Source organism: Pleurodeles waltl, chromosome 3_1 (assembly GCF_031143425.1).
Source record: "Pleurodeles waltl isolate 20211129_DDA chromosome 3_1, aPleWal1.hap1.20221129, whole genome shotgun sequence".
In the NCBI taxonomy this organism is placed as follows: Eukaryota; Metazoa; Chordata; class Amphibia; order Caudata; family Salamandridae; genus Pleurodeles; species Pleurodeles waltl.
In genome coordinates, this window is record NC_090440.1 from 415987788 (window position 1) to 416059876 (window position 72089).

Sequence of the window (72089 nt, forward strand, 5' to 3'; positions counted from 1 at the left end):
GCCTGGGGGATGAAGTCCCACCACGGGTAAAGTGGCCTGTGCAAGTGCAATTCACGTGCGGCAGATAAAGCGTCCTGTGCCATGGTATCTCGAAGTGCTTTATAAAGCTTGTCCTGGCAAGCACCCCACCACTTTAGATGTCATCTGAAGACCTGCTTATTTGTTCTTACAGATCAAGTGCATGTTGGGTGAGTGTTACTGTCACACGTGCAAGTAACACCACTGCCCAAATAAGTGAACGATCCACACTGCTGGATTTCCTCTTTAAAGAAACTTTATTCTTCATTTAAGCAAGTGACTGCCCTATATTAGCTAAATAAGCCTACACTAATGGTGTACTTCACAGAAGTTAGGACAAAGGTCACACTGTGTTCCATTGTGCTTCTTCCCCTACCCAGCATGTTTAAACCTTCCAAATATCACAGCGGCACATGGTACAGTGAATCCAAGTTCCATGGTGATTGTGCAGTGTGTGTGTCAATGTCTCAGTGATAAGGCGCAGATGCATGTAAACTCAAACTTCAGCACACCCTTCTGGGTCCTTTGTTGGACTATGTTTGGGGTGGATGTGAATGTGTCACATTTGCCTCCTCTCTTTCTTGTTTTGAAGTTGTAATTTCATAAATATTCGTAGTGTCACTCTCTTCTTCAGATGTGGCAGATAGGATCTATACCTCACCTGTTTATAGATACATGGTTTCATATTGTCATGGTAATATTATTACAAACCATTAAAAAATATTAGTAAATACTTTCAAATAATAGTTTCATAACATTTGATGACCCCCCATTAGTAAGCTTTTTTATTTTACGAATATAAAAGTTACATGTGTATTGGAACGTGTTCCTGTATAGTATTTTAAGAATGCATATAAGGCATTTATGACATTCAACAAGTCTGTGTTTTCAATATAAGAGAAGACTTAACAGTTGATGGACCTGCATTCACACCAGCTTCTGTACTTTCTCTGGCATTTTAGTCTACGCCCTGTATCTGTCACCAGAGTGAGCTGCTCCAACTCTTCTATTGATCAGCTTTTTGTCTGAAAACTGCTTTCCAAACCTCCTCTGCTCCTCCTGTGTAGGTGCTGGGCCTTTGATGGACAGTTCTCACAGGCCTGGGTCGTTGCAGTATAACCCACAAGCAGAGGTTTCTTTAAGTGTGTCAGTGGCCTTTCTTTGCTGATGTCATCAGTACCTACCAATATACATTGGATGCATTTCACAACTTTTACCGAATCGCAATTGGCATTTTTTTTATTTTGTGAATGTTAATGAATCGATTTTCTATGGATGTACATACAGTTTAGCAATTCTCAATTTAGGATTCAAAAAAGTTGCAAATTACAGATCGCAAATTGAATGTTCATACATCTGGCCCTTAAATCTTATGGTTAAATTCTATGAAGATGACATAACAATTACTTCCAGTGGTGTCAGCTATTCCAGGGAAGAAATTAACGCCAATTAGGGAGAGATTTCCAGATACAAGATCAATACCCAAAAAGCAGCTGCCATAAAATAGTACTGTCTAATCTTTTATCTGCTTTTTTTCAGAGATTGTGTCAGATATTTGGGGGTGACCAAGCCAACCAATCTAATAAAGATACACTGCCTTTATTATCTATCAATGCTTTAAGAGGCAATACATTGGATTTACATAAATCAATGTAGTCCACTATCTATTGTGGTGTAAGTCAATTATTCAAAACAACACTTTTGCACAAACTGTTACACATGTTTAGCATGCTTTCATTAACTTTCCTTATTCCATGAATACCGGCGAAGAAGGTGGTTTTTACTTTAAAAGGAAGCAGTTTATCAAAACCAACTTTTAAAGATATTATTGGTCAGTATATATGCAAAAAATTCAAAATTTGATTAGACTGTGCAGATGTAAAGACGAGTGCTGTGCTCTTGAACATTGCTCTATATCGTTAAACCAGATCTCTCTGCGTGCTATTGTTTTAAAGAAAAGCTTACATTTCCTGAAATAGGTAGTGGCAGGCCATTAGGAAACATATGTCCTTTAATGAAAGCATTTGGTAACTCATCTCTCCAGAAACAAAAGTATAGACATATGATTTATAATTCTGAACTATTCAGGAAGGATGCTTAAAGACAAAGGGCCATATGTACGAGCACATTTTCGCATTGACACAGAATGGGAAAAACCCTTTGCTACATCTGGCCCAAATTCCCTTCTATCAATATTTCTAGCTTAGGAACTTTTCCATAGCATAGTGCAGTATATTGGAAGAAATCATCGTTACTATGCGCAACAGCATAGTCACATCCCAAATATTTCAAAGTTTATGGAATAAATATGTTCCAACCAAGGGGTCATCTTTCCCTTACCATTAAGTGGCTGGACAGCAGAGTGTGTTACCTTGTAAGACAACAATTGGAACAGAACATTACAGATAACGCTCACGTCTCTTAAAGCTTCTAAATTAACAAGACAGTTCTGATTTCTGACCACCATTAAAATAATACAATTGTTTGCAATGTTACTGGGAACTGAACTCCAAGATGTAAACAACAGGAGGCAAACCATCTCCATATCTTCACACCATATGGAAACCTTTAGTCGTAATGGAATCATATTTTAATTTCTTTCCAAATGCCCATACTACAATCTTTGACCCAAGACTAATCTTATTTTTTTGTACGAACAGTATCATGACCAGAAGATAGTATGCTACATAACATGATTGGAAGTAACTGAGTGCTACATCATCAATTATTGAACCATGGAAAGAGGAGTTTATAGACTATGCGTGCCTAAAGCAATACGCTTTACTAAATTCTGGAAACAAGACAATCAACAATCTATACATAAAATTATTTCTGTTTTACAATCCAGAGTACTAATGGAACCTGTGTTTCTTTTTAGTTTTTTCTTTCCGATTGTTTTTTTCTTGTTCCTTTCTTACATTCCTGTAAGCCTTCTCCCCCACTTCTTCTCTTTTTTCTCAGTTCTGTCATTCCAAATATTTATTTCTTAGTACAGCATATGTGAGAAGTAATTGCACAGTATAAATACAATTCTATCTTCTCTTTCCTACCCTGATCTTAATGTATTTCTCCCTCTCTCTTCCACCATACACCTGGCAATGGTGTTTTAAAGAACCTGGTTGAGTTGAAATCTCGACAGGTAGATAAATATGAAGCGCTCATGCGACTGGCTCACTCTGATGAAGCAAAGTCTAGCTCTCCCATATACCGCTATATGCGCATAAATACACGAGTAGCACCATGTTTACTGCAGTATAAGCAAACCAAGTGTCAGTACCTCACCCAACTCTTTCTTCATAGGTCATACAACAACCACATACTTCTACAATGAAACTTACTGATCTGCTGTCTAATTGCCACAGAACGTTAGAGTGCAATGGTGCCACACAGGTGGCAGTTGCACACTAAACAAATGAAAAATCACATGACTAGGGCTTTAAAGTCAAGAAGACTTTATTACATCACCGAGGCACCCTCCTAAAAAAGGTGTTTTCCAGAAAGGGTTGTGCTTGATTTTTTTTCTTATACCTTAATTCTTTATTGTTAGACCTGCCAGCCATAGGGTGGTCTTCTCTCTATTTTTTCCTCTTCTTCCTCCATGTTTCTGACCTTGTTTTTGCTGGTATTGGAACTCTGCACACTTTACCACTGCTACCCGCTGCTAACATGCTTGTGCTCTCTCCTCTAAAACATGGTAATATAGGCTTATCCCCAATTTACATATTTAATTTACTTATAAGTGGGGACTTTAACCTAGCCCTTAAAAGACTCATTGACTGTCAGAATGCTGAAATAAGTTTAAACCATGCTGCCGCTAATGCACATGTTCAAATCAGGGGCACTCACAGACTAGTCGGCAAATGGCAACATAGATTCCCTACCACTAAAGAGGGCACTCACCTATCAAGTGAGCCTAAGTCCTGAGCAAATCTTGACTATTGGATAGGTTCACATTATTTTTATGGTTGGACAAAGCATATAAAACAACTATCACGCATTCTCTTACCACTTTCCCATTAAAATCTCAATCGAAACACCAGTGTCCAAAAATTGCAGATTCACTTGGTGCCTATCTCCCCTCCTATCACACTTTTAGATATCACCTTTAGAGAAGAGGTAGGGTCTAAATTAACAAAATACCTTAACACTATTGTGCAGTCCCCTGCCACCCGCTGGGAAGCTTTACAGCATATATGAAAGGGATATGCATTGCTAAGCAGAATGGGGTTCATAAAACCATTAAGAACAGACTAAACCAGCTACAGCGTGATACTCAAGAGCCAGCAAAAGAATACATGCAAGATCATAAATCTCACACAATAGCAGAGATCACAACCAAGACATCAGAGTTCACAGAAGTTGCAGAACAAGAGGTACATAAATATGCCAGGGCTAGAGCATATGGCAAAATTGAATGCTGTGGCAGAACCCACGCCCAGCTAGTTCGTTAGACACTAAAGCCACAACAGACACAAGAGGTACTGAAATTTACAGGGAATAATGGCGACATGTTGTATGAAGCTGATAGTATACTGGCAGAACTCATGGACTATTACTCAACCCTGGTGTGGATTGAGGGCTCACTGTCTATTTTTAGAGACTCTCACTCACAAGAAATCACAGCGGTCACTGCAGATTGTTTTGCTTGTAAGGACCCTGACAAAGATGGGGTTCCCGTAGACTTTTATAGGACTTTTTCGTCCTCAATAGCCCCAACTCCCACAAGTGTATAATGAGGTGATTGTTCTCATTACCATCCTAAATCCTAATAACTCACTGACACATACTGACTCTTAAAGACCACTGTTGCTTATCAATACTTTTGCAAAAATCCTAGCCAAAATTTTAATGAATCGTTTAGTCTTGAAGCTTCCTGACTTGATCCTCCCAGACCAGACAGGATTCAACCAGGGAAGCTCAACGTCTCACAACCTTAAGACTCTCTGCGCCAGATTCACAAGAAACTGGTGCAGCGCGGTGTTGCATTGCGCCACTTTTTAAATGCAGGGCTGCACAGTATTTACAAGAATAAGGTGCAGCTCCGTGTTTCCCCCTGCACCAGCGCTAATTTAAGCTGCCTGCACCAACGCAGGCATCCTTGCACCACAGTGAAAGTGTCTGCGTTGAGGGTAGAGATTGTTTGAGGGGAGAGAATGTTTATGTGCAGGAAAGTATTCCTTCCTGCACATAAACAAACTACAATGGCGATTTGGCACTTCTATGTGTGCTGCATAATGCAGCACACATAGAAGTCCCAAATTGTAATTTTTGAATAATTGTTTATGTGCAGGAAGCTTACCTGCACATAAACAATCATCCATGGCATTTTGCACACATAGAAAAAGCAAAAAACGAGGAGGAATAAAAGCATTCCTCCTCATTTTGCCATGTTAACGCTACCCTTGGAGTGGTGTTAGTTGTTGGTACTGCCACAGATTTACAATTTCTCATAAATCTTGGGAAGCGTCAAAAGAAATGGGTGTTGCGATGGAACACCCACTGCAACACCCATTGCATCCCCCTCTGATGCAGAAAACTGCGTTGGAGGGGCTTATATTTACAAGGAGGCCTAAAGCCACAAAAGGTGGCGTTACACCTCCTTGTGAATATGGAGCAGTGGTTAGCGACACCAGAGCGTAGCAAAAAGTGATGCTCCGGTAACGATAGGGGCCTGTAAATCTGTCCATCTGTGTCTGAATCTACATTAGCGGCTTGCTCGCCAGCCTGTTTCCATTGGAAAGGGCACACAAGAGGGGTGCCTACTGTCCCCTCTATGTTATGCCTTGGATTCACAGCCCTAAGCATGTGCAATCAGGTAATTGCAAGGACACAGAAGCCTTGATTTCTCCTTGTAATGCCTTTACGCCAATTACATTTCACTCTATTTGTGCAATCCAGCTCACAATCTCTGCCTTGTCCAAGGACTCTGCGCAAGCCAAGAGGAATTTCCACAACAGGATGAGAGTAGTCGCCGCCTGGATGGAGGCCAGCTGCCTCAAGCTTAGCTCGGACAAGACAGAGATCCTTGTGATCGGCTCCACCCCGTCTGCCTGGAACGACTGCTGGTGGCCCACCGCACTGGGTAACGCTCCCGCCCCCACGGACCATGCGTGCAACCTGGGCATCATCCTGGACTCCACCCTATTGGTGACCTGCCAAGTTAACCCCATTTACTCATCCAGCTTCCACACCCTCGGTCTCCTGCGGAAGATCTTCAAATGGATTCCCCCAACCCGAGGAATGCAGTCACCCACGCACTTGTCACCAGAAACTGGACTACGGCAACGCACTATATGCAGCATTACCAAGAAACTTCAATCAAGACTACGAGTCCAAAATTCAGCAGCCAGACTCATCCTGGACATCCCCCAAACACAGCCGAATTTCCCCCCACCTTAGAGACCTACACTTGCTCCCATTCAACCAGCTCATCACATACAAACTCCTGAGCCACACCTTTAAGGCACTGCACAACATAGGACCAACATACTTCGACACCGCCTCACCTTCTAAGTACCCAACAGACATCTCCATTCCTCCCAGCTCGCCCTTGCAGCAGTCCCCAAGATCTGGAAAAGTACAGTAGGAGGAAGATCCTTCTCCTATTGAGCAGCCCGGACATGGAACACACTTCCCCTCAAGCTCAGGCAGACCGCATCACTGAAGCAGTTCAGGAAGGACCTCAAGACCTGGATCTTCGACTGAGAAGCACGCCTTCATTCAGTGCCTTGAGACCCCATGGGTGATTAGCCGCACTTTACAAATTGTGATTGATTGATTAATTGAGGGAACTCACTCCATTCAACATTCAAAGTCTTATCAGGTATAACAATTAACTGGAGTAAGTCAACCATTTTCCCACCAACAATGGCCACCTGACCCGTGAGCCGGACTTCCCATTGAAATGGTCTGCAACCTATGTCAAATATGTAGGTAAATGGATCAACAATGATAACACCATAGTATAATCCTGGAAAATTATGGTGTTGCCATTGAAAAAGTAAAGGGCCAAATGCAAAAATGGAATAAACACCCAATATAACTAATCAAAAGAAATGAGCTGATCAAAATGCTCTTACACCCCAAATTACTATATCTCTTTTACAATATTCTGACACTTTAATTTAGCAGTTCTTCAAAAGACTTGGATCACTTATTTCCACTCTGGTGTGGCCAGGCAAACAGCGCTGCGTCCCCTGGGAGATACTAACACTACCATACAGATAAAGTGGCTTGGCAATCCCTGACTTCAAACTTCATTATCAAGTTGCTCAGGATTAATATGCTCACTAGTGGTAAATTACAGCGGAATCCAAGGAAAAGGAGAGGATGGACGCACACCTTAGTTGCTGTGGTCCTAGGGATTTACAGTCTGAATCTTTTTCCCTTGGATTCCGCCTATAAATTGACTTTGGGGCCTTACATCCTCTGGGGCACCTTGAATGGGGATAGTTCCTTTATGAAAATTTGCACGCCACTGTTGCTGTGATCCAGGAGACTTACAGTCTGGATCATTTTTCTTGAATTCCGCTCATAATTTACTTTGAAACCTTAAATCCTATAGACCACCTTGAACGGGGTCAGTTCCTTTCTGCAAATATCTCAAGAAGTCATTTTAGGTCAGGAGTCCCTGAATTCCTTACAGGCCACATAGGAGACCTCCAGGGATCCATTCTCACTCTGCCTTACAGTCTAGCCAGATACTAGGTTCTCACTGTCCAGTCCTGATGATAACCTCGTAATAATCTGAGGTCAAAACATTGTCGACAGCAGACGTTCATAGACCTCATTCACTGAACTTCAGAAATAATCGAAGGAATTAGTACTTATATTTTTTTTGTCTTTGATGCATTTTTCTTTCACTTGTCACATATAACTGCACGTTTTCTTAACTCTTGTAAGCACTGGATGACGTTTTTTTTTTTTTATTGAAAACAGCTGAAAAGCATACTGCAAAAGAATATATAGAACCATTTTGTGCATTGGAAATACGTTATTACACAGTGTAATTTGCCTGATCTTTATGTGTTTGAAATCTTTTGTTTTGGGGATAACATATTTTTTGTGTTTACTATTTGGTTGCTATACATCTCTAAGTAACCTATGATGCTCTATATATAGCAAATAGAGATAATTGTGCTAGGATTGATACCACAGTGAACCATTGTTTCTTATATTTATCTAGATAAATAGATAGAACATAAATAATACACAAAAAAATATTTGCAATAATGCATATTTCAGTTACTTCTAAAATAACAAAAATCATACCCTCCATCAGTGCAACGAGGGATTTCAATACTAAATTCATAACATGGCTACATGTATAAATAAGCAAATAAAACATCATCCAGGGTGTACGTATATATTATTAGATTCCAAAATGCACAGATAAACAGGTAGAGCGTTCTCAAGGTATAAGCACATGCCAAAGTGTCTAATACAAAATACCAGAGTACTGATCTACACAGCGGGATAATCGCAATACCACAAAAGTGCCAGGGTGTATCGATGGAATTTTCTTAGTTGCCATAGCGTTCGTTGCAAAAAAAAAAAATTCTTTTTTCACAAAGTTGCCCCATATTTTTCTATAACGTGTTATTGTATTAACCCTAGCATGGTACCAAAATTCCCTCTCACTTTTTTTTTCCTCATCCTAATAACCATTCCACAAAACAAGGACTGATTGGAGATTTCCATTGTTTAGTAATAATAGATCGAGCCACTAACACAGAAATAACAAGCATTGTCAAAGCCAATAGGTCTTGGCAATGAGAGAGCTATTGGCGTTGTCAATGTGAATGTCTTTTAGCCATGTGGTATGGCAGCACGACTACTGTTCAGCATGGCTGACAGTCATGGAAAGGAGCAGGAGGGTTAGGACAAGACACAGAACATGGGAGAGTGGGGCAGAGGTGGAGGATGGGTGGGGAGAAGGTAATAAATCACTTTGATGCCACTAGCAGTGCCTGGGTAATATTGCTTTTTTGTTTTGTTTTGGAACGCCTATTGTGGAGATATTGGCTTCTGCAGTCGATGGGTGTTTAAAGCAGGAGAACAGGAAAGTTTTTTAAAAAAGTGCTATAAGTGGATAGCTTTGGCCATTTCATAGTGTTTTTCTTTTCTTCCTGTTTGTTTGAGGGGGAAGACTAGGGTGGGCGGTAGGTAAATAGCAACATGAAATTGTGTTTTTTTCTAACTGTGCCTTCTCTGGGCAGTATCGAACTACATTGTTTCAGGTATTGTTCAGATGTACAAAGCGCGATCGCTCGCAGCGGGGTCGCAGGACGCGGCTCCTCGCTCGCCGGAGCTTGGTTTTTGTCCTCTGGCCACCGCCCTTCAGCACCCGCAGCTATATCCAGCTGGCTGCAACCATCATTCATAGCTCAGTGCTGCAGTAGTGTACAGCTGGCGGTGCTCCCCTTTGTGGCTTTATAGGATGTCTAACTGAGGTTTGACTGAGGCCTGACGCGCCTGGGAGTTTGGCATTTTCGTGCCCCGCCTCCAAAATCCCAACTTCTACAACTCTGCACAGTGTAAAAGCACCCTGGAAAATGCATGAAGGCAAGACCTACTAGGGGTTAGCTGTGGATTAGGTTCCACAGCACTGTGGCTGAGCTCCCTGCCCGCGGAAGCGGCCCGGCTAGGCTCAGGTGCGGCTTGTAGCCCGTGTAAGCTCCCCACCCCCGGAAACCTTTGTTAATCAACTGAACAACCAGTGTTCTTACTGCACCAACAAGATTCCGGGACTTAAAGTTATTCTGCAAATGAAAAGTCTGCTCTCACCCACTATTCAAATCTTCACTTCTTTCATATCGATTCAAGGGAGCGGTGGGTTCCGGGTGGTGAGACGCTAATGCACGACCGGCTTCTAAAAACAGTTGTCTTTTAAAGAAAAAATGTAGAGTATCAGAGGATTGAGATCAATCTAATACAATTTGAGTAGCACAATTTGACGAACGCATTGCCCGATACAGCAAATTTTTAAAAAACATTGAAACGCAGAAAGTTGCAACTAACCTGCTACTGCAGAAATAAGGTGATTTGTCCACCATTCTGGTAAATTCCTTGGCCCTAATGGGATTCCCTGGGCAAGTGACAGCTGCTCAGGGAAGAAATGATTTCAGGAACCAAGAAAGTTTGTAAAATTCACACTGAAGAAGGTATCCTGGCACCCAGTTCAAAACCCACTCTAAGATCTGCGCGATCAGTAGAGACTGTGATCAATGCGGAGAAAATCATTTCTTTCTCCTGTAAAACGTATTTCCCCAGTAAAAAGCAGTTCCTTGTCTACACCTTCAGTTGTTAACTCCCCAAAGGATCACTCGTTATTCTTTTTTGATACTCTGACGTTGCCTAAAGACAATGTAAAAGATTCAAACATCGGGGCCCCTCAGCCAATAGGGGCTTCATTGAGTGTCTATTCTCTTGAACCCTCAAAAAGCGATAGAGACACAGAGTGCTGCAACCAGCTTACTTCATGCAATGCCGACTATCCCCTGCGACTACAGTAGAGCTATGGAGCCCGATATCTGGTTTCACTTGTTGTTCCAGACATTAGACACTGCATCAAAGGTCTGGAATTCCAATCCAACAAATGTACACACAAATTGCTTTACTGGAATCTTTAGCACAATATACTACCGCTATTGACAACCGATTTGAGAATATGCACTCAACGATAAAAGAACTATTGAGTGAGTCTATCAAAGCATTAGCAGCTAGTATACAAAATTATAACGTGAACCACATTTGAACCAGAAGTCCCATTGTAGAAAAACTGCAGGAATTTCCTGCTATTGTGTCCACTCTGATCAAAGAAATAAAAATTACAAAGGCGCACTTTCCCCCTAACACAGATAATAATCCTTCTGGATCGCCTACATCTACAGAGCTTTTACAATTGTTGCATCAAATACTTCTTCAACCGATCCTTTCTGTGCCACTACTCTCAACAAAGCTAAGCATAGTTACTGAAGTGCATAAAACCGTGCCTCTCCCACAACAAGGGGTTTGAATTGTCCAACTCCGTTGAGCCTACAATTGATACAGATACACTACTGTCTACTGAAGCAGTGAATTCTCTTAATAAAAGCATAATATTAAATTCCTCTATCGACCACGCCAGCTCTTCAAAAAGCAAACAGAAGAAAATAAGAAAACAAAACAAAAAAGAGAGTAAAACGAAAAATCTAAGAAATTAAAAGAAACAACTGCTAACTTTTTTCCGATATTCAAACAAACATGAAGTTCTCCCTCCGATATAGAACATCAGCTGATGGGAAGCAAGCTCACACTGAGTGTGTCTGTCGCGCCTCAACCAGATTGAGCTCAAATGATTTGTCCCCCTTCTCGGACCCAAGTGGAGGACATTCCCATTCTAAAACATCTTTGCAAACCCAAATGTCAGCGAACAATGACCAGCTTATCCTTAGCACAACAAAGAGAGCATCTAGCGCCAGCTCCAAACCTACAGGTATTATTGCAAAAAGAAGCACTCCACAAATGACTTGTCGCACTAGCTCTCCCCAGACTCTTGTTGCTGGGGATCGACTACCAAATCAATGAATCCCCATTGGACATAAGCCGTCATCAGATGCTGGTTCTTTGCTTGCAGACAAAGAGGAGACCCAGTGGGAAAAAAAACCCTTTATAAATCCTGTAGTAATAATGATATTCTGATATTCTGACTAGACCTAATATTTTGGAATTACTGGTTTCACAGGGGGACTTGAGGCATCTCTCTTCCACATGTAGAGATGCAATATAATTTGAGCCTGGAAACCCTTACTTCAGCTGAAAATGCAAAATTGATTACATCAGATCACAGTGTCTTCGCTGACTGGAGAATAATGGTATCAGATGCAACTGAGGAGAAATATCCAGTGGTGCTATTGTCTAATGACTATAAATTACATCTATCAGCAAAGGGCATCCAACAAGCCAGGGTGGGCCAGACGATGCACGTCTATTTCTTGAGGAATGCGACAGGAACAGGTGGCGCCAGCTACATCTCTCCAACAGGCTAAATAATAATATCACTTAACAGATTACAGGGATGTACCTGCCGACTCTCTAATCCAGCATATCTCGAAACAGCAGACTGGAACTGGCTGACCGCCAACCTTAATCAAAACAAAATTGATTGACATGGTCAGAAGCTCTCTGCTGCACTCAACCAAAGAGTCTCAACTTCTCATTCTGAAACCAAGCCTCAACCACAGCAGTCCTTCCCCAAACGGAAAACACTTTTTTCATATGCCCATGATGAGTATTCATTTGATAAAGACAGAAGGTCAATGTCTTTAATTTCATGGAACATTGCAGGCACTAAGAACTTCATTGAGATCCTGAATTTGAAGACTATTTGAGGAACTTTGACATCATATGTCTGCAAGAGACGTGGAATGAGGTGGAATTGCTATTAGGAGGCTACAAGGAAATGTTTTCTCCAGCACAAAAAGCCAAGAAAAATGGACACCCAAAAGGGGGTTTATCAATCTATGTGTCGCTTGGCAAAACTTTTACTTTAACCCGCCTTTGAATCAGTGTACCACTCATACTAGGCATCACAATAAACAGTTGGAACTTTGGTAGCAAAATGGGACCAATCATAATTCCAAACATATATTAACCCCAGTTCTGTAAAAAAATGACAGAACATAAAAACAATAGAAATCTTCTTATGGAATTGCAAATCTTGCAAGGTGGAATTCCACAGATAGTCAGCTGTGACTTTAATTTGAATCTGGCCAATCACTCAGGAAGAAGTTACAATTCTAAATGAACAGCCATGCGCTTGGTATTCCAATCCGAATCTCCAAGTTTAGTTTGGTAAATAAACCTGACCATTAACTACTCCAAACATTGGAGGCCTTTGGTCTCCGGGCACTAAATGGTCACTTCCAAGGAGACATCCCAATGATTGTAAAAAGAAAATCTCATAAGAAAGAATCTGTCCTAGACTACAAGTTTGTATCCCTTAAACTATTTCACAGGATCTTGTCATATAATATAACTGCAAGGTGCAAGAGTGGCCACTCCTCACAGTCAATCAGAATCATAAATTATAATGTGAGGGTGCAGGTGTACAATCCAATCAGCACACAAGATCTCGTCACCCACTGGAAAAGAGTGAGATGGAATAAACTGTTGTCAGCCCATTATGATGCCTGGAAACGGTCTGGTTTATCAGCTTATAAAAAAGCAGTCAGGGAAGTGAAAAGCACTCAAGCTGAGTAGGATTGGATTGACATAGTGCAGGCCTGAGAAAATAACTCAGAATCTCTCTGGCCCTTAATAAATCATATAGACAGACACTCTTCGGACTCAGAAGGTAATAATGTAACACAAGAAGCATGGATGACTCGTATGAGCTCTCTATATGACAATCAAGAGGTGAAAGTACTCTATACTACTAAAAATCAATGTAGTACACCTCTAACATTTTGTCAAAGCACAATCGAAAAGGAGATCAGGAAAAGCAAAGGCAATGGGGCTTCAGGTCCAAATGGCCTCCACGGGGCCATATTTAAAGAAGATTGCAAGTTTTGGGGCGCCCACTTCCACACCTTGCTTAATTTCTGTCTGGTAATAGAAGCAATTCAGGAATGATGGCATGGTTCAATATTTCAGCCAATCTACAAGAAATGCTCTTACACTTAAGCATTGCATGATCACTCTTACAGACACAGATTCTAAAAAATTTGCAGGCCTGATATGGGCCGAACTGGGAAAATGGGTGTTGGTCATCCCCAGTCTTTTTGCCTCCTTCCTCCTATTTTTTCTGACCTCTCGCTGTTGGCTCTAGGACTCTGAGCACTTCATCACTGCTGACCAGTTCTAAAGTGCAGGTGCTCTCCCATCTAAAGTTGGTATGATTGACTTATACCTCATTGGCATATTTAATTTACCTATACGTCCCTTGTACAGTGGTATCTCTATACCCAGGGCCTGTAAATTAAATAGTACTAGTGGGCCTGCAGCGCTGCTTGCACCACCCACTGAAGTAGACTTTCAAACCTGTCTCAGGCCTGCAAGCGCAGGGCCTGTGTGCGCAGTTTTCTGCCACAGGGACCTGGCATCTAAATTTACTTGCCAGGCCCAGAACTCCCCATTTACTACATGTACGTCACCCCTAAGGTATGCCCTAGCTAGCCCTATGGGCAAAGTGCCATGTATGTAGAAGGCAGGACATGTGCCAGGTTGCGTGGTCTGTCCTGGTAGTGACAAACAGCCTAACTTGGTGTCTCACTGCTGTGAGCGCTGCCTTCTCATAGGATTGCATTAGAAATGCCCTGCCTTATGTATAAGGGGTATTGTCTGATTTATGAGGGATAGCGTAGGCATGTTTTGGTATGGTTGTGATGGTGATAATAAATGCTGCTTACTGGTGTAGGTGTATTTTTTATTACTATTACAGAAATGCCACTTCTAGAAAGTGCACATTTATCTGTACTTATGACTCTGGTGTTTGGCAGCTTGATTCCAATCCACATCAGGGCAGAGTGACAGTTGGGGCTTTGCACATACTTTTCAGACAGCCTGTACACAGGGAGGGTGGAGGTGTCAAAGGGGTGCATCTGCATACTGAATAGTCTTCCTGGGGTGAGAGAAGGGAGAGGTGGGGCACACCTACATTTGTAAAGGCTGTGACCTGGCCTCACACAATAGGGTTGTTAACTCCCCACTGATGTTTGGAGCCTGTGCTGAAAGGAGAGAGGGGGCACTCCCAGAACCAGTTGTAACTGGCTGAAACCTCCTCTCCCTGCCATTGCAAAACATTGTAAGTACAGGGGAATTTTCCCCACAATTTGGAGACTCCTTGAACTTACCTGGAACTGGACACAGACTGCTGGAAGAACTCACCAGGAACCACTATGGACGTCTGCTGCTGTGCTGACCTGTGACCTGCTTGGTCACTAAAGAGGACTTGCCACTTGCTACATACTCCTTGTGCTGCCTGTTGTTGGGCCCTCTACCTGTGGTCCTTTTCTTCCAAGCTTTTGCTCCCAGGGGCAGGGTGCCGTGGCCCCTGACCCCTGCCTTTCACCCTGAAGCACAAGGGGTGCTTCACCTTTCTTTGGCTAAGATTAAATGCTTGGAAAAGCGCTCTGTGGTGATTTCTTTAGCGCTTGGAAGCCCTTTTTCCTTCCTGATGCGTGGCGCCTGACAGAGCATTTTATTCCCTTTTTGGCCGAGAGAAATCACCGCCGCGACCCGGGCTGTGTGGTTGCCAGCACCGGAGTCGCGCTGCCTTCCCGTGCCCCCGGGGCACCAGAAGAATCATTTTGTGGTATACTTGGAGCTCGAGCGCTCCTGTCGTGCCCCCAGGGTGAAGCGCGCTCCGTGGAGCGCCCCTGGGGCACTGGCAGGCACCGACTTTGGTGCCTGCCCCTTTCTCGACGGCCTGGCGGGCCGCCGAGCACTGTGAGATCCGGCAGGCAGAGAGGAAACCTCATCGGATGTTCCCTCGCTCCACCAGGCCCCTTTCTAAAGGACTTTTGCCGGGCAGGAGTAAGGAAAGCCTCACCAGAGGTTCCCCCTGCTCCCCCGATGTCCCGGACTCCCTGGTATGGCCCAGTGCGGGCTGGTTTTGGCAGTTGTGGTCTCCCCCACAGCAGAGGGCCCGGACAAGCCTGGGGAGACCCTAGGAGACCACAGGCCCCCAGAGGGGTCCGTTACGAAGTTGGAGGGGGTGCGTGGTGCCCTCCTACTCCCCCATTATCCTGAGGACATTGGCCCTACCTTGTGAGGGCCGGTTAAGACCTGGGGGGCCCCTAGAGATCACGGGTCCCCAGAGGGGCCCATCCATGAAAGAGAGGAAGTGCGTGCCACCCTCCTTTGGTCTAAGGATAAGGGAGGCCCCCGTTTTGTGCAGAGGAGCACCGGGGCCCCTTTTTCATCTTCTTCATTCTTTGGGCACTAGAGGTGCCTTCATCTTACAGGTACTTACTAAGGACCAATATAAAGAACATAAGTTCTTGCTAGAGACTTTTCTGATTTATATATTGCCTACCTGTTTGATGGTGTTTTTTATATATGTGTGCAAATGTTCCTTTTATGGGCATAACATCCTAATATGTTTCAATGACTTGCCATATGTTTTCTAATGTTCCTACTATGGGCGTTTATGATATTCTTATGACAAGTGTCGTGGTATAATTACGTGTTTCCTGACCACTGCTTCTGTTGCAGAATACTGAGTAACCTGTGTGTTATATGTGACTACTGCTAGTTTTCAGAGTAACTAATATGTAACGTTCTGACAACTGCTAAGGTGGCAGGATAGTACTAATATGTGATGTTTGGTCTAATAATTGCGTTGTGTACAATACAGTATATTTTCATATAATCTGGTGTTGTGTTTCCTTTGTGGTGGGGATATTGCGTCACGTGTGTGTGTGTGTTGTGAAAACGCTTTACACATTGCCTCTGGGATAGGCCTAACTGCTCGTGCCAAGCTACCAAGGGGGTGAGCAGGGGTTATCTTGGACGTGTAACTCCCTTTCCCTTACTAGAGTGGGTGGGTTCTGCCTGGCTGAGGTGCATTCCCATAGCCAACCAGAAACCTAATTTCTAACATTGGTCACCAGCGGTGAGGATAGGACTTGCACTTGCACAATACCATTGCGACTCATTGTTTCACTACAAGGATTGCGTTTAGACCATCACATGTTTGGCTTCTCTTAACTTTCTCTCTTTGGTCATTTTTCCTGTTTTCAGTTCTCACGCTTGGGTATTGTGTTTGTCATACTTGTGTTTTTTGTACCTTTTCAAGATGGGGCTTACCTTTGATTTAGAGGACTTGCCGTTTTTCACGCAGGGGGAATTAGAGGGGTTCTGTAGAGAGAGAGGGCTGCCTGTAGAAGGGGACCTCGTGAGATCTCTGAATTTCTTTGAAAGGTTTGTGACATATACCCAGGGAGAGGGTGTGCTTAGGGGGAACCCAGAGGATCCTGAGTGTAGTGAAGGTTCCCAATGGTAGGGCTCCCAGATCTCATCCCTAGAGAGTGGTAGAGATACTGATCAGGAGGGTGAGAATGACCGGGCGGGGATGCCAGTTGGCAGGGAAGGCCCCCGTGATAGGGAGTCCCTTGCTGGGTCCAGTGTTAGAAGCAGGGCTACCTCTCGTTCCTTGACTCCTGATGAGCTAAGAGATAGGCAGGACGAGAGGGACCTGAAGTTGCAGTTAGCGCGCCTAGCTGTTGAGGAGAGAAGGGCTGAGGTAGAGAAGGCCTTAGTACAGGAGAGGATGGCAGAGGCAAAGAGGGCCTTTGCCAGAGAAAGACTCGCTCTAGAGCGCAGTCTGAAGGTTCTGGACTCACCAGCGCTGCAGGTGGAGTCCAGTGGTGGCAGCAATGTAGAGTGCTGTAGCAAAGATGTTCCTCACATACCCATAGATCTGGTACCTAGGTTCCAAGAGGGGGGTGACATACGTCAGTGGTTAAAGGAATATGAGAGGGCTCTGGTAGAGCTCAGGATCCCTGAGAAGGATTGGGGGACTGGCCTAGGGAGCTTTATTCCCGAGGAGGGGGTGGATGCCCTACTGGCTCTAGAAGAGAGTGACAGGGAGGGGTACTCCACTGTGAAGAACGCACTGATTGTGAAGTATGGTTTTTCCCCTCAGGAATACAGGAAAAGGTTTAGGGGCAGTAAGAAACTGTCCCACCAGTATTGGGAGGAGTTTGTGGAGGATTGCTGCATTGCACTAGATGGATGGGTGAAGGGTAGCACAGTAAACAATTTTGAAGGGCTGTTTAATCTGATTGTCAGAGGGCACCTGCTTCGTTGTTGTTTTTCAGAGTTACGCCAACACTTGTCAGCATGTGAGCTCTCTAACCCCAGGGAGCTTGCAAAGGAGGCGGACTTCTGGTTGCTTACCAGAGGGTCTGGTGTGGCATTAGGGGATGTTACTAATGAGAGTGGTCTAGGTGTTTCCCAACCAGGTGTGGTGGGAAAGGTTTGTGTCCCAGGTAGGTCCCAGTGTAATAAGAGGGGTTTGGGATCCCATGTCTTGTCTCAGAGGAGAGGGAGTGGGGGTGGGCTGTGTCCCAGGATGTCCGAGACCCAGTCTCATAGCTGGGTTAGTTCCATGAGTGGACGCCAGGATGGGAGCCTAGCCTGCACCGTAGGGCCAGCTGCTCATAGGGAGCCCCTGAACTGATTGGAAGAAGAGTGGAGACAGGTTGCTTTGCACCTGGGGCTACCGCCCCCCACTTGTTATGGTTTCAGAGACCAGAGGCTCCCAGATGGCCTGGGGCCAGGTTCTGGCCATTGGCAGCTAGGGGGCCCCTGTGGGTTGCTCTAGGTTGCCTGGGAAGCATTGACAGAGAGATCCAAGTGGAGTCAGGAAGGCGTAGAACTGGAACATGCCCCTGCTGTTGTGGGCCTGGGTCCTTGTTCTATCGCCCCAATCAGGGAAGTACATCAAGGTATTGATTGTTCTCCCCTGACTTTAGGCTGGTAGGGGGTCGTGTTGTACTTTTTTCCTTACGCAGGGTCATCCCTAGTCTTTTTGCCTCCTTCCTCCTATTTTTTCTGACCTCTCGCTGTTGGCTCTAGGATTCTGAGCACTTTATCACTGCTGACCAGTGCTAAAGTGCAGGTGCTCTCCCATCTAAAGTTGGCATGATTGGCTTATACCTAATTGGTATATTTAATTTACCTATAAGTCCCTTATACAGTGGTATCTCTATACCCAGGGCCTGTAAATTAAATACTACTAGTGGGCCTGCAGCGCTGCTTGCACTACCCACTGAAGTAGACTTTCAAACCTGTCTCAGGCCTGCTAGCACAGGGCCTGTGTGCGCAGTTTTCTGCCACAGGGACCTGGCATCTAAATTTACTTGCCAGGCCCAGATCTCCCCTTTTACTACATGTACGTCACCCTTAAGGTATGCCCTACCTAGCCCTATGGGCAGGATGCCATGTATGTAGAAGGCAGGACATGTGCCAGTTTGAGTGGCCTGTCCTAGTAGTGACAAACAGCCTAACTTGGTGTCTCACTGCTGTGAGTGCTGCCTTCTCATAGGATTCCATTAGAAATGCCCTGCCTTATGTATAAGGGGTATCGTCTGGTTTATGAGGGGTAGCGTAGGCATGTTTGGTATGGTTGTGATGGTGATAATACATGCTGCTTACTGGTGTGGGTGTATTTTTTAATTACTATTACAGAAATGCCACTTCTAGAAAGTGCACATTTATCTGTGCTTATGACTCTGGTATTTGGCAGCTTGATTCCAATCCACATCAGGGCAGAGTGACAGTTGGGGCTTTGCGCATACTTTTCAGACAGCCTGTACACAGGGATGGTGGAGGTGTCAAAGAGGTGCATCTGCATACTGAATAGTCTTCCTGGGGTGAGAGAAGGGAGAGGCGGGGCACACCTACATTTGTAAAGGCTGTGCCCTGGCCTCACACAATAGGGTTGTTAACTCCCCACTGATGTTTGGAGCCTGTGCTGAAAGGAGAGAGGGGGCACTCCCAGAACCAGTTGTAACTGGCTGGAACCTACTCTCCCTGCCATTGCAAAACATTGTAAGGACTGAGTATAAGTACAGGGGAATTTTCCCCACAATTTGGAGACTTCTTGAACTTACCTGGAACTGGACACAGACTGCTGGAAGAACTCACCAGGAACCACCATGGACGACTGCTGCTGTGCTGACCTGTGACCTGCTTGGTCACTAAAGAGGACTTGCCACTTGCTACATACTCCTTGTGCTGGCCTGTTGTTGGGCCCTCTACCTGTGGGCCTTTTCTTGCAAGCTTTGCTCCCAGTGGCCCCTGACCCCTGCCTTTCACCCTGAAGCACGAGGGGTGCTTCACCTTTCTTTGGCTAAGATTAAATGCTTGGAAAAGCATTCTGTGGGGATTTCTTTAGCGCTTGGAAGCCCTTTTTTCTTCCTGGTGCGTGGCGCCTGACAGAGCGTTTTATTCCCTTTTTGGCGAGGGAAATCACCGCCGCGACCCGGGCTGTGTGGTTGCCAGCGCCGGAGTCGCGCTGCCTTCCTGTGCCCCCGGGGCACCAGAAGAATCATTTTGTGGTATACTTGGAGCTCGAGCGCTCCTGTCGTGCCCCCGGGGTGAAGCGCTCTCCGTGGAGTGCCCCCGGGGCACAGGCCGGCACCGGCTTTGGTGCCTGTCCCTTTCTCGATGGCCAGGCGGGCCGCTGAGCACTGTGAGAGCCGGCAGGCAGAGAGGAAACCTCATCGGAGGTTCCCTCGCCCCACCAGGCCCCTTTCTAAATGACTTTTGCTGGGCAGGGGGAAGGAAAGCCTCACCGGAGGTTCCCCCTGCTCCCCGACGTCCCGGACTCCCTGGTGTGGCCCCGTGCGGGCTGGTTTTGGCAATTGTGGTCTCCCCCACAGCGGAGGGCCCGGACAGGCCTGGGGTAGACCCTAGGAGACCACGGGCCCCCAGAGGGGTCCATTACGAAGTTGGAAGGGGTGCGTGGCGCCCTCCTCCTCCCCCATTATCCTGAGGACATTGGCCCCACCTCGTGAGGGCCGGTTAAGCAGTTAAGGCTCGTGGGGCCCTAGTGATCACGGGTCCCCAGAGGGGCCTGTCCGCGAAAGAGCGGAGGTGCGTGCCACCCTCCTCTGGTCTAAGGATAAGGGAGGCCCCTGTTTTGTGCAGAGGAGTGCCGGGGGGCCCTTTTTCCCCTTCTTCGTTCTTTGGGCACTAGAGGTGCCTTCATCTTACAGGTACTTACTGAGGACCAATATATAGAACATAAGTTCTTGCTAGAGACTTTTCTGATTTATATATTTGCTACCTGTTTGATGGTGTTTTTTTATATATGTGTGCAAATGTTCCTTTTATGGGCATAACATGCTAATATGTTTCTATGGCTTGCCATATGTTTTCTAATGTTCCTACTATGGGCGTTTATGATATTCTTATGACAAGTGTCATGTTGTAATGATGTGTTTCCTGACCACTGCTTATGTTGCAGAATACTGAGTAACCTGTGTGTTATATGTGACTACTGCTAGTTTTCAGATTAACTAATGTCTAACGTTCTGACAACTGCTAAGGTGGCAGGATAGTACTAATATGTAATGTTTGGTCTATTAATTGCGTTGTGTACAATACAGTATATTTTCATATAATCTGGTGTTGTGTTTCCTTTGTAGTGGGGATATTGCGTCACGTGTGTGTGTGTGTGTTGTGCAAACGCTTTACACATTGCCTCTGGGATAGGCCTGACTGCTCGTGCCAAGCTACCAAGGGGGTGAGCAGGGGTTATCTTGGACCTGTAACTCCCTTGCCCTGACTAGAGTGGGTGGATTCTGCCTGGCTGAGGTGCATACCCTAGCCAACCAGAAACCCCATTTCTAACAATGGGCTGAAAGTGAAAAACTAATTCTGTTTAATCAACCAGATTTTAGACCAAAATCCAGCACTGCAGATAATCTGGTTGCCCTCAAAATGATTTTGGAGAAATGCTTTTGTAAACATCAACTTTTCTACACCTGCTTTGTGGATGTTTCCAAAGCCTCTGATCATGTTAACCGAAATCTGTTATGAAAGAAGCTGATTGATTGGAATATCCTTTCAAACCTTCTACATGCGATCCAGTTCCTATACACTAACAACTGGGTTTAGGTCAAACTTGGTCAGAATAATGGCTTGACTGACACAATTCCAATAAGGAGAGGTTTGAGGCAAGGCCACATCCTAGCGCCAATCCTATTTCATCTTTTCTTGGCGGGGTTAAAGCAAATACCTAGACGCAGCTAATTCCCACCCTCCAAGCTTGGATTCTGAAAAAGTGTCCTCATTACAACATGCTGACAATCCAGTTCTGATGAATCTGACTGGGATTGGGCTAAAAAGCTTACTTAATTACTTTAATCTCTACTGCATCAAAATTGAGATGACCGTTAACATCCCAAAAGCTCAGATTGTTGTGTTTGACAGGAAGATCAACAAAAAGGGGAGTTGGTTGCTAGGTGGGCAATCATTTCAGATAGCTCGTCATATAAATATCTCAGCATCTGGCTCCAAGATTAATTTTGTATAAACTTCATCTTAACTCATTGAAGCCAAGAATTGTTTCTTTGATTTCAGCATTTCAATTAATACATAAAAAATGACCAAGCCTAACATTTCTGCTTACTGCAATAAATGCCAAGTACATTCCAACACTCAACTATGGGACAGAAGCCTTTCCAGGAATGCTCGGTGCTCTCCTTAACTCTGCACAAAGTAAGGTATTGCGTCTCCTGTTCCATCTCCCCCAGAACACGTCATCTTCTCAGATTAGCAAAGAGCTAACACAAAAAGGCTCTCTACTCAAATATTTATCACTATTAAGGTCTTCAGACAAAGCCACATTGCGCACTCTGATGTGGAAAGAAATTCAAACTGGTCTGCGGTCAAATTCAAATAGCTGGGCCCAGGCCCTTGAACTGGCACAGAAGGACTTGAAAGCAAAATAGCTATGGGATTTGTCATTACCCCACAACTCTTTTAAACATGAATTAAATAAACAAATAAGAAGGTCGTCATGGCACAGAGAGAAGGGGGAATTCAGCAAAAGAAGCCATGCATGGACTATCATTGACTCCTATAAGCAGCCTTGTCCACAGTCATATCTTACAACTCTACTTAGATCTTTCTATAAAAGTAAGTTACTTTATCTGCACTTTGGTCTATGTCAAACACTTGATTATGTCCCCAATTGGCTGCCAAACCCCCTGATTTCTAAGTGCAGACTTTGCCATATACACAAAGAAAGTTTGACTCATATTTTAACAATATACCCCATTTTGTCAGTTGAACGTAAGATATTATTGAAATAAATCTTCAGTCAGCATGGTATGAGAACATGTTGGCATGCATTACTTTTCTGCATGAAAGGTGAATCTCCTCAAAGAATAGCAGCCTTTGTAAAATTCATTCTCAAAGCTGACCAGTTATTGATAGCAAAAGGCTCGATCACCGCCATTTAGTACTGTAAACAATTAACCTGAATTAATAGTTTGTAGCTCTAGTCTTATTTCAGAAATGGAAGGGCACTGCAACACTTTAAATAAATTGCCCATAACTGGCCGCTGGCTAAGGGAATCATAACACATGGAAGTTGAAACTTATTGAACCAGGTCAATCTTATTGAATTGTTCTTTTGACAATCTTTGTTTAAATCCCTCAAGCATTTTAGGCGAGGTCGTATATACATGCTGGCACCATAACCCGGAAATAAGGTGGGAATGGAGCACACTTATAAGTCGGTATTTTGTAGTGTGACACTCTCATGTTGTTTACGTATTAACTCATTATTTACACTGTGTTCTGCTGGTTATTTATTAGTTACCATGCTTGTGTGCTCGCATGCATTATGTCTGTGTGCTCGCGTGCATTATCTGTAGAATGTTATGGTTCGTCTGAGTTCCCACTTTCTGGTTTGGTACGCTGGTGCTGCCTTGGTTCTAAAGCTGCCAGTTGGAGCTGGGTGCCACCCTGGCTGCTACCATCAGATGTGATAAATAAACTTGAAGACATAACCTTACCTGCTTCAGTGGATGCTTTTTAACTGCCACATTTGGCGACAAACGTCTCCCATTCCTGGGCACCCACACTACAGCTCAGCCTGTACCGGATGACTGAAGCTGTCTTCAGCCATATTTAACACACTCCTGTGAACCTCCTCTACACACCACATTTCTATTCCTTCTTGGATCTTCAGCGGTCTGAATTCTGGAAGTAGAAGTTAGCACATGAGGTTGGTGGTTTATGTCGATTTTACAATAACCACTCTCAACACTGTGCACTATGCTACTGCTCATGATACACGTAACGCAACGCACCTTCATGCACGAGGTCACTGGCATCCCTGCACTCTAGACGTCATTACGCGACCTACATAGAAGTGGCAATTTTAGGTTGGGGAACCAATTTCTACCTATCGTTGACTGTCCTTAGGATGCACGCACATGCCGGCAAACTGGAACCATTGTATACACTTGATCAACACCATTGGCCCAGTTGCAGCCACTGCAAAGTATGTATACTGTTAATTGAGCAAAACATTATTCAAATTACCAAAACAACTTTAATTCAAGAATCAATTTTTTTCAACATCATTGTTATATAGTATGTGGAATGTTAATAGTGTTCATAGGTAGAATGCTGTGAGGTAGGATAGAATGTGAGAGGAAGAGAGAATGTGGTGAGGAGTGGAATGTAGGTGACAGTTCGTGCTGACATTGAAAGGATACAGAGGTGTTGGCGTTATTAACGAAGACTTACAATAAAGATATTTCTACAAAATCACAACCTGTCAGCGGCGTTACAACAAGAATTTCGGCGACGATGCGGAAACTACGAACCGTGGCAACTTTTCTGGACAAATTGTCAACCAGAGACCTTCAGAAGTATACTGAGGAGTGAGTACGCGAAGCGCCAACACCTCAATGTTTTATTATTTAATTGACTGTAGAGCTGTTTGGATTTTCACAAGGTTCACTTCAAGTGGTATAGCCTTTCTTCGCAATTCCTAGGCGGATTTTACTCAAGCGTTAACAATGGCTTGGATTTGAATATTGCTGTGCGAGGTCAGACGGAACAGCGCTCACATGCAAAATCGCATTACACGCTCTCACAATATTGCGTGCATCTAATTTTTGAAAGGCCATTGTCAGAGCTAGCGCTATCGCGCGCTTCAAATGTTAAGCTAAACATTCTCAAGGCTTACTGTCACGTCTTTACAATGCTTGTGAGATCGCGTTCTCCAAAAATAGACATTCTCAAGGCTTACCGTCCCATCTTTACAATCCTTGCGCGATCGCTTGTAACTCTTCACGATCGCGCATGTTGGAATGTCTTGTCAAGCCTCTGATTCACAACTTCTCTGGCCGGTATGAGAAGTTTGGGGCGATTGCTGCTGAGGCATTGGTGTGGTAACTCAGGTTGTTTTTTGTTGCACTTTTCGGCCATCTTGAGAGTATCATGCTTTGTAAGTTAAGGAAATAGCACATAGTTTTATTGTATCAAAATATGTGCTGCCCAAACATTTACCCTCACTCCTCCTCAACCATTTTTGAGATCTACAGGAGATCCGCAAGTAAAATGGCAGGGATGGAAGGAATACTTTCTAAATTACATGGAAACTATAGAGGATGAGGAACTAACTCAAGTTTAAAAAAAGAAAATTTTGCTACACTGTCTTGGGCCTCAGGGTCTTAAAGTGGGGAAGATGGTTCGACAAGATGGTGACTCTAATGTTTTTTTACATGCTTTGGAAGACTTAGACAGATATCACTCTACATCAGTCTGTATCTCTATTGACAGATTCAATTTCTTCAGTAGGAAACAAGGAAAAACAGAATCTATTGAATAATATGTCTCTGAACTCAAAAAGCTAGCAATTACATGAAGGTTTGGTGCTTTACATAATGAACTGATACGAGATCAGATTATTATGCATGTAAACAACAACCATATTCAAGAAAGATTGTGGGTTCATAGTGAGTTGCAATTAGTCATTGCTTTAGTCAAGAAAGCTGAAATATCAAACAGGTGTGCCAGGGCTGTTTTAGTTGACAAAAAATAACCAGAGAATGATGTCGTTAGTAAAGTAAGCTATCAAAAAATAATAGGGGTAAACATGAAAGGCAACAAATTGAAAAAAAGAAAACAGACAAAAGATGTTATTGCTGTGGGAGTAAGGAACATCTAGCTTTTCACAAAAAATGCCCTGCTCATGACCAACTGTGTGCTAATTGTGGAATTAAGGCTCACTTTGCCAAAGTTTGTAGGAGAGGTAGAAAGGTATCAATAATTCACAATAAATCTGATTCGGAGTCAGGATCTGAATCTAGTTCTGGCTCAAAGGAACAGGAATATGTTTAGGTATCAATAACACCATTAATTCCTCTGACTATGGAGAAATTGAGGAATTAAATCTAGAGGAAAATCCTTGTGTCAGACATTTAAGTGTACAATCCAGGAACAAACTTGTTTGCAAGATCTATTTGGGAGGAGTGGAGATATTAGTTGCTGATTCTGGTTCTCCATTCTCGATAATCAATAAGAAATTGTGGGAAGAAAAATTTAAGAATGTTCTGGGTCCTGCTTTGCTCCCTCCAGATGTTTCACCAGAGAGCATCACGGGAGAATCTATACCTATGATTGGGTTCAGGAAAGTTGTGTTTGAATTCAAAGGCAGAAGAACATTGGGCAAATTGTACATAGCTGAAGAAGGACTGGCAGTTCTGGGATGGTTGGATCAGAGAGCTTTGAATATTGTATTAGATCCCAATAGTGTAGAACAAGTAAAGGTGGTGTGTGATAATGAACGTTACGATGCTAAGTTAAAAAACAACTTTCCAGAAGTGTTTTCTGAAGAAATTGGCACCCTTAAGGATTTTACACATAAAATCATATTAAAGGAAAATGCTGTGCTGAAGATACATAAATCTCGAAGCATACCTTGGGTGATAAGAGAGGAGGTTGGAAGGAAACTAGAATCACTCTTAAAGAAAGGTATAACTGAAGAGGTTGATGCATCCGAATGGCTTTCTCCATTGGTGGCAGTACGTAAGGCTAATGGGAAAATTTGTTTGTGCATTGACTTGAGGGAGTTGAATAGCAACATTGTAGTGGAGAAATTTCCTTTGCCAAAAATAAATGAAATGCTTGCTTTGATAAAGGATATGGAATGGTTTACTTCCTTAGATTTATTCTCAGCATATCACCAAATTAAGCTACATGAAGATAGTAAAAACTTAACTGCGTTCATGACTCCTCAGGGGTGTTATCGTTATGTCCGTATGCCATTCGGTCTGGCCTCTGCTGCAGCAGTTTTCCAGAAACTAATGTACAAGCTTTTCAAGGACACAAAGGGTGTGATTTTCTTCCATGATGACATTTTGATTATGGGAAAGAATGAGGTGCAACATGATACCAGAGTATATAAGGTGTTAGGTATTTTGAGAGATAACGGCTTGACAGGGGAGTTTTCCAAATGTGAATTTGGTGTGCAACAGTTGAATTATTTAGGGCATGGAATTACGGCAGGAGGCATTAAACCAAAGCAGGAATTGTTGTCCGCTATAAAAGATGCACCAGCACCTTGTAATAAGGATGAATTGAGTTAATTCCTTGGTCTAGCTTAATTTTATGCTAGGTTTGTTAAGGACTTTTCAGAAAAAACATTTAATTTGAGACAACAATTAAAGGAAAAATGTAAATTTGTCTGGTCTGACACTCTGCAAAGGGATTTTGAAGAAATTAAACAGGAGATTTGTTTAGGAAAAACATTATCAGGCTTTGATCCTAAACTAATTTCTATTCTTACCACAGATGCAAGCAATAAGGGTATTGGTGCGGTCCTTAGTCAAAAGAATGTCAAAGGTAAAGAAGTCACCATAGCATTTGCCGCTAGAGCATTGTCTCCCACAGAAGAAAAATATTCAGTCATAGAAAGGGAAACTCTAGCAGTAGCATGAGGACTAGAACACTTTAGGAATTTTCTGTGGGGTTTTGATGTTGAAGTAAGGTGTGATCATAAACCCTTAATAAAGGTACTATCTACTGAACGTCTTCTGAAAGCCACTGCTAGAATAGCTAAGATGTCAATAAGGCTTTTGGATTTCAAATATAAGTTGGTGTATGTACCAGGTGTTAACAACAAAATTGCGGACTGTTTGAGTAGATTGCCGTTACCTCTTGAGGAAACTGTGGAAGATGTTTAAGAGTTAAGTGTAGCATGGACAGGCACCACTGAATGGAGTGCTATTAGTTGCAAGGTTTGGGATAAGGCAAATTCAAGTAATCAAATGTTGTCTATATTAAAGAAGTATATTCAGAGCGGTTGGCCAGAAAAAAAAGAAATTAATGCAGAATTGAGGAGCTTATTTGAATTGCGTAACGAATTATCAGTGATTCAAAACAATGTTGTGAGGGGTGATAGGATTTTGCCACCAAAGAAGTTGAGGGATACTATTATCAAAATAAACCATGAAGGGCATTTAGGCATTGTCAAAACTAAATTAAGGATTAAGAAAAATTAGTGGTGGCCAGGTATGGATATAGAAATTGAGAGAATTATTAGGAATTGTGACTTATGTTTGAATGCTGATAAATCCCTGGTACCTCTGAAGCCAATGTTACATCCTATTCCATGTCCTGAAATGGCGTGGGAAGTTATTGGTGTGGCTATGATGGGTCCGATTGTTGAGGAAAATGTAGAATGGTACATAATAGTGGTGAATGACTATTTTTCAAAATGGCCAGAAGTTAAATTTCTTAATAAGGCCAATTCAGGAAACATATTGATGTTTTTGGATGAACTTTTCCAGAGGGAGGGTCTGCCTAAAAAAATTATCACAGACAATGGGGTTCAATTCAAAAGCGGGGAAATTGAAGAATTTCTAAAGAGGAATGGCATTGAGCCCAAATTCCATTTATCAAGTACAATCAAGACTGGCTAAGCAATTCTAGGCTTAAGGAGTGGTCTCCCGCTGAGGTAAATAAGAAAGTTCAAAAAGCTCAAGAGATCTATAAAAGTTATGTGGACTTTAAGAAGGGAGCCAAGGAAATAGGTTTAAAGAAGGGTGATTTAGTTCGGGTTAAGTTACCAGGTAAAGTTAAGAAAAGAGAAAGCAAATATTCTGAACCTAGGACAATTGTTGAGGTTTACAAAAATTCGGCCAAATTGAGTGATGGTCAGGTTTGGCACGAGTCGCTTTGCAAAATATAAAGGGGAATCAACAATTTTAGGTAAAGATGCTACGACAGATTCTACAAAAAATAATTTTTGGTTGGATGCCATACAAGGTAATGATGTTCACACCTCTACTAGGAATAAAATTTGTAATGAAATTGGAGAGGAAAGTTCTTCATATGAGGATGCCTGTGCTATCAATGATAGTTTTGGACAAATTGTGGGAAATGAAATCTCTAAAAGTGAACAAGGTATAATCATCAAAAAACTGGCATATTTACGAGATTACATTATGAAGTAGATTATTCTTAACTTTACATATTTGTATTTTATTCTGTTTTATTACTGTTCATCTGTTCATTAGATAAAGGGGGAAGATGTGTTATATAGTATGTGGAATGTTGATAGTGTTCATAGGTACAATGCTGTCAAGTAGGATAGAATGTGAGAGGAAGAGAGAATGTGGTGAGGGGTGGATTGTAGGTGACAGTTAGCTGACATTGAAAGGATACAGAGGTGTTGGCGTTATTAACGAAGACTTATAATAAAGATATTTCGACAAAATCACAACCTGTCAGCGGTGTTACAACAAGAGTTTATTTTGGTTTGTCAATTACTTATTAACCTACTTACTCAAGATAGTTTGCTCATCATGGTTAATCAGCAACTGCCTATTCAGATTCCACCATTTCTTTAAAACTCAGGAAAACCTCCTATCACCTAGAAATATTGCTCTCTCTTTTTTTTAAATTACATAGTTGCCATTGATGCCACCAATTGTGAACCCACAAGGCAGGCAGCTTTGTTATTTAGTCACCTCGGGCATGAAGGACAGCAAGTATTCAATTACCTACCCATATCACAAGGAGGTGATGGCGAAGGTTTTGATGCCTATTCAAAAGCAGTCTTACGCCTGAGTAACACATTTTGTGAAGAACCCAGTGTATTACTTGAGAGATTTATTTTTTTCAAGAGAAAGCAGTCACCTGATGAAAGCATGTAAGAGTTCATCTCTAGACTTAGGCAATTAGCTTCCACTTGTAACTTTGGTAACGCTTTAAACACATCATAGACCAATTTTTTTTGCATGTCATTCAAAAAATATACAGAAAAGTCTGTTGAGTAGCAGAGACCCCACTCTACTTGAAGTTATTGATCTCGCCAAGGCCATAGAGCGTCTCCAGACTGTAGTCAACTTCTTGGCGGCTCCTTTATCAGGTAGTGAAGCCCGCGTTCTTGAGAAAGGATCACCTTTTTGTTCTTCATAGGGTATATTACACTCCGAAGAAAATAGCTAAATTTAGCTCAAAAGAGGATACGGCTTGTTGGAAATGTGGTCTGTCTGGGGCTGATGATGTTCACACGTTTGTGTTTTGCCCTCAGATTGGGTTTCTGGGCAGAGGTATTTGAAATTTTAGGTAAAGTATTACAGTTACAGTTAAGGTGTACCCCAGAACTAATTCTGTTTGGCTGGTCCCCCGAGATACATAATGTGTCTGGTAATAATAGAAATTTATTGTTTTACCTGATATTGTTGGGTAGGCAGGAGATTTGCAGACAATGGATATCCTCAACTCGCCCTACTCGATCAGAATGGTTGTATGCTGTAATTGAAATATATAAGTTAGATCTTAGTCGTTCCTGTGCAGGAGATGTACAAAAATGATGGAGACATTGGGTAAGCTGAGTGGACCAGGGTGTTCTCCCCCTCTCCCCGATGTCCGATGATTAAGTTATATGGGAAGGAGATATGTCGGTGGATGGGCCTCACAGATAGATATGTCTTCTCCTTCCCATACTTCCTGTAATGATTGCTTGGACCCCTCCAGGGACAAAAAAAAACACTGGAACACGGACCTTGTTTTCTCAGAATGGAAGTATATAAAGTGAATGAGGACACACAAAATAATATACAGGAAAGTCTGTTGAGTAGCAGAGACCCCACTCTTCTTGAAGTTATTGATCTCGCCAAGGCCATAGAGTGTTCTATGATATCAAGTAAACTTATGGCAGTGGAAGCTTCTAGTAGTTCACATACAAATGTCTACTCATGCTCTGAGGAAGAACCAGTAAATGCTGTGCATGTTAAAGACAAGTCACTTAAGAATGTATCTAAAAACGTTTGCTTTCGATATGGTTCAAAGCTACACCTAAGTAATTATTCTAACTGTCCAGCATTAAGTAAAAGGTGTAGCAAATGTAAAATGTAGGAGACGTATGCAAAGGCGGCAAAAGATAATTCACAATTAATAGTGTGGACGTAGCTGTAGACAAATGTGTTTCTGACTTATCTAAAGTATTGTTGTTGGTGCAAACCAATTCCTTTTTAGAAAATTCAAATGTCAATGTCAACACGTTAAGTGGAAATGTTAAAGGACCTTGGTGTGAAATCATTATAAGCAAAATTGGGATAAATATGATGGCTGATTCTGGAGCTCCCATAACTATCTTATCCGATGTGTGCTTTCACCAACACTGGGGTACAGATATGCAGCTTAAAAAAACGGATGTACAACTCAAAGTATTTGGGGAGCAGGACATTGATTTATTAGGGTACTTTCTTGAATCCATTACCTGCCTCTGTAGAATAACTGTTTCTAAGAAATATGTTGCTTTTAAGGGAAGAAAAGTAATTGGTTGGAAAGAGTTAGCTAAGCTTGGTCTCATGTTAATCCCTGGTTCTGAAACACCAGTACTAACCATTGATTCATTTTTAGCTAAATGGGGTCTAAAACAGTCACATGGGGTCACATCTCTTTCTCTAGTACGTACATCATCATCTATTAAATGGTCACCAGATACTAATCAGATGGTCATAGGAATTTAAGAGAAATTTCCAGAAGACTTTTGCAATAATATTGGGTTTATCAAAAGATTTGAACACAAAATCAAACTTAAGTCAAATGCTGAGCCCATAGTTCAAAAGTTAGACCAATCTGGTTGAATGTTTGTGATGAACTAAAAACTATGCTGCAAAAATTAGTAGCAGAAGGTATCAAAACATCCACTAACTCTGCTGAATGGGTAAGACCCATTGTTCGTAAAAAGTCTGGAGAACTACATTTATATGTAGATTTTCGAACACTTAACAAGAACATCATTATTGACTGTCACCCCCTCCCCAAAGTGCAAGAATTACTGGCCAATTTAGGACGAGCCAAATTCTCTTTTTGCTGATTGATTTACAATCGGCTTACCACCAAATTCCGATAGCAGAGGAGTTTCAGGGTTTAACCACCTTTATTACACCTTTTTGTGCATTTAAATTCCTGTGCCTTCCATTTGGACTAGCCTCTGCCGCTGACGCATTTCAAAAGTTCATGGATGTTATTTTAGAGGGTGATAGCGCGCGTGGTCCTTAGTAAGTAAACTTACAAGGGGACGCGTATAGGTCGATGAACCTTTTGAATCGTATGGAGTGTCCTAGTCATGCAGTGACTACTGAATCAACAACTAACATTAATAACCAAGAAATATTCTATGCAAAACAGTTTTAAACCATCTGCTCATGAATAACCACAACTGTGGAATAAGTTAAACAATTTTATTCCCTATTGGTAACAATTCTAAATCATCTGTTAGTTCAATCTTTATTCAAACCAATCAATTTATTAATTCATTAATAGAAGACATCATCTCTTGAAGGAAACATATGCGACGATGCAATTCCATAAACTCAGAATACCAGTGTTAATAGTGAAGATCAGCAAATAAGTTTGTCAGTCATTTGTCACTGTCAACATCACCCTTAATAGCCTACCTAACCAAGATTAGGATCAGCATGTGGGTCTCATGCGAAAAACAATTTCGAGAAAACATCAATTTGGAAAAATCTACCTAAGTAAGAATTTCTATAATCAGCGCAGTTGGTACCTAGAAGAAAAGTTATAAAATCGTCAGTCACATTTTCATAGCTACCTATCCAGGATGGATCAGTAACAAGTCAGTCTTCGTCTTCAGGTAATCAATTAGTCAGCTTTGGATCAGGCTCACAGACCATGAGCCCGATATCAGCATCTCGGACTGCGTCTCCTGATGTCATCAACTCTTCTCCTGGAACTCTGACTTCTTGCCCCTTGTCATGACTTTTTATTAGGGTCTCCAGTCCATCCCCCTAATTGCTAATTGGTCAATCAGTCAGCAGACTTTAACCTATAGTTTTTGTTTACCAGATCTACTAATTTTCATATTTATTCATTCACAAGATGTGGATTGGTTCTTCATGCGATGTTAACATCTTCCGGCTCATCAGACATCGAAATTGTTGCATATTCCTCTTCAGTCAGTGCTTCTATTGTTCAAGTCCTGGGAAAGTACATTTAGCCTGCTCTACACATAATTGTATCAAACTGTCTTCATCATCTCCTGTCCGCCGGTGCATTGCAGAACATTCTAGCTAAGTAACTTGAACTTCGAGCGGGTCAAGGCTATAGCGGCTTCCAGTTCTTTGCAAACCGTTCAGTATTTCAGGTTTTCGAGTATGCGAGGCCCAGGGAAACTAGGCTTTTGGTCCAACTAACTTAATACTACAAATTAATGCAAAACATAGCTTATACATCTCATTATGACATATTATTAAATTTTTCTCATATATTTTCATTATTTTATACAATTTCAGTCATTTTAGTACGCGTGGTGATCACACCCTGAGGGCACATTTTCAAACGTGCATATTATTTTCTCTATGATTAATTTCTCTATGCATTTCTCATTAGTAAACACATATATATCATTAATCATTTTCTTAATTAGCATATCAGCTTCAACAGTCCCTCCTCTGATGACTAAATATGTCATCACACCTTCCTTTACCATCATTTTACAATTCTGTTTCTGATGTACTTTGTCTTCTTCTTGAGTTTTCTCTATAGATTCTTCTCCTAGGTTGTTCTTCCCTCCTCTGATCATTTTTAGACCCTTTTAATTTTATCTTTTGCCATAATTTACATGTACCCCATAATCCTAGTATAGAAACATTCACAATTATTATTCTTTGTACAATTTTCCATAATACCCCATTCCAAATTTGACTAAACCAATTACCTACAGAAGCATATCCATTTCCAACTTTTTCCCAAACCCCTGGTTCCTTCAACTCCTTCAAATCCTTGCTCGAATTAGTTAAGTTAGTAAGTAAGTTTCTTATCTCCTTATCACTATTGGGTATATATGAACAACAATGCCTAGTGCTAATCATCCTACAGACTCCGCCGTCTTTCGCTGAAATTATGTCTAAAGCAAGCCTATTTTGAAGCGTCATTGCTCTATCCGCAGCTAATTCAGTGTCTAACAGTAGTATTGCCCCGGTAAAATGTGTCAGCATATTATCCACAATAGTAGACAACTTTCATATCTTAATTGCATTCAAAATAACTCCTACAGAAGGAATTACTGCACCAAAAATATCTCCCACAATTGCAGAAGAGGTTTCCCTCCTCTGTCGTTCATGATGTAATTCAGTCACTTTCAGGAATTTCTTTAAATCATCTATCTGATAAATTTTAGGGGAAACTATCCCCAAATTGTTTGTCCCATACCATCCTCTAGGATGACGGTAATAAGCATTAAGTCCACAAATATAGTAGATCCCAGGAATTGCAGGGTTCTGAGCATTCAGCATAAAAGTCAATTTACTCTGAAACTAAAAACTACATGCTTACATTTACTCATTCCCACAAAGAAAGTGACAGTGCGTGATTTCGGCCTATATATACAAAGCTTCCCTATATGTAGTGCATCTAGAGCTAACTTCCCTTGTGTTTTAATAGTAGTATAAGCATAATCATTCTTATAAGTTCTCTTCTCTAATCCTTTCTCTAACTTCTCTTTCAATCCCTTCCACCTGTCGTCAGTATGCCCTGTTTCTTTTCTAATGGGGTGAGTGAGCAGGTTAGGTTATTTTTATGAGCATAAGCGGTGCCAAACGTTAATGTTGGCTCAAAGAAACCTTTAACTAATACTATATCATGCTCCTTAGCTACCGTACTCAAATATCTAATAATAGGAACAAAAGAAAACACTACGTCATAGTTAGAATAAAAATACCGAATATACTCTTGGTTATAGAATCTTGTTAGTAGCAAACTACAGCTTATACCATAGGTTAAAGGCAAACTATGGTACGTAACCCCTTCTTCCACAGAGGAAGGAATTTGCGTACACACAAGACAATTCCTTGCATCCATTGTCTCAACATACTCACTCAACAAGCGATAGAATACATTAGAAGAAAGCTCTCCTTGAGCATTAGTATAGTCATGCAAATATTTCTCAAATAACTTAAACCTTTCTGATGCTGTTAGTGTAGTAGTCTCATGAACGGAGGCAATAATACTCTCCTTCATTTCATGAACAGACATTCCCACTATCATTATTATAAACATTATTCCACACATAATTGCCACTCCATCACTCAAATACATAAAATATCTAATATTTCTAACGCAGTTATTTAACTCAGCCATGATCTGTAAAGAATCAGAAAGTAGAAGTAACTCTTAGATAAAGTGCAACAGAGAAAAAATCAAAAATTAAAAATTAAAATGAAGGAAAAATATTTCTTTCTCACAGTTCAATTTCACATGAAGGAACACTTTCTCCTTTGTGAAGAATCGGTTAGCAGCTTGTAACATCCAGGTTTTCAATTTGTCACATCAGGTTATCAATGTCTTTTCCGATTTTATTTTTGACAGTCTCTTTTCAGATTTATCTACATCAGCTCAACAACTCAGTCTATTGATCACCTTCAGGTTGCATCAAAGTACTGATTCGGAACTTCTCTATCAAAACAAAAATACATAAACTCATTTTGCCATTCACTTGTTGCTGCATATGCCCACTCAGGACCTGCCTATCTTCAACTTGCTACTCTCTTTCTTTTCAACCTTCATTCTCCCCCTAATTCCCCTTCACTCAGTTCTTCCTTTCTTGTAGTATCCTCTTCTTCCTCTATCGTTTCATTTATGACCAATTCCTTCTTTTTCCCAATTCACGATTCAGGCCAATTATCTCCTTTTCTCGTTCCTTCTGTAAATATTCTCCTCAAGATTAGACTCTTTTCCTTTTCTTTCTCTATGGTGTTTTCTCTTGATGGACCTGCAACGGGCTCAGGAGGAGTCGGACCACTTTGACTTTGATCCGTCTCAACTCTTTCACCCTCTTGATCTGGCACTTGCTCTGTTTGCTTTTCAGCACCATCTGCTTCTGGGAGAACCCCTGCTGTGCTCGGTTCTCCTGCTGTATCCGTTGAGTTAGACTCTTGCTCACCCTCCTGTAATTCTTCACTCTCATCTCTTACAGGGGTGATTGACCCATCTTCCACAAGCTCAGGATCAACTTCAGGTTCAGCTTGCTCTTGTTCCGGCTCAGGTATAGCCACTTGTTTTGCTGCTGCTGTTGGTGCTCTCAACAAACTTCTTCATGTTCTTGCAGACTCACCACTCTCTTTGTATGGCTTGCATGTATCCAGCACGGCAGTCCTGCACACTTTACAGCTGTTGTAGTTATTAGCACCACCTGGTAGGGACCCTTCCCTCGCGGTTCCAAACAGGTCTTACAAACGTGCTTTTTGATGATGACCCAATCTCCAGCTCTCAGTTTGTGACCTAGGTCATGGATGGGTGGCAGGGTAACAGCCTGCACCTGCTGAGAGAAAGAGCGAACCACATCAGTCAGACCTTTGCAGTAGTCCAACACCATATCATCTGTCATATTGACAAGTGCATTGGCTGGAATTGCTGGCAACCTCATTGCTCTGCCCATGAGGATCTCATGGGGAGACAGTCCTGTCTTTCTTTCAGGTATATTTCGCATTGACATCAGTAACAAAGGTAAAGCATCTGGCCATTTCAGATTAGTTGCGGCACACAACTTGGCAATTCTTGATTTCAAAGTACCATCCATTTGTTCCACTAGTCCTGATGCTTCAGGGTGATAGCTGCAATGCAACTTCTGCTCAATGTTTAATGCTGCACATAAGAGTTTGATCACTTCGTTATTGAAGTGAGTTCCCTTGTATGATTCTAAAGAGATCAGAAATCCGTACCATGGTATTAACTCTCTATGCAACAGCTTTGCTACTGTAAGACTGTCATGCTTCAATCCAATGACTAAGGACACACACAATCACCAACACTTACTTCAAACCATCACACGCAGGCATCTCAATGAAATCCAACTGCATTCTGCTGAATGGTCCTCCTGTTCTTCTTCCAATATGGCTCAAATTCACCACTGACCCTTTTCCCAAATGTATTTGCTGACAAATTACACATCGATGACACACTGCCTCTGCTGCCTGTCTGAATTTCGGATTGAACCAATCAACTTTGAAGAACCTGACCATGGCATCCCTTCCAATATGTGCCTGGCCATGGTAGTACCTGGCCATCTGAGTTAATAAACTATTTGGCAACATCATCTGGACCTCCTCGGAAACCAAAATCTCATCAGATCTTTGAATACATTTCAGCTTGACCCAAAGTCGTTTCTCTTCTTTGTCTGCATTTTCCTGTAATGTTTTCAATTCTTCTAGTGTATCAATCACCTTTAAGGCAAAACTTGTGCAATTATTCTCTTCCTCAGGTATCAATTCCCACTTGTCTTTAAATGACATACAGTTCAATGTGCAAAACCTTACGACTTGATCTGCATATCAATTTCCCAGTGAAATGTAATCCTGTGTCTTTTGATGTGCACTGCATTTCACCACAGCAATTTCTTCAGGTAACTGTATTGCATACAACAACTCTTTTATTCAATCGCCATTTCTCACTGGTGTTCCAGTAGAGGTCATAAAACCTCTCTGCATATCCTGCTCTCAATGTCCCTGTCCCAATTCTGAGACACGAACCATCAACAAAGACAATTTGGTCATTTTCTTCCAAACGTGTGTCTCTAATTTCAGGCCTTGGCTTTGTACACAACTCAGTTACCTCTAGACAATCATGCTCAATGTCTTCTTCTTTTTCAATTTCAACAGTATCACTTGGAAGCAGTGTCGCTGGATTCAGCACTGTACACCTCTTTAACGTTACATTTGGAATCCACTGTCTGCAGTACCCCAACATTCCCAGAAAAATCCTGACATCTCTCTGCGAAGTCGGGGGCTTCCCTGCAGAATCATGGTAATTCTCTCCCTGGAGATTCTCCTTAATCCCTTCTCAATCTGGTGTTCCAGGTATTTTACAGATTTTTGGCAATAGTGCAATTTCACAGGTGAAACCTTATGTCCAAATTCTCCCAAATGATTCAACAGGGCAAACAAGTCATACTTACACTCGTCCCTTGTCCTGGATGCAATCAGAAAATTATCAATGTATTGCACTAGAGTCAATTGATATGGTAATTCCAATGACTCCAGGTTCTGTTTCAAGATCTGATTAAACAGTGATGGTGACTCCTTGTGGAAGCCTGCACCAGCCGTAGACTCTGTCTAAGAATTTGAAACTAAAAAGAAACTGACTATCCTCGTGAAGAGGCACAGAAAAGAAAGCTTGTGACAACTCAACCACTGTGAACCAATCTGCATCGCAAGGAATCTGAAACAGTATCACTGCTAGATTTGGCACCACTGGACAACATTTAACCACCAAATCATTCACTTTTCGCAAGTCCTGCACAACGTGTACTTTCCCACATGGCTTTTTCAAGCCCATTATTGGTGAATTGCATGGGCTGCTTAACACTTCCTTTAAAACTCCTTCTTCTAGAAAGTCCCAAATTATTTGCGCCACCTTCATCAAAACATCTTGCGGCATGTTATACTGTGGAAGCTGTAGAAATACTGCATTGGGCTTCAAAGTGATATCAATCGGCTCCACTCCCTTAATCAGACCTACTTCTTTACCTGTCAGGTCCCAGACTTCTTCTTTCACCGTTCCCTGTAAGTCGGCATGTAATTCTTTCACAGTCAACACTGGGAAAAATTCAATCAATGGGTATTCTTCACTAGCATTATTAATCATCATTTCAGCCACCTGATCTTCTTCGTCATCGCTATTTGTTTGAACTTCTATTCCAGTGTCTGAACAATTAATGGAACATTTTGTCTTACACAGTAAATCTCGTCCCAGTAAGGTTACTGGACTCGAATCACATACTATAAATCTATGTAGTCCCTGGTAATTGCCAATTTCAACCTGCACTGGTTCTGTGATTGGGTTTGTCAACTGTCTATTTTCCACTCCTACAACTTGAACTGTCCTGCCTGAAAGAGGTAAATTCGGAACCTCTATACTTCTCACCGTAGAGCGCATAGCTCCTGTATCCACTAAGAATGAGACCTTGTAACCCATCACCTTTCCCTTCACAAAAGGTCCTCTCTGATCTACTTCTAAGGATGCTGCAAGCATACACGCTCCTTCATCCGAACTATCACTCATCCATTCTTCGTTTATTTCATCCTCGCTGTAAAATGGAAATTGGTGCACTGTGTTGTTACTACTGTCTTGTCTCTGGTCTGTGACCTGCTGAGTAAGCATTACCTGTTGCTGCTCCATCGGGGCTTGAGGTATCTGCATTTGCTGTCTAGGTACCATGGGAACCTGCTGCTGCATTGGTTGCAATTTGGTTAATTGTGCACGCAGCACTTGCATTTGCTGCACCAGTAGAAAATTCTGTCCTCGATTCTGAACATTAGGAATAAATCCTTTCATTCTTGGGACTTTCACAGTTTGAAATGTACTAACATCACCACCCTGCTGAACGACACCATCCTACCCCATCAACTGACACTTCCGCTTCCAGTGTCCCACGTTTCCGCACAAATGACACGGTAACATCTTTTTCATCCCCTGCATATCATTCTGAAGCACTACAGTCCCTAACTTCGGACTACGCATCATGTCAACTCCACGTCCTCTACCTCTCATTTGAGGCTGAAACATAACAGCTCTCTGCTGTGGGGGCATAGGCAGTACATTAGCTCCCTGCACTCCTGTTTGACCTACCTTAATTTGCATCACCATCGCTTTCTCCTTCAACTTTTTCTGTTTCAATTCAATCTCGTCACTACAGTATTTTGCATACTGCAACACTTCATCAATCGGCTTTGCCTGCCAGCAAATCAAATGACTCTTAATCATCTGCCCTACTTCTGGTCTTTAACCTTCGACGAACCTGAACACAAAATGCAACATGTCTTTTGGCTCAATTGCTTCCTTGCCACTGTACTCCTTTCAATGCTTTTAACAATCTTTCATAGTAGGTATGTACTGACTCTTTAGACTCTTGAACCGTTCTGTCAATTCTCTGCCAGTCAATATTTTTGGGAGAAATTCTTGTCTTCAGGAACTCGATCACCTTATAATAATTTTTCCTTACCTGAGGTGAAGGTGCACCTGTTACTTTATCCCTTTCCGGTTCACTTGTTGGCCAATCCACTGCTCTCTTACATTCAGCCCATAAGTCGGCTGGCACCACTATCTCCAATAACATGTTTAAGTCCTCCCACAAACATTTAGAAAGTTTTACAAATCTGTCTGACTTCTGATACCACTTGACCGGCTTCTCTCTCAATTTTGGGTAATCATTTGTGAATGACAATATATCACTCCTGTGCCATGGGACATGAATGAACTGCCCCCAGAAATCTCTCTCATCGGAAGCATTTTTACTGATTCCCTTTCTTTTTGAACGTCTTCAGACTCCTCTTGTGTCTCTCGCTTTCGTTTATCCTTCTTCATTGACCATCTACCTTCCCACTTCTCTAATGCTCCCCAAATCTGAGCACTCTGCAGCAATTCCCTCAAATGAGCCTTCATTCCCGCTGATCTCATGTGTTCATAATCCTTTACCTCGAAATCTAATTTGTAACTGCGTTTCAAATGCTTTGTTTTCTCAATCTCAATGTCATGTTTCTCTGCTAGCTCTGCCAATTTCTGATGTATTTTACTCACTTCTCTTGTAATCTTTGGACACAAATACCTCAGCTCTTCTTCAGTGTAAGACTCCAATCTGTTCACACCCATTGTTCCCTCAATTAATTTGGTTGCTTCTATATTCAGCCTTACACGATTCATCTGTTCTTCGCCTTTGGATGTATTTTGAGGAGTGTTTAGACTGTCTAGCCATTCACTCAATTGCTGTGCTGACAATCCCTGTAATGAGATGTTACTCGCATTTGGCACTGGTAGCTGCTGCATCACTGCACCTGGAGTTTGCGGCGTCAAACGTTTCAAACTTTGACTCACATTCGGGCCATTCACTGCATCTGGAAGTGCTACAAGTGGACTAAGATCCATTAATGGTCTAGATCCATTAAAAGTCTAACCTGCGGATGACATCACCTGCACCGGATCACTTACTCCCCTTCTCAAAAGTCTTTGTGACATCTAGTTCTGTTCTCCCACACTTGCTTTCTTCTGTGCAAACAAGGGTATTGCTGGTCCAACAGTAATTGGTAGCGATATTGCATCTGGAGCTGCCCCTACACTCGCGCCTTGCGGGAATGTTACTCCCATTGCCTGGTTCATGGTTGGTGTAATATCTGACTGTGTTCCTGTCATTGGTGTGAACTTCGGCAAACCCTGTGACTGTGCCGGAGGCAATAACATTGGAGTCGGCTCTGTCTGAACTAGCATTGGCCTCGGAAGCACTTGCTCCGTTGGCCCCATTATGTTCGAAACTGTCTTGAGAACTGGCACATCTGGATAAATTCTCTGTACCGAAGGTGGACGCATCTGCACTTGGACCACAGTAGTAGTCCCTGCATAGGGTGTACCCCTGGTGTCTGTCCACTGCCTGTCTGCACTGCACCCTCTGTTGTGCTTGTGCTGGAACGGTTGTACCGGCACTAGTACTTGGACCCCCTAAAAAAGTTACAAAGGGTGGAGGTTGATTCCCTCAATAGCTGTGTAATGAGGTCCTCAACTTCAGAATCCTCATCGTCAACAGAGGACTTTCTCTTTTTCTTTTTTGCTGCACTCTCATTCTCTTTAGCACTATCTTCCTTCTCTGTCTCATCGTCCTCTGTAGTTGTAGGAAACAATTTGACACCCTGTAGCGTCTCTGCTCTCCATCTCTTCTGTTCCCAATCCCACCTAGCTTCAGCTAAGGGTTTTTCTACTCATTTCATATTCTTCTTGAAATCATTTCTTGTTGATGTCTGGCCACTAGCTCCCACACCGCAAAAGCCTCAAACTGTACTGGTCTCGGTAACGGCTTCATCTCATATAATGCCATTCGCAATTCATCCAAACTTCTCAAATTAAACGTTCCATGCTCTGGAAATGCTAAGGACCCTTGCTTCTTTGTTAGCTTACACCTCTGCTTTAACAAAAGACACGGTGCTACACCTCGTTCCTCCATCACATTATCAGCTGGAGAATTTTCCGGTGGGGTCGGCTCCCCCACTGACGCCTTAATGTAAGTATCACCGCACTTCTGAACGCCTTGACAAATTTCATTTTGTCTGTTTTGTTTACTTTGATTCAATAATGAAATGACTTTTACTCCTAAGATTCCCTTCACCCACTCGCTCAACCAATTGCCTCTTACTGACAGCTGCCAATCTGCTCCCAACTCTCCTTACTAACCAACCTATCCCAGCGTGGCACACTCTGACATCACACTCACACACTGTGGCTGAGAAAGTCTTGCGGCTCGTCCTCCTACTTCAACTCACACAACTAATGCAAATTTACACTTTAGCCAAATACCAATAAAAAAAAACCTGCTGGTTTACTACAGGAAGGGACACAATTGCTTCAGAGACCTTACGGATTTGAACTGGTAGAGCATCAGCTAGATTTTTCAGACTATTAGCATGTTTACAGGATTTCTCATTCACCATTAAGTACATTCCATGAGGCAGAAGCAGCAGAGCTGACTGTCTATCCAGGATGCCATTGAATACTGATGAGTCAACAGTCCTAGATGCTTATGTTGATTGTGTGGTGGCTCACTGGAAGACTTATTGGAGGAAAATGGGGCTATTCCCAAATCTGAATGGGTTCAAGCCCATGATGGTGATCAAGATTTAAAGAAAGTAATACAACAAGTGAAGGAAGGATGTCCTCAAATAAGAAATTCGGATATTGGTGTTATACCCTTTGCAAAAATCTCAGATGAACTTGGTATTGTTAATGGTGGTTTAGTGCATGACGATCTATATGTTCATTCAGCTGCCATTAGATCTAAACTCATCAATCTGGCACATGAGGGACATCTAGGCATCAGTGGCACATGCAAACATTTGAAACAGTATTACTGGTGGCCCTCAACGAATAGTCCAGTGAGTGAATGTATCAATTCTTGTAAAGTATGTCTCAACTCTGACAAACATTGGAAGCTTATAGAGTCTCCGTTACATATGGTTCCCCTTCCTGAGAATCCCTGGGAAAAGTAGCAGTAGATTTTGCGGGACATTTTGAGTTGTTAACTTCTGACAAAAGATTTCTACTTGTTCTGGTGGATTACTTTTCAAAATTGGTATATTTTTAGCTTGTCTCTAATCCCAATACTGTTAATGTGATATCACTCTGCAAAAAAATAATTTCAAGCAGAAGGTGCACCTTCGTTCATTGTCACAGACAATGGAACACACTTCACCTCGTCACTAATGAAACAATTTATTGAATTTTACAATATCATTCACCTGCAAGTGGCCTTATATTCACCCACATCCAATGGCCTTGTGAAGAGAATGAATAGAGTTTTGAAAGAAGGGATCCAAACTGCATTAGCAACGGGTACTGATGTAGAAATGTCTGAGGCACAAAATGTGTGCTTACTTACCTATACCTAACAGTACCATAGGAGTCTCTCCTTTCATTCTGTTAAGGAAAAGGATACCCAGATCCACTTGATGTCCTGATTGGTTGAGAGGTAGTATTGCATTAAGTGATTGGGAAATTGGCCTACGTAAGAAGGTAATGGTCAAGGCTCAATCTCAACAAAAACATTCCAAACAATTGTTCAATAAGAAACATAGGCCCTCATTACAACCCTGGCGGTAAATGCCGTCGACCGCCATGCTGACGGCCGCCAACATACTGTGACCGCGGCGGTATACCATTATGGGTATTATGACCTACACAGAGAAATCCACTACTATACAGGCACCCTCACCAGTCCGCCAGACCAAAGGTCAGTGATGAACTGGCGGTACCAAAACCCACACCATTACGCCAACAGAAATACGCCCACAGCATCATGACCCACGAATCACTGCGGCGGTCATTAAACCGTGATAAACCATTGGCGGTACACACCGCCACGCTCAAAATACACACACACTAACAAAACTACACCACATTGGACAATTCAAACTATACACACCTGACACACATACACACACCACACCCACACACCCAATCCAATATAAAACACACACCCACATTACCCACAACCCCTTACAATGAAAAAAAATATTGCCAACCGAGAGAGAGACAAGCCAGGAGCACCCACTGAATCAAAGCCACATAACACCATCACCCATACACATCCAGGCACCTCACACCACACACCCCAACACATCACCCCACACACCCTCACACATACCACTCACACTACACCCATGGCACCACAAAGACACCCCAGGTTCTCAGAGGAGAAGCTAAGGGTCATGGTGGAGGAAATCATCCAGGTAGAGCCACAGCTATTCGGATCACAGGTGCAGCAGACGTCCATTGCAAGGAAGATGGAGCTATGGCGGAGAGTCGTGGGCAGGGTCAACACCGTGGGACAGCACCCCAGAACAAGGGATGACATCAGGAAGAGGTGGAACGACCTACGGGGGAAGGTACGTTTCGTGGTTGCAAGACACCAGGTAGCCGTACAGGGGACTGGCGGTGGACCCCCACCTCCTCACCCCCATCAATCCACCACCTCACATATACCCCACTAACACAACCCACCCATCTCAATATCAAGCCCTGCATGCAACACCAATGCATGGACACCCATCACAGACCTGCGTGGACACCCATCACCACAGCATGCACACTAGTGATAATCACTTAGCCATACTAATAACATCTCACACAACCCAAATGTCCCTTGCTAATAACAACCATGGAGGGAAACATATCCATGCACAAGATGACACACGCAGATACAATAACACTGCACTTACATCGCCACAGGATCCCCACTTAACGTCACCGGAGAGGAGGTGCCACCAACATCCAGTCCCCACCCCCAGAAGAGGCCCACAGTGATTACAGCAGCTCCGCACGCCTACATCACGATGACCAACCTGGCCCATCAGGAACTTCTGGACAGTCGGTTTCCCTGCCACAGTCCCAACCCACCACAGAGCCTCCCCCCTCTGGAAACACCAGCACAGCACCCACCCAGCGGGCCCATCCCTCTGTCCCCAGGACACGTCAATCAGCAGTGTGTCCACCACTACAGGGACCTAGGGAACCCCACAAACCCAAGACAATCAGATACCTGGGGTCAGTGGCAGTGGGCACATGGTTCAGGGGACAGAGGCACAGGACAACAGGGAAGCTGGGAGGACGTCTGTGGGACAGGGGAAGGACAGACCCAGGGAACCCATTCTCCACAAGGCACTTGTAGGGATCCTGGGAGCATACCACCATTCCCAGGAGAGCTTGGGCCAGATACTGTACAAGTTGCAGGAGACCCAGTGGCTGCAGGAGGGACAGTACGTGGGGATCAGGGAGGACCTCAAACACATCCACACCATCCTGGTCACCATTGCAGGGGTGCTGGCTGACATGGCCAACACCATGAGGGAGGCAGTGGCACACCAACAGGCCCCAGACACTAGCCACACCGAAGAACAGCCCCCCACCTCCGCCGGCGCTAGTGGACAGGAGGCCCCGCCACAGGACCAACAAGCCACCAGCACCCCACCCCCTGCAGAAGGAGAACCGCCCTGCAAACAGTACCTGCGATCCAGGCAGAAGCCACAGAACATTGCCAAGACCCCCGCCAGGAAATAAGATTCTCCTGAATGTCACCCATGTGTCCCACTCTGTCACCCTGTCCATCTTGAACTGCCATTGCTCCACTTCCTATGCCTCCTTGGACAATGCACCTGTTATACAAATAGACTGGACTGTAGCCTGGACATTCCTCCACCATCACTCTAGCCCATTGCATATCCTCCTCTACTTATTAGCACTTAAATAAACACCCTTGGAACAAATACAAGTATAGAGTCTGTAAAATGATTGAAATATGTATCAGTTTAACAAGCTGTAAACATTGCATTTCATATGTACAGTTATATATACATAGGTATGACCTGTAGTGGGCAGCAGTAAACACACCAGGAGCCAGAGTGGGGCACAGAGATCTGAAAATAGAGATGCCAAAGCGTACAGTAAGTGGACATAGACATAGGCAAATCAGGCTGCCATGTCCAATGTGTAACACAAAACTGCAATGGAAAGTGAAGTTACAGTGTCTTACCTATGTGTCACTGGAAGTACTGTTGAATGAGTGAACTTCTGTTGTCCACATCTTCTTCCTCTGCCTCCTCTTCCTCACTGTCCACAGGCTCCACAGCTGCCACAAGACCATCTCCAGGCTCATCCTCCTGCAGAAAAGGCACCTGGCGTCTCAAGGCCAGGTTGTGCAACATGCAACATGCAACAATGATCTGGCACACCTTCTTGGGTGAGTAGTACAGGGATCCACCTGTCAGATGGAGGCACCGGAATCTGGCCTTTAGGAGGCCAAAGGTTTTTTCAATTATCCTCCTTGTTCGCCCATGTGCCTCATTATAATGTTCCCCTGCCCTTGTCCTGGCATTCTTCATTGGGGTCAGTAGCCATGAGAGTTTGGGTTAACCAGAGTCAGCTGCAAATATTGAGGGATACCTGTTAGACACACACTTACCCTTAGGGACAACCCCACACCCATATACCTACATCAACTGGGTGGAGACCATGGGCTCACCTATTAGCCACACCCGGTGCCTCTGGAATTGAGACATCACATATGGAATGCTGCTATTCCTCAAAATAAAGGCATCATGCACAGAGCCAAGATACTTGGCATTCACATGGGAGATGTACTGGTCCACCAAACACACCATCTGCACATTCAGAGAGTGAAAGCTTTTTCTATTCCTGAACACTTGTTAATTTCTCCGGGGGGGGGGGGACAAATGGTACATGTGTACCATCAATGGCACCAATGATGTTGGGGATATGTCTCAGGGCATAAAAGTCAGCCTTCACTGTGGCCAAATCCTCCACCTGGGGGAATATGATGTAGCTGCGCATGTGTTTCAGCAGGGCAGATAACACTCTGGTCAACACGTTGGAGAACATTGGCTGAGACATCCCTGATGCCGTGGCCACTGTTGCTTGGAAGGAACCACTTGCCAGGAAATGGAGCACTGACAGGACCTGCACTAGAGGGGGATACCTGTGGGCTGGTGGATAGCTGAAATCAGGTCTGGCTCCAATTGGGCACACAGTTCTTGGATTGTGGCCCTATCAAGTCTGTAGGTAAGGATAATGTGCATGTCCTCCATTGTCGCCAGGTCCACCAGGGGTCTGTACATGTGGGATGTCTCCATCTCCTATTCAGCCTCAGCGGTTGAACTCTAGGGTGGAAAACGGTAAGCAGAGGGTCATATTCATACATATGCGAAAATAAAAATGTCAGTTGATGTGCCAATGTCTGCTGTGACACAGTTAAGTGCAATGTCCTGTGCCCCCCTAAAATGGTGGCTGCCTGACCTGTGAGGAGAGACAAGTGGAAATGAGGTAATTCCAATGGTGTTGTGCACCGTTGTGGTCGGTGGTTGACGACCGCCGCGCAACTTTGCATTGGTTATCATTGGGCCCTATGGGTTCCAGGAGCCAATGGCGATGTATGCCGGTGGTGACGGTACGCACCGCCGCAGACGTGACTGACATTTTCTAGCTGTTCACTCACTTGCTACCTGACCTTCAACAGGAGAGGACCTACACTGCAAGTGCTGCTGTGACCTGTGTCCGGAAGCGACACTGGATCGAGTGTCTGGGGAAAGGGCCCTGCCTTCACTTCGGAGGAGTTGGAGAGACTGGTGGATGGGGTCCTACCTCAGTATACTTTACACTATGGTCTTCCAGACAAACAGGTGAGTACACTGTGAGCATGATGCGTGGGCCATGAATGTATGGATTGCTGTGTGTGTAAGCCTCGTGTGGAATGGGACTGGGGGGTCCTGGGCAGAGTGCTGCATGTCTGGTGGTCAATGTCTGTGCGTAAGGGGATGGGAGGGATATTGTGGGCCATGAGTGTAACAGTCCGGACAGTATGACTAATCCCCTTTTTTCTATGCATATTTTCCTGCAGGTCAGCGCCCATCAGAAAAAGGGTATTTGGAGTGCCATCGTCAAGGAGGTGCGGACCCTAGGGGTCTTTGACAGGCAGAGCACCCACTGCTGCAAATGGTGGGAGAACCTGTGCCGATGGGCAAGGAAGATATCGGAGGCCCAGCTGAGGCTGGCCTCCCAACGAGGAAGGGGTGCCCATCGTACCCTGACCCCCCTGATGTTCCGCATCTTGGCAGTGGCCTATCCAGAGTTGGATGGGCGCTTGAAGGCATCACAGCAGCCACAAGGGGGTAAGTACAGATTCGGAATCATGACTTTGCGCGTGTTAAGGTTTTACCTGGGTGGGGGATGTGGGCTGTGGGTGCCTGTAGGCCAGGGTGAACTGGCAGGGTAGGTCCCTTGTTGGGTAGGCTCTGAAGCACTCCAACCCCAATAGTGTTAGTGGGCATCTACTACTGGGCAGGGTCCTGTGGGTTTCAGGTGTGCAGCTCATGGCGTTAGGCATTGTACCCCATGGGCTGGTGACTAGCTGTGTAACTGGTAGTGCATGTCCTAGTGCATAGGGCAGCTCCCTGTGTGTTGTGTACGCCAACGGTAGTGGTGTTGCTGGCACTGACCAAGTGTATCCTCTGTCTCTCCCCCCCCTTTTTGTTTTGTCACCCTGTCCTTGTGTGCATTAGCATCATCTGGCGGAGGAGCAGAGGCACCGGTGACGGAGGGAGCTGCATCCCACATGGGCCTGGAGGCTGAATCCACCGACGGTGAGGGCACCAGTGGGAGAGAGTGCGAGGGGAGCACCATGACGGAGGGGACACTACAGACAGCCACTACTCCTCTGATGGAAGCTCAATGGCAGTGGCGGACACCTCTGTGCCCACCCCAACAACAGGTACAGCCGCCACACCGCCTACCAGCACCACCCTCCCAGCAGCCCCTCAGTGTGTTTCCTGTGCCCGCTCACCCAAGAGGGTGGGCATCTCCTTTGCCCCAGGCACTTCAGGCCCTGCCCCAGTGAGTCCTGCTGCCCTGAGTGAGGAGGCTATTGACCTCCTGAGATCCCTCACTATTGGGCAGTCAACCATTCTGAATGCCATCCAGGGTGTGGAGAGCCATTTGCAACAAACAAATGCATACCTGGAGGGCATTCACTCTGGCGTGGCGGCCCAACAGAGAGCATTTCAGGCTCTGGCCTCTGCACTGATGGCAGCCATTGTCCCTGTACCCGACCTCCCCCCTCCAACTTCCTCTACCCAGTCCCAATCCCCTCAACCCGAACCTATCCCAAGCACACCTTCAGGCCAGTATTCACCCAAATCAACACACAGAAGTGGCTCAGGCAAACACAAGCACCACACTTCATCTCACAGGCACTCACACAAGCACCATCCCCATGCAGACACACCAACATCCACTGCCTCCACTGTGTCCCCCTCCTCCTCCTCGTCCACCTTCCTCCCAGTAGCATCTCCACTCACACCTGCATGCACTACATCCTCATCCACTACCTCCATCACCAGCACGCCTATCTCTACACGCCCCTCACTGGCAGTCACCACCCCCACGTCCCCTGTGTCCTCTCCCACTGTGTTTGTGACCACTCCTCCCAAAGTACACAAACGCAAGCGCACACACACCCAACAGCCATCCACCTCACAACAGCATCCAGCTCATGCACCTGCACCCAAACACAGCAGATACCTCCTACAACCACTCCCTCTTCCTCACTCCCAAACCTTCACCCTCTTCCCGCCCCAATGTCCCTAAGAAGCTTTTCCTAGCCAACATTGACCTCTTCCCTGCCCCTCCCCCTGTCCTTCACCTCGGGCTAGGGTGGCCAGAACCCAGCCCAGCACCTCAGCCACCAAGTCCACATCCGCTGTGGTTTCTGCAGCTCTGAGAGGCTCTAAGGAGGCACCCGTCAGCCCAGCCAGTGTGCCACCAACACCTGCCAAGGCCAAGAAGGTTCTGTCACCTGGCAAGGGCAAAGAGGGGACAGCATCCAGTAAGGAGAAGGAGGCACAACCAGCCAGCAAGGCCAAGGCAAAGACTTCAACTGGCAGAAGCAAGGTGGCACCACCATCTGCTAAGGGCAGGAAGGGGCACAGAACACCAGCCAGGGCACTTCAGCCATCCGAGGCTGCAGGGGAAGGGCGGGAGCCTCCCTGCACCACTGGCAGCACCGACACCTGCACCGCGGGCAGCACCGCCACCTGCACCTCCCCAAGCAGCACCACTGCCAGCAGCAGGAGCCCCAGTGGGCAGCCATCCGAGGCTGCAGGGGAAGGGCTGGAGCCTCCCCCGCCACTGGCAGCACCGACACCTGCACCGGCACTGCAACCACTGTACAGCCGTCCCCGCCAGCGGATGGTGTGTCATGCATCCTGCCCACAGAAAATTGTGTGGGTCTGACACCCAGGTGAGTGACTGTGACCTTGAACTCCCCATGTGCTGCATCACTGGGCACAAAGCCCACTCCAGAACCGGTGGAAGAAGGCATCCACTCATCCTATCCTTGGCAGGATGAAGCACACTGGGCACAACGCCCCCTCCAGAACCAGTGGAAGAAGGCATACACTCACCCTATCCTTGGCAGGATGAAGCACACTGGGCACAAAGCCCACTCCAGAACCAGTGGAAGAAGGCATACACTCACCCTATCCTTGGCAGGATGAAGCACACTGGGCACAAAGCCCCCTCCAGAACCAGTGGAATAAGGCAGCCACTTGAGAGACTGTGGCCTTGCACTCCCCACAACCAAGCAGTGGGCAAACCACCCACTTGAGAGACTGTGGTCTTGCACTCCCCAGGACCAAGCAGTGGGCAAACCACCCACTTGAGAGACTGTGGCCTTGCACTCCCAAGGACCAAGCTGTGGGCAAAGCACCCACTTGAGAGACTGTGGCTGTGCACTCCCCAGGACCAAGCAGTGGGCAAAGCACCCACTTGAGAGACTGTAGCTTTGCACTCCCCTGGACCAAGCAGTGAGCAAACCACCCACTTGAGAGACTTTGGCCTTGCACTCCCCAGGACCAAGCAGTGAGCATGGAGCCCCCTCTAGGAGCAGTGGCATTATACCATCTTCCAGCTGAGGTGCCCTCCATCCCCCTGAGGTGCCTGTGTGTTTTCGACCTGATGCCCCTGCAGTGTTCTCTCCGTATTGAGGCAGGAGTAAAGGGTGGGCTTGGCCTATGTGTTTTGGCCCAGTGGGCCACGGACATTTTGAGTGGGCATTGTCCCGCCTTTTGTATATATTGTAAATACTGTTTTTGATTTCTGAGAGTATTTCTAACTATTTCTAATATGACACTCATTTGACTCCATTCCTTTTTTGTCCTTGCGTTATTCCTGAGGGTTACGGGGTGTACATGTAATGGTGCATGTGTTTGTGTGTATATTGTTGGGGGTTAGGGTGGGGGTGTTGCGTGTTGCGTGTGTGTGTCACTCTCTTTATCCTCCTCCCCTCCTGTGTGCTAGGTGCAGTACTCACTGTGGTCGTCTTCGCAGGCGTAGGTGCTCCTGATGTATGAGCAGATACACCAGCACGGGAAGACCTGCAGCTCGGGCTCCATGGCGTCCTGGTTCTTCCTTGAGTGTCGAGAGGTGAGTCGTTTCCCTTCAGAACACTGTTTCCGCCGTGCTTTTGATGGCGTTGGTACCGCCCCGGAAAAGGTGGCGGATAGGCCTCTTGTAATACAGTGGGCCGAACCTTGTCTTCCGCCTGGGTGTTGCCTGTTACTGCTGTGGTGTTTGTTGCTATCGCTGTGGTGGTCGGAGTGTTAAAGTGGCTGTCTGTGTTGGCGGTTTCCACCACGGTCATAATTCCATTTTTTTTACCGCCGGCCTGTTGGCGGTGTTACCGCCGCTTTAACACCGACCGCCAGGGTTGCAATGAGGGCCATAATGCCAAGGACATAATGCTCAACGTTGGAGATTGGTTACTCATTAAGAAAGCTTACAGGATGAGTAAGGGAGAATCCAAATTTATGTCACTTAATAGAATTGTCAAAGTTTCCAAGTAGCTGTTCTGATTGCTGGTAAGGGATGGTGGAACAGACAGCATCTAGTGAAAGTTTCACATGAACAAGCTCATATATTATTGAATTCTAGCATAGATAATGAGAGAAATGGTCATGATGAAGTGGACTTTTCTTGGTGGATGGAGATCCTAAAGGGAATAATGAATCATCCGTGATAGAACCATCCCGAGTTTCCAATGGGAGATCCTCTGTGAGTTCTGAAAGCACAGGGGGCAATATTCAGATAACAACGAACTCAAGTAGAAAAGCAAACGGAGACAACATTACTACTACCAGGCCTGTACGAAAAACTAACGTGGCCATGAGATTTAATTATTTTGAGATAAGTTAACTTTTTTTTTTTTCATATTCTTAGAGTTGTCTATTAATTCCAGACACATAATTTGTATTTATATTGTCTTGTGTGAAAATGATGTAGTGTGACACCGTCATGTTGTTTGCTTACTAACTCATTATTTACACTGTGGTATGTTGGTTATTCATTATTTACTATACTTGTGTACTCGAGTGCATTATGTCCATGTGCTCGTGTGCATTATCTGTAGAATGTTATTTTTCCTCTGAGTCCCCACGCTCTGGTTTTGTACGCTGGTGCTGCTTTGGTTCCAATGCGGCCAGTTGGAACTGGGTGGCGCCCAGGCTGCTACCATCAGACGTGGGCTCCCTTTACGTTATAAATAAAATTGAAGATATAACCTCACCTGCTTCCTTGGATGCTTTCAGCTGCCACAGGCTGTTTAAACGAGACACTGGGAAATGCTATGATAACATTCTATTTATACTATAACTTTATTACCTTTGTTCTCCATAATGAAATATGTACTAAACATCTTATTTCCACTGTCGCTATTAAAGTAAATTAATGTATAGCGACGGCGTTCACCTACATTTTACATTTCGACATAGGCATTTTAACTAGTATTAATAGAAGATATTGTGAGTGCGACGATCCTAGTTTATACTCCCATTTCTAATGTATTCTCTCACGAATTTTGTAACAACTTTCTGTGGGGATTTCTGCTATATTGTTTTATGTTTTTAAAGCTAAGTAAATAAAAAAAGTTAGCAGCAATGCTGTTATTTGCATCAGTATACAATTATTAGTCTATTTTATTTTGCATCTTAAAACACAACGTTGTCTGAAATTATATAATTAACTGTCAGTAATTATTAAGTTTTTTATTTGTTCTGTTTGCTTGAGATTTTAACATATTATTGGCTTTCCTGTAGAAAATATGATGGTTTTTATTAACTGAAATACATTTTCCTTCAGCTCACGTTGTTTCAAGATGACACTAGCTGTAACAATCAACTGCAACAAATGTCTTATGTTTCATTGAGCCAAATCAAAATGTGTTTTAGGTTATACTACCTTTCTGGTCAACACCTCTAAATAGCATTTACTGACAGGCGCATACAAAACAGGCTCTGAAACAGAAAAGCTGAACATGCTGACAAATCCGCCAAAGAAGCCCCATATATACCCTCTGTATTTTCCCACCAGTGCCATTTCCCTGAGTGCCTTTTGAGAAATTTGGTGCATGATTACTAAATGTAACTGCATCTCCACCTGGATATTTAAACAGGTACTGATATTAAATTGTGACTCCCTTTTGAAGAGGAAGGGTATTGTGCACTGGCATCCGCAAATTAGGCATAGTACTCCACGGACTACAAAACTCATATTTTTTTGTTTTATGCGAGCGCTACATTTCTCATTTCGAGCGGTTTCAAACACATACTGTAGGAGGCTGGCCTAGTTTGTAGTGGGTAACTAAGGTACTCACACCTTATACCAGGTCCAGTTATCCCTTATTAGTGAAATGTAGGCAGTGTTCTAGCAGCTTAGGCTGTCTAGAGGTAGCTGTAGCAGAGCAGCCTAGGCTGAACTAGGAGACATGTAAAGCTCCTGCAATACCACTATAGTTACATAGTACTTATGCACAACAAAAGACAATACTCAAAGTTACCAAAAATAAAAGTACTTTATTTTAGTGACACAAGCACAAAAATATCTTAGAGGCAATTCTCCTTCTGAAGGTAAGTATTAACCCCTTCGCTGCCAGGCCTTTTCCCCCTCCTGTGCTGAGCCTTTTTTTGGCTATTTGGGGCAGTTTGCGCTTAGGCCCTCATAACTTTTTGTTCACATAAGCTATCCACGCCAAATTTGCGTCCTTTTTTGTCAACATCCTAGGGATTCTAGAGGTACCCTCACTTTGTGGGTTCCCCAGAAGGAGGCCAAGAAATTAAGCCAAAATACAGTGATTATTTTTTTTTTAAATGGGAAAAAGGGGCTGCAGAAGAAGGCTTGTGGTTTTTTCCCTGAAAATGGCATCCACAAAGGGTTTGCGGTGCTAAAATCACCAGCTTCCCAGCTTTCAGGAACAGGCAGATTTGAATCAGAAAACCCAATTTTTCAACACAATTTTGGCATTTTACTGGGACATACCCCATTTTTACGATTTTATGTGCTTTCAGCCTCCTTCCAGTCAGTGACAGAAATGGGCATGAAACCAATGCTGGATCCCAGAAACCAAAACATTTCTGAAAAGTAGACAGAATTCTGAATTCAGCAAGGGGTGATTTGTGTAGATCCTACAAGGGTTTCCTACAGAAAATAACAACTGGAAAAAAAATATTGAAATTGAGGTGAAAAAAACTGCAATTTTTCTCTACGTTTTACTCTGTAACTTTTTCCTGCAATGTCAGATTTTTTAAAGCAATATACCGTTACGTCTGCTGGACTCTTCTGGTTGCGGGGATATATAGGGCTTGTAGGTTCATCAAGAACTCTAGGTACCCAGAGCCAATAAATGACCTGCACCCTGCAGTGGGTTTTCATTCTATACCGGGCATACAGCAATTCATTTGCTGAAATATAAAGAGTAAAAAATAGCTATCAAGAAAACCTTTGTATTTCCAAAATGGGCACAAGATAAGGTGTTGAGGAGCAGTGGTTATTTGCACATCTCTGAATTCCGGGGTGCCCATACTAGCATGTAAATTACAGGGCATTTCTCAAATAGACGTCTTTTTTACACACTCTCTTATATTTGGAAGGAACAAATGTAGAGAAAGACAAGGGGCAATAACACTTGTTTTGCTATTCTATGTTCCCCCAAGTCTCCAGATAAAAATGGTACCTCACTTGTGTGGGTAGGCATAGCGCCCGCGACAGGAAATGCCCCAAAACACAACGTGGACACATCCCATTTTTTGACAGAAAACAGGTGTTTTTTGCAAAGTGCCTTCCTGTAGAGTTTGGCCTCTAGCTCAGCCGGCACCTAGGGAAACCTACCAAACCTGTGCATTTTTAAAAACTAGAGACCTAGAGTAATCCAAGATGGGGTGACTTGTGTGGCTCTGACCAGGTTCTGTTACCCAAACTCCTTTGCAAACCTCAAAATTTGGCTAAAAAAAACACATTTTCCTCACATTTCGGTGACAGAAAGTTCTAGAATCTGAGAGGAGCCACTAATTTCCTTCCACCCAGCGTTCTCCCAAGTCTCCCGATAAAAATGATACCTCACTTGTGTGGGTAGGCCTAGCGCCTACGACAGGAAATGCCCCAAAACACAACGTGGACACATCCCATTTTTTGACAGAAAACAGAGGTGTTTTTTGCAAAGTGCCTACCTGTAGATTTTGGCCTCTAGCTCAGCCAGCACCTAGGGAAACCTACCAAAGCTGTGCATTTTTGAAAACTAGAGACCTAGGGGAGTCCAGGATGGGGTGACTTGTGGGGCTCTGACCAGGTTCTGTTACCCAGAATCCTTTGCAAACCTCAAAATTTGGCTAAAAAAAACACATTTTCCTCACATTTCGGTGACAGAAAGTTGTGGAATCTGAGAGGAGCCACAAATTTCCTTCCACCCAGCGTTTCCCCAAGTCTCCCGATAAAAATGGTACCTCACTTGTGTGGGTAGGCCTAGCGTCCACAAAAGGAAATGGCCCAAAACACAACGTGGACACATCCCATTTTTTTACAGAAAACAGAGGTGTTTTTTGCAAAGTGCCTACCTGTAGATTTTGGCCCCTAGCTCAGCCGGCACCTAGGGAAACCTACCAAACCTGTGCATTTTCCGAAAACTAGAGACCTAGGGGAATCCAAGATGGGGTGACTTGTGGGGCTCTGACCAGGTTCTGTTACCCAGAATCCTTTGCAAACCTCAAAATTTGGCTAAAAAAACACATTTTCCTCACATTTCGGTGAAAGAAAGTTGTGGAATCTGAGAGGAGCCACAAATGTCCTTCCACCCAGCATTCCCCCAGGTCTCCCGATAACAATAGGCCGATCTGCCCCCAGGGGAGGCAGAAATGGCCTAAAATAAATTTGCACCCACCCCCTCCTCCCCGGGGAGCGACCCTTGCCTACGGGGTTGCTCCCCTTGATTGATGGCGCAAAAAAAAAGATCCTTGGTGCCTAGTGGTTTGTGCCCCCCTTGGGGGCAGATTGACCTAAAATCGGCCAATCTGCCCCCAAAGCGGGCAGAAATGGCCTAAATGCAATTTGCCCCTCCAGGGGAGCGACCCTTGCCTAAGGGGTCACTCCCCATCTGTACAACAACAAACAAAAAATCCCCGGTGCCTAGGGGTTTCTGCCCCCCTTGGGGGCAGATCGGCCTAATTAAAATAGGCTGATCTGCCCCCCTGCGGGGCATAAAAGGCCTAAAATAAGTTTGCCCCCTAGGGGAACGACCCTTGCCTAAGGGGTCGCTCCCCTTACGTGAAATTCATGAACAAAAAAAGATTTCCCTGGTGTCTAGTGGTTTCTGTCCCCCTTGGGGGCAGATTGGCCTCATAAAAATAGGCCAATCTGCCCCCAGGGGGGGCAGAAATGGCCTAAATATAATTTGCCCCCTATGGGAGTGACAAAACAAAACAAACAATTTTTTTTTAATCCCTGGTGCCTAGAGGTTTCTGCCCCCCCTAGGGGCAGAAAAGGCCCCCAAAAAAAGCCCCCCCGCCCCGGGAGCGACCCTTGCCCAAGGGGTCGCTCCCTCATGCCAGTTTCATTTTTTAAAATAAATCCCTGATGTCTAGTGGGCGTTTCAAAAGCCGGATTGCTTTGCAATCCGGATTTTGAAACGCAGAGAGAGACTTCAAAGGGAAGGAAATAACTTTCCTTCCCTTTGAAGCCTCTCTCGGCCTCCTCCACGTGATCGGAAGAGAAATGCTTTGGATTTCTCTTCCGATCGAGGCCCTGTGACAATCAGCGTGCGATGGCGCGCTGACGTCACAGGAGGGGGGTGGGGGGTAGGGGGTGGAAGGGGAAGGGCTTCCCCTTCCATCCCTGCCTTGGGGGGGTTGGGGGGAACCCCTCAGAGGGAGTGCTAGCACTCCCTTTGGGCTCTGTGCCCAGGACGTAATGGTTACGTCCTGGGCACAGCAGCACTGTGCTTAGGACGTAACCATTACGTCCTGGGCACAGAAGGGGTTATACACACTATATACACTAGTAACCAAAATCAGGGAAGTAAACAGTCATAGAATAGTGCAAACAATAGAAAATACAATATATTGCAATGGGCCTAGGGGCAACACAAACCATATACTAAAATAACGGAATGCAAACCACTAATTCCCCCCTAGGCAAGTATAGTGGGTAGAGGGGCGCTGGGAGTGTAGAAAAACACCAAAGGTAAGTAAAGTACCCCACCCCAGAGCCCAGGAAAGCAGGAGTAAAGTACAGCAAGTTTCCTCAGGACACACTACAAGTCGTGATCAGAGATTTTGCAAGGACCAAGCAAGACTGCAAGCAACAAACTATGGATCCCTGGACCTGAAGACCTGTGGAGAGAGGAGACCAAGTCCAGAAGTCGAAGAAGAGTCCAGGAAGGACAGGGGCCCCTGCCAACCTACAAGATGGTGCAAAAGTGGATTCTCCGGTAAAAAGAAGAGTACAGAAGAGCACCAGAGAAGATGGCTGCGGGTTCCTGCTTGGTGCAGGTGATGTCCCACGTCGAGTTGTTGGATGCAGGCTGTTTGCGTAGCTGGATTCAGCCAAAACGCCTTAGTGCAAGCAAGTACGCGGTTTGTGTCAAAATGGAGCTGCCTGGATCCAGGAGGGACCTGGGGGTCTCAACTCAGACTGGGGAGACAGAGGGAGCTCTTAACACTTCAGAGAGCCCTCGGAAGACCAGGCAGCACCCACGGGAGTCCCAGAACACAGGGACAAAGAAGATGCAAAGTGCAGCCGTCGCAGGACTACAAAGTAAGGTCCCACACCGCCGGAGAACAACTCAGCGAGTTGTGCATCGCAGGATGGAGTGTTGGGGACCTGGGCTACACTGTGCACAAAGGATTCTTGGAAGAGGTGCACAGAAGCCCAAGGAGCTGGAGAAGACGAGGTACACAGGGGTACTGTTGCATGCACGGGAAGGCAAGCTCTTACCTCCACCAAATTTGGATAGCTGGACCTTAGGAAAGTCTGAGTCACGTCGGTCCACCACCTGTGTGCCAGGGAGCATGCTCGTCATCAGGAGAGGAGTCCCAGAGTACCGGTCATCATCGCAGAAGTGTGCCTGCAGAAGCAGGGAAGTGACTCTGTCATTTCACGGGAGATTCCTTCGGTTCTTCTGGTGCAGGGTGAAGACATGCGGTTCTCAGAGTGTACATATCTTGGAAACTGTTGCAAATGCTGGCTGGAGCTGAAGTTGCAGGTCACAGGAGTCATCCTGGACACTTTGTTGCAGTTACAGCAGTTCCTGGAGCAGTCTGCAGCTGATCCAACGGTCAGAAGCTGAAGCAGAGGATGCAGAGGATTCCTGGAGGAGTCTTGAAAGCTGAATCTGAGGAAACTCCCAGAGGAGAGACCCTAAATAGCCCTGAGAGGGGGATTGGCTACCTACCCAGTTATGCACCTATGAGAAGGGGTCTCTGACGTCAGCTGCTGGCACTGGCCACTCAGAGGTCTCCAGAGTGTCCCCACACCTTGGAATCAAAGATGGCTAACATCAGGGACACACTGGAGGAACTCTGGGCACCACCCCTGGGGTGGTAATTGACAGCGGAGTGGTCACTCCCCTTTCCTTTGTCCAGTTTCTTGCCAGAGCAGGGACTGGGGTCCCTGAACCGGCATAGACTGGCTTATGCCAAGAGGGCACCATCTGTGCCCTTCAAAGCATTTCCAGAGGCTCTGGGAGGCTACCCTCCCAAGCCTGTAACACCTATTTCCAAAGGGAGAGTGGTCACTCCCCTTTCCTTTGTCCAGTTTTGCGCCAGAGCAGGGACTGAGGGGTCCCTGAACCTGTGCCGACTGGCTTATGCAAAGAGGGCACCATCTGTGCCCTTCAAACCATTTCCAGAGGCTCTGGGAGGCTACCCTCCCAAGCCTGTAACACCCATTTCCAAAGGGAGAGGGTGTAACATCCTCCTCCCAAAAGAAATGTATTGTTCTGCCTTCCTGGGATTGAGCTGCTCAGTCCCCAGGAGTACAGAAACCTGTCTATGAGGTGGCAGCAGATGGGGCTGCAGCGAAACCCTCAGAGAGTGCTGGTTTGGCAGTACTGGGGATCCATGGTGGAGTCCCCAGGGTGCATGGGATTGGCCCCCCAATACCAGATTTGGAATGGGGGGACAATTCCATGATCTTAGACACCTCACATGGCCAAATTCGAAGTTGCCATTGTGAAGCTATACATATGTATTGACATATATGTAATGCACGCGTGTAATGGTATCCCCGCACTCATGAAGTCAGGGGAATTGGCCCTGGACAATGTGAGGGCACATTTGCTAGTGGAAAGGTGCCCTCACACATAGTAACTTTGCACCTAGCCTTCAGCAAATGAAGGTTAGACATACAGGTGACTTATAGGTTACTTAAGTGCAGTGAAATGGCTGTTAAATAGAGTGGGCACTATTTCACTCAGGCTGCAGTGGCAGTCCTGAAGAAAGGTTTATCTGAGCTCCTTATGGGTGGCAAAAGAAATGCTGAACCCCATAAGGATCTCCTGGAACCCCAATGCCTTCGGTACCTAGGTACCATATACTAGGGACTTATTAGAGTCCCTAGTATAAGTGTGCCAACTAGAACTGGAATATGGAGTCATTAAACTATAGTGACAAGTTTGGCATGAAGAGAGAGCATAAGCACTGAAGTTCCGGTTAGCAGAACTTCAGTGACACAGTTAAGCAGTTGACAACACACACATAGGCCACAAACTATGAGCACTTGGGTCCTGGCTAGCAGGATCCCAGTGAGACAGGCAAAACATACTGACACACAGGCAGAAATTAGGGGTAACATGCCAAGAAAGATGCTACTTTCCTACACACACTGAGACCGGATGCTGAAGAGTGACACCGCCCCCATAATGTTGGCAGGGATAAAGCTTTGAAGAGCATGGCTGAAACATTCAGATATCCAAAGGAACAATATATTTGCAGAAGCTCAAGCGGCTAGAAAAGAGAACGGCGCACCAACATACTTAGCCACACATTTGGCCTCAGATGTTTGTTATGTTCGGTCGTAGAACAATAAAATTAACACTGCTCCAAAAAACGATGAGGCGCTTCAGCATACAGAAAAACACAACCAACCACTGAGGAGTGCATGGGTTTTACAAACAGAACAGACACCAGAACCAACGCACTAGGCAGGAAGTTTAAAAAACACAAAATGGACCTACTATCTTTCTAACGAAAACACAGCTGCATTACATGTAGCCAAATGCGCTGTACAAATACATTCTTTTTTTGCACTTAATGTCGTCAAGAGGGGACGGATAAAATCATTTAGCTTGCATTTTATATCACAGAACAAATAAAACTAATCATAAGAAAAATCCAGCTCATTACTTTGTGGGTGGGAATGTATGGATATCCAGTAAACATTTACATTTGAGGAAATCGTCTAAATTGCAACTCAGGTTTGTGGGCCCATTCCCTTTGAACAGATTTTGAATTGAGTTGCGGTAAGGCTGGAATTACTTCAGTCCAGGAAAATCCATATATTATTCCATGTAGCTGCATTGGAATCATGCTCTGTTATTGCATATCTTGCTCCAAATCCTGTCCCCGGTCCAGTGAATGCTGAGAACAAATATGAAGTGCATAACATTTTGAATGCAAGAATTGTCTGAAAACAGTTGCAATATTTAGTATATTAGAGGAGGTTTTGAGTTGAGGAACGTAAATGGGAACAAGCTTCCAACCTCCATGCTCTACATTCCTATGATTCTATGCGAGATACCCAGACCAGCCTTTAGCTATCATGCAGAGATGTTGGCCTTTGGTGGGGTCTCAGTCAGGAGGGTAGGTTTTAGCACTACCAATGGAATGAGCGTGAAGGTGTCATGTACCCATACATTCCTCACACACCCCACTTCACACACCCCAACACATCACCAAACACACCCTCACCAATACACATCACATTACACCGATGGCACCACAAAGGCATCACCGTTTCACTGAGGGGTAGTTAAGGGTCATGGTGGAGGAAATCGTCAGGGTAGAACCACAGCTACTTGGAGCACAGGTGCAGCAGATATCAATAGCCTGGAAGATGGAGCTATGGCGGTGAATTGTGGACAGGGTCAATGCCATGGGGCAGCACCCAAGAACAAGGGACGACATAAGGAAGAGGTGGAACGACCTATGGGGGAAGGTACGTTCCATAGCAGCAAGACACCAGCTCGCTATACAGAGGACTGGTGGTGGACCCACACCTCCTCCCCAACAACTCACAGCATGGGAGGACAAGTCTTGGCATTACTGCATCCTGAGGTCCTGGCCGGAGTTGGAAGAGGACTAGACTCTGGTGAGTCAACTTTCAAAAATTATCATCCCCTTACCTGCATGCCATCACATACCCTCACCCTCACTCCCATCACTCCACTACATCCCACACACTCCACCATCACATCTCTCTAATCCCAATGCCAAGCCCTGCATGATGTACCAATGCATGGACACCCATCACAGCCCTGCATGGACACTCATCAATAAGGCATGCAAAGCATAGGGAAACTAAGAATCCCACCTTACACCAACATACACAAGTAAAGGCTGGCAGGGCAACACCAACCATAGAGGGGAAGCCAGAGATTTACAATATGTCATACACATGAAACATAATACATCATTTACATCCCCACAGTTACCCCAGCCAATGTCCCTGGAGAGGAGGTGCCAGCACTAGCCAGTTCCCCAACAGAAGAGGCCCACAGTGATGACAGTAATTCTGGTCTTTAGGATCTGGACCATCTACCTGACCCATCGGGGACTACTGGACAGCCGGATACCCAAGCCCACTCACAGACCACCACACAGACTCCCCCATCAGGAAACAACACAACAGCACCCACCCAGCGTACCCACACCTCTGGCCCCAGGACTCATCAATCAGCAGTGTGCCTACCTGTACAGGGACCCCAGGCCACACCTCACACACAAGACAATCAGGGATTTGGGGTCAGTGGCAGTGGGCACACCGTTCAGGGGACCCAGGCACAGGCCAACAGGGAAACTGAGAGGACTGCTGTGCTCCAGGGGGAGGACGGGACCAGGGAACTGACTCTCCGAGAGGCGCTCTCTGAGATCCTGGGAGCCTACCAACATTCCAGGACACAATGGGCCAGATCCTAGACAAAGTGCAAGAGAACAGGTGGCAGCAGAAGGGACAGTATCAGGGGATCAGGAGATCAGGGAGGACTTGCAGGCCATCAACAACACCCTGATCTCCATTGCAGGGGTGCTGGCAGACATGGCCAACATTATGAGGGAGGCAGTGTAACACCAGCGGGCCCCTGCCACTAGCCAGTCATCGGAACAGCCTTCCACTTCCGCTGCCACTAGTGGCCAGGAGGCCACACCACAGGACTCACAAGCCACCAGCACCCTTCCCCCTGCAGAAGTTGAACCACCCAGCAAATGTTCCCTGCGATCCAGACAGAAGCCAGAGACATTTGCCAAGACCACTGCCAGGAAATGAGACTCTCCTGATTGTCCCCCTTGTGTCCCACTCAGTCACTCTGTCCCCCTTGAACTGCCACTGCTCCCCTTCCTATGTCCTCTTGGACAATGCACCAGTGCTACGAACAGACTGGAACAATCCCATTGACTTTCCTTCATCATCACTCTATCCCATTGCACTTCCCCCTCTATATATTAGCACTTCAATAAACACCCTTTGATATCAATTGATTTCTAGTATGTCATGTATTTCAAATATGTATTGCTTGAAACAGGTACAACCAGTGCAAGTGAACGGTACATAGAATGAGCATAGAATCAATGGCCTGTAACTGGCTGTTGTGATCACACCAGGAGTATTTGTCAAATCACCAACATCTGCAAAAGGAATAGCCAGAGGTAACAGTAAGTGGGCATAGAAGTAGTAAATACCAGCATGCCAGTGCCACACAGAATACAACCAAAGTCATTGAAATGTAAAGTTGCACTGTCTCACCTGTGTGTCATTGGAAGTACTGACGGAATACAGATGTTCTGTTGTCCACATCCTCATCCTCTGCCTCCTCATCCTCACTGTCCACAGGGTCCACTGCTGCCAAAGGGGCATCTCCAGTCTCCTCCTCCTCCTGCAGAAAAGGCACATGTTGTCTGAGGGCCAAGTTGTGCAACATGCAGCATGCCACTACTATCTGGCAGACCTTCTTGGGTGAGTAGCACAGGGATCCACCCGTCAGATGGAGGCACCGGAACCTGGCCTTCAGGAGGCAAAAAGGTCCTTTCAATGATCCTTCTGGTTCGCCCATGTGCCTCATTATAACGTTCTTCTGCCCTTGTCCTGGCATTCCTCCCAGGGGCCAGCAGCCATGATAGGTTTGGGTAACCAGATTCACCTGCAAATATTGAGGGACAACATTTAGCCACACGCTATCCTATATGGCCAACACCATAGGCATACACCAGCATATACTGGGTGGGAACCAGGGCTCACCTATTAGCCACACCCTGTGCCTCTGTCGTTGGCCCATCTCATTTGGGATGCTGCTATTCCTCAGGACAAAGGCATCATGCACCGACCCAGGATATTTAGCACTGACGTGGGAGATATACTGGTCCACCAAGCACACCATCTGCACATTCATAGAGTGGAAACTCGTACGATTCCTGAACACCTGTCCATTCTGGCGGGGGGGTGACAAATGCAATATATGTTCCGTCAATTGCCCCAGTTATATTGGGGATATGTCCCATTGCATAAAACTCGGCCTTCACAGTGGCCAAATCCTCAACCTGGGGGAATGCTATGTAGCTGCACGTGTTTAATCAGGGCAGACAACACTCTTGTAAGCACTATTGAGAACATTGGCTGTGACATTCCTGCTGCCAAGCCCACTGTCACTTGGAAAGAACTAGTTGCCAGGAAATGGAGCACTGATAGGACCTACACAAGAGGGGGGATCCCAGTGGGGTGACGGATAGCAGATATCAGGTCAGGCTCCAATTGGGCACACAGCTCTGTGATTGTGGCCCTGTCCAATCTATAGGTGAGGATAATGTGCCTGTCCTCCTGTGTAGCCAAGTCCACCAGGGGTCTGTACATGGGGGTATGTCTCCATCTTCTGTTCATGCACAGCTGTAGGTACCTAAGGGACAAAAGAGTGAGGAAGCTGTCACAAACTGAACAATGGAGCCACAACAGTAGTCCGCAATGTGCAAACATGTCATGGGACAGTGTAATTTGTCAAGCAAGTGCCTATTTCTCCTGTGACTCAGCATTATTCCATAGGCCTGCCCCCGCTGAAATGGCGTCCTCCTGCCCTGTGTGGAGAGACAGGTGGAAGTGAGGTAATTCCGCTGACATTGTGTGCCATGGCGGGAGGCGGGAGGGAACCGCCGTTCAATTCCCCATTGGTTATGATTGGGCCCTATGGGGTACAGTGGGCAATGGTGATGTACGGCCACAGATGTGACTGCCATTTTCTATCTGATTCCTCACTTGTTCCCTGACCTTCCATAGGAGAGAACCTACACTGCATGTGCTGCTGTGACCTGTGTCTGGAACCTACCATGGCCCGTGTGACCGGGGAAAGGGCCCCAGCCTTCACTTCAGAGGAATTGGAGAGGCTGGTAGATGGGGTCCTACCCCAGTATGGACTGTTGTATGGGCCTCCAGACCAACAGGTGAGTACACTGTGGGCACGATGCTTGCGGTATGAATGCATGGAGGTGCGTGTGAAGGCATTGTGAAAGGGGGGAGGGATGTTCCCTTGGCTGGGTACACATTGAGTTCTGGGATATGTGTGTGCCAATAGTGATGGAAACGGGTATGGTGGGCCATTTGTGTTACTGGCTGGACTGTTTGTCTAATGGTGTTCTCCTGTCTGTATTGCCTCTGCAGGTCAGCGCCCATCAAAAGAAGGGTATATGGAGTGCCATCGCCAAGGAGGTGCAGTCCCTGGGGGTCTATGGCAGGCAGAGCACCCACTGTCGCAAAACGGTGGGAGGACCTGAGACGCTGGGCACGGAAGACCGCGGAGGCCCAGCTGGGAATGGCCTCCCAAAGAGGAAGGGGTGCCCATCGGACCCTGACCCGTTTCATGGCCAGCATACTGGTGGTTGCCTATCCAGAGCTGGATGGGCGCTTGGGGGCATCACACAAGCCACAAGAGGGGGTGAGCACAGTGGCTAGCATTACAACTTACGGCTGGAGGGGTGGTATTTGGGTAGTAGTTGTGTTTCAGTGGGTGCCCCTAGGCCAGGCCAGACATAGCAGCATACGTCCTCTGGTGGCTAAGGGTCTGAAGGCTAAATACTGCCTACCTAGCTTGTTAGCATACACTACTGGCCAGGGCTGCATGGGTCCCAGGTGTACTACATTTGGCAGTGTATGCTCCTCCTCATGCCTTGGTGGCTAGCAATATCACTGGTAGTGCAATGCATAGTGTGTAGGCCTGTTCCCTGTGTGTGAGGGTGCTGTGTACGGCAACAGTGGTGTTGTTGCAGTTATTGACCCAGTGTATCCTTTGTCTCTCTCTCCCCCTTTCTTGTTTTGTCATCCTGTCCTTATGTGCATTAGCATCATCTGGAGGAGGAGCAGAGGCACCGGCGATGGAAGGAGTTGCATCCCACAGGACCCAGGAGGCAGAGTCCAACGACACTGAGGGCACCAGTGGGATGGAGGGCGAGGGGAGCACCACGGAGGAGACTGGAGGGGACAATACAGACTCAAATACCTCCTACGATGCGAGCTCCCTGGTGGTCGCGGACACTTCTGTGACCACCCCAGCTACAAGTACAGCCGCCACCCCCATACCAGCACCGCCCTCCCAACAGCCCCTCAGCACGTTGCCCGTGCCCGCTCACCCAGGAGGGTGGGCATCTCCTTCACCCCAGGCACCTCAGGCCCTGCCCCAGTGAGCCCTGCTGCCCTGAGTTAGGAGGCTATTGACCTCCTGAGATCCAGCTCTTTAGGGCAGTCAACCATTGTGAATGCCATCCAGGGGCTGGCATCCCAGATGCATCAATCTAATGCATTCCTGGAGGGCATTCACTGTGGATTGGCAGCCCAACAGAGATCGATCTAGGCTCTGGAGTCCTCTCTGATGGCAGCCATTGTCCCTGTTTCAACCATCTCCCCTCCAACTTCCACTTCCCAGCCCCATTTTCCTCAGCCCCAACCCTTACCAAGCACACAGGCAGACGAGCATGCACACAAAACAACACCCAAAAGTGTCAAGGGCAAACACAAGCACAACACTTCATCCCACAGGCACTCACACAGACAACATTCATTTGCAGACACAACAACATTCACTATTTCCACTGTCTCCCCCCCTCCTCCTCCTCGTCCACCTCCCACCCAGTTACGTCCACACTCACACCTGCATGACTACATCATCATCCACTACCTGCATCATCAGCACACCAAGCAGAACCCACACCTCAGTGGCAGACACCTCCACAACACCCATGCACACGTCCCCTGTGTCCTCTCCCACTGTGTCTGTCCCCCCTCCTAAAGTACACAAACGCAAGCACTCAGACACCCAACAGCCATCCACCTCACAACAACATACAACCCATGCACCTGCACCCAAATCCAGCAGACACACCTCCAACAACTACTCCCTCATCCTCCACTTCCATTACTTCTCCCTCCTCCTGCCCCAATGTCCCTAAAAAGCTTTTCCTTTCCCTAATTGACCTCTTCCCTAGCCCTCCCCCGTCCTGCACATATGGCCAGGGTATCGAGGTCCCAGCCAAGCACCTCAGCCAAAAAGTCCACGGGCCCAGTTTCAGCAGCACCTACTTGAGGTGGAAAGGATTCCAGGCCACAAAAACTAAAGGGGAAGGCGCCTGCACCTGCCAGCCAGAAGGGGAAGGAGCCTGTACCAGCGAGCAATAAGGGGAAGGAACCTGCACCAGCCAGCAAGAAGGGGAAGGAGCCTGCACCAGCCAGAAAGAAGGGGAAGGAGCCTGCACCAGCCAGCAAGAAGGGAAAGGAGCCTGCACCAGCCAGCAAGAAGGGGAAGGAGCCCGCACCAGCAAGCAAGAAGGGGGAGCAGTCTGCACCAGCCGGCAAGAAGGGGAAGGAGCCTGCACCAAGAGCTGACACAGAGACCACACCGCCAGCCGTGGTTGTGCAGCTGTCAGAGAATGCAGGGGCTGAGCAGGAGCCTCCCACAACCACCACCACCACAGTGCAGCTATCGGAGGGTGCGGGGGATGAGCAGGAACATCCAACAAGCACCACAGTGCATCCATCGGAGGGTGTAGGGGCTGAGCAGGAGCCTCCCACAACCACCACCACTACAGTGCAGCCGTCACCGCCGGCGGATGCCATATGATCCAGCCTCCACAGGCTGCTGTGCAACCTCCCCCCTCCGGAACCAGTGGGAAAGTCACTCACTCCAGAGACTGTGGCCTTGCACTCCCCAGGGCAAAGCACAGGGCATGTTGCCCCCTCCAGAACCAGTGGGGCATTCACCCACTTCGAGAGACTGTGGCCTTGCACTCCCCAGGACAAAGAGCAATGGGCATGTTGCTCCCTCCAGAACCAGTGGGGTATTCCCCCACTTGTAGAGACTGTGGCCTTGCTCTCCCCAGGATAAAGAGCAATGGGCATGCTGCCCTCTCCAGAACCAGTGGTCTTGTTTCCGCATCCGGCTGAGGTGCCCCCCCTCCCCTGAAGTGCCTGCATATTTGTCAACTGATGCCCCCATCTGTATTGATACAGGGATCAAGTGGGGCCTTGGACTTTGCCCTGTGGCCATGTGGCCCCTGTGAACTGTGGACTAGGCAGTGTCCCTTTTTGTATATTTGGACATATCTGTTGCATTACAACATCGACTTATTATTTTTGATGTTGATCTTATTACAATCACTTTCGGCAATTCCTGTAGTCCTTGCATTATTCACCCAATTATTGGGGACAAATTGGTTATCTTGTGCAGCTGATTGTGTGTATGGCGTGTGTGTGTGTGTGTAACTCTCATTTTCCTCCCCCCTCCCTTCTGTGCTAGGCGGCTGTACTCACCATAGTCGCCTTCGCCAGCGTTGGTGTTCGTGGTGGAGCATGACATAGAAGATCATCGGAAAGACTTGCAATTCTGGTTCCATGGCGGCGTGGTTCTTCCCTGTGTCTCCAATGGTGAGTCCTTTCACTTCTGAGCTCTGTTTTTTCCAGGCTTTTGATGGCGTTGGAACCACCCCAGAAAAGGTGGCGGTTTGCAGTGTCATAATATGGTGGGCGGAACTTTGTGTTCTGCCTAGCTGTAGGTGGCTACCGCCATGGTGGCTGTTGTTTCTGCCGTGGCAGTCGGTGTGGTACATTGGCTGTCTATAGGAGTTCTCACCTCCATGGTCATAATTTGGTGGTAGTTACTGCCAGCCTGTTGGCGGTATTACCGCCACTTTATCACCAATCGCCAGGGTCATAATGATGGCCTATGTGTCCAACAAACTTAAAGTTACCATCCGAAGGGGCAAGACCTTGAGGGACTTTCTATGTCCCAGTTACGTAACCACCACTAAGAGGCAGACTTGGTTATCTACAGCTGTAAAGGGATTCTACACTTGTCATGAATGTAATGTGTGTGGATTAGGATTGGACAAGATAAGGAATTTTTGTTACAATACCATGAGAAGACATGAAATCAGATATTTCATAAATTGTAAGACCAAATTTGTTGTGTATGTTATGGGGTGTGAGTACAACATGATTTATGTGGGCAGCACAATAAGGCCTTTGATTTCGGATACAAGAGCATGTTCATGCATTAAGTAATAAAGATATGAGGTATCCTGTGACACTTCACATGCTGGAACATCATTCTAATAGCAGTGAAATATGGTTATATGGAATAGATCATGTACCAACTGACTCAAGGGGAAGCAGTAGAGAGTTAACCTTACGTCGCAAGGAGGCTGCATGGATTTACCACCTACGTTGTGTGGAAATGGGTCACAATATGAATGGTGAATTCCATTATTTTTTATGAAGTTTTCTGAGCTGGGTTTCCATATACTAGAAACAGGATTTCGTTTATACTTTGGGCCTTTGGATTGTCCTATGAAATGCCAAGATGAACAATAAGATTGATATCCTGAACTAGTTTCGAGAGGGAAGTGCCTAACATGTGGATGCTACCATAGACATAATGGTGTAGGTGTGGATTCGATATTTATACTAGGTAAAAGGATGTAAATTAATTAGAGTAATCTTTTCCTGATGACTGATGGTACATTGGATATGAGAGTGTTTTTTCAGTGTATTGGTTTTAACCAAGGTGGTGGGATGCAAAGTGACTATTTCATCCCACCATAATATGGGTGATAGGCCTGGATTCCTGATGGAATTAATTTAATGAGTCTACTTTTGGAGTTCGGTCAGTCAGTTCAGCCACTATTCCAATGTTACTCTATGACAACCAGCAACTTTGACTCTCTGTCATTTTAACTCTTGCCAGCCTGTCTACTGACGCTCTGGTACTTTATTATTTTGAGTTATTTCCTATGCACCATGCAATGATGCTGATGCTTACTTTAGCGCTCAATGCTTAGAGCCTGTAGCGTTTTGTTACCTACCTTAGATAATTAACTTGACCGCCACGGTTGAAGTGGCGATCGTACCGCCAACAGGTTGGCGGTACAAATCGCCATATTTTGATCGCGGCAGTAGTAACAAGAGCTCACCTTAGTTTGTATAGATTCAGAAGAGGAAATAGACTCACATCAGCATGTTCCAGAACAACATGTCCATTCATATGCGAAGCTTCCTTGCTGTTGGAGCCGCTGTACTGAGTCAGCATTTGCGGTGACTCTCATGGGTTCCTTGCAAGTTTCAGGTAGTGCAGAACATGAAAGCGGCAGCAGGGTTTCAGAAAGTTCATGGCACACTGGATATCAAACTCTGGCTTCTTCTTCGAGGTGGAACAAGCACCATGAATTTTCACAGTAGGGCGGAATTCAGCCTTATAAAATGGATGACCTGGTAGTGCACAAAGCCACAAATGATGTTTGGAGGAACGGTCCCAGGTGATTCAGCAGTGCTGTGTTTATATACTTGAGGAACAACTGGATTAGGTTTATGAAAGAGCATGGCTGCAAATTGGTTTAGGTGATTGATGATGTCAGAGACTGGTTCATGTTTCAAGTGTGAGGCAGCTGGGATATATAATGCATCAGGGGTGAGTAACTATGGTCAGAGCTGTGAGAGTTGCTGAGGGAGGAGGAATTCTGTGTAGAAGAAGAGAAGGCAAGCAATGAAGGAGCTTGTGAAGTGGTTGTGACACAGATAGATTAAAAGACCACTTTTTAGATACTGCACTTATTGCCATTAGGATTTGTACCCCTGCCATGAGTTCCCAACTGTACTGTTGTCTGGATCCCTAGTGTTTATTTTGTTGTCCTAGGCAACAGGTATCATGCATGCACACTATGACATAGGCCTGTCTCATGAATTGCAGTCTTGTTGGACGAGGAAGGGCTCCCAAAGCACTACCCTCGTAGAGGTGGAAGGCTACTGCATTTATCAGGAGTTGAGCAGCCCAGCGCTGTGCTGGCAGCATACTGTGTAGTGATCAGTAGGAGTCAAGAAGACTGTTTTAACCTGTGTCACTGGAGTGAGGCTTCCACATTCACTCACCTTTTAAAAGTTCCACTGCTGTGTGCCTAACTCGCCCCTTGACCTACATTAGTTGAATGTAAAAAGTTGCACAGTGTAGAAGTGGTGACTCTGCACTGGTGATATGTGTGCATGGGAAGGGTACAGTACATGTATAGAGCAGTGCTGTGTAGTCTGTGTGTGGTGAATGCATGTGCTGGTTGTATGTGTACCTGCAAGAATTAAAATACATAAAGTGTGTAGTGTTGTGCTGCACGCACACATGCTACACAAAGGCTATAGTACCGAGCTATGCACGCACAGTGAATGTGTCTGTTGCAAGCATGTGTGCCTGGGGAGGCACAATGCATGGAGGTAAAAGTGCTGGACAGTGTGTGTGCTATATAAATACACTGAGTGCAAGTGTGCCTGTAATGGTACATTACATGGAGGACAATGTGTTCCATTTTGGGAAGCGTAGACCTGCCTGGTGAAAACATAAGGATTTAGAGGAATCTCCTCAGACATATTTGTCTATTGCTCCATTCCTGTGAACTGGGTGGCACACACTGGAGAAGGGAGCGAGTGAATCCCCCCATACATTTCAAAGGGTGCTACTTGCGAGAGATCACAAGGAAGGGGCCTTGACCCATCTCATTAAGGAGATGGGGCTGATAACCAAATCATAAAGAGAAGGGCTGGGAGTCCAAGATTATCCTTTCGATGCACATATCACTGTGCCTGACATCCAGGTGTGAACTCAAGTCACTCCCATGGCCTGTGTTGTGGGACTATCAGCTTCAGAGTCTCTCTTGCTGTGATAGATGACTTTTCAAGAGGAAGAGAGAGAGGACAGAAAAAGCAGAACCCCAACATAAAACTTGAAAGACGCAGACCCAAAATCACATATGGTGTCCGAATATGGACTATAAGGAGGGGAGGTTGAGACCCCAAAAATGTTCATCTACCTAGAAGTCAGAAGGGCTGTGTGAGGAGGGGAAGCTCTGCAAGATGTCTGCCTGTGACCAGGACTGGAGGCAAAGGCCTGGTAGTCTCCTGGATGGGTTCATTGCCCATGTGCAGATTCAAGT